Source organism: Cherax quadricarinatus, chromosome 29 (genome assembly GCF_038502225.1).
Source record: "Cherax quadricarinatus isolate ZL_2023a chromosome 29, ASM3850222v1, whole genome shotgun sequence".
NCBI classification, from domain to species: domain Eukaryota; kingdom Metazoa; phylum Arthropoda; class Malacostraca; order Decapoda; family Parastacidae; genus Cherax; species Cherax quadricarinatus.
Genome location: NC_091320.1, coordinates 34,907,294 through 34,979,382, shown reverse-complemented (window position 1 = coordinate 34,979,382; position 72,089 = coordinate 34,907,294). Strand labels below are relative to the sequence as shown.

The 72,089-nt window shown below is 41.2% G+C and overlaps 3 protein-coding genes across 5 annotated transcripts in view; 1 reads left to right on the top strand and 2 right to left on the bottom strand.

Moving 5' to 3' along the window:
* Window positions 1-21,666: 21,666 nt before the first annotated feature.
* Window positions 21,667-29,634, bottom strand: LOC128690585 (facilitated trehalose transporter Tret1). Of its 2 annotated transcripts, none has more exons than XM_053779299.2 (4): window positions 29,476-29,634; window positions 28,666-28,935; window positions 26,153-26,291; window positions 21,667-22,907 (listed from the first exon to the last, which is right to left on the bottom strand). In XM_053779299.2, exons 2-4 carry the CDS (start codon window positions 28,891-28,893, stop codon window positions 21,688-21,690), a joined length of 1,587 nt encoding a protein of 528 aa, XP_053635274.2. In that variant the 5' UTR covers window positions 28,894-28,935; window positions 29,476-29,634; the 3' UTR covers window positions 21,667-21,687. The 2 variants fall into 2 exon arrangements, with proteins under 2 accessions (XP_053635274.2, XP_053635275.2); XM_053779300.2 differs by having other exon boundaries at window positions 29,563-29,634.
* A 3,612-nt stretch (window positions 29,635-33,246) lies between these two features.
* LOC128690397 (facilitated trehalose transporter Tret1) lies at window positions 33,247-50,364 on the bottom strand. Of its 2 annotated transcripts, none has more exons than XM_070089727.1 (3): window positions 49,320-50,364; window positions 41,048-41,186; window positions 33,247-34,683 (listed from the first exon to the last, which is right to left on the bottom strand). In XM_070089727.1, exons 1-3 carry the CDS (start codon window positions 49,473-49,475, stop codon window positions 33,464-33,466), a joined length of 1,515 nt encoding a protein of 504 aa, XP_069945828.1. In that variant the 5' UTR covers window positions 49,476-50,364; the 3' UTR covers window positions 33,247-33,463. The 2 variants fall into 2 exon arrangements, with proteins under 2 accessions (XP_069945828.1, XP_053635050.1); XM_053779075.2 differs by lacking the exon at window positions 49,320-50,364 and adding an exon at window positions 41,907-41,995.
* Window positions 50,365-67,819: 17,455 nt separating this feature from the next.
* The window catches only part of LOC128690584 (uncharacterized), a 15,117-nt gene continuing 10,847 nt past the window's right edge, over window positions 67,820-72,089 (top strand). Inside the window, exon 1 of the mRNA XM_070089726.1 lies at window positions 67,820-69,338. Within this exon, the coding sequence (XP_069945827.1) occupies window positions 69,260-69,338 (79 nt within the window). The 5' untranslated portion in view covers window positions 67,820-69,259. The remainder of the gene's footprint in view (window positions 69,339-72,089) is intronic.

The window sequence follows — 72,089 nt, the reverse complement described above, 5'->3', positions numbered from 1 at the left end:
AATCCACATGATCCTCAAAGTCCTGTGAAAACTTATCGTTTCAAATCAGTATTATTTGGTGCAACATCCTCTCCATTCTTACTAGAAGCTACTCTAAATACACATTTGAAGAAATCTGAAAGTCCCTTCAAAGAAATCTTAAAGAAAAGTTTCTATGTGGACAATCTTCAAGGTACTGTGAATAAAGAGGAGGATTTGAAATCCTTATACAGAGAAGCTAACAAGGAGATGAAAGAAGCAAACATGCCTCTAAGGATGTGGAATACAAATTCAAAGCAATTAAGGGAACTTATCAAAGAAGATTTCCCTGAAGCTGAAATTCCTGATTGCAACAATATGCTGGGACTTAATTGGAACACACAGGAAGATACTTTGAGTCTCAAAAGGATAAACAATAAATCATGCAGTACACTCACTAAACGTAGTTTACTGTCAGAGGTATCACAATGTTTTGATCCTCTAGGACTCGTCTCACCAATTACCATAAAAGGTAAAATGCTTATGCAAGATGCATGGAAACTCAAAATTGGATGGGATGAGAACTTGCCTCTAGAAATGAGTCAAGCATGGGATGAAATATCCAAGGAGTTTAAACAACTTCATCAAATTAAATTTCCCAGACAAATAGGTCAAGAGGGAAACAATTACACATTACATGTGTTCTGTGATGCGTCAACCAGAGGTTATGGCGCTGTAGCTTACATGAGTAATGCTGAAGGAAGTACACTAATTACTTCAAAGGCCAGGGTAGCACCCTTGAAGGTCAGAACAGTACCACAATTGGAACTGACAGCACTCTATGTAGGTACAAAATTAGCTGTCTATCTCAACAAAGTACTTGATCATCTCACTATTGAAAAAACCGTGATCTGGAGTGATAATGAAGCAGTTCTCCAGTGGTTAAGAAATAATAAGAGTAAGTTGGTCTATGTACAGAACAGAGTAGCAGAAATAAAAGAGATGCAGAGAGATTATCTCTTTCTCCACGTCTCTACCCAAGAGAATCCAGCTGACATGTTGTCACGTGGTGTCCCACTCAAGAAATTTGTGGATAATAAATTATGGCTCCACGGACCGAACTGGCTCTCTAATGAAAATAACTGGCCTCAGCAAAAAGCTCACATTATACCAGAAGAAACAGTCTGCTTGAACACAGCAGAAATAAGTTGTGTAAATACTGCAGACACAACAGAAATAGTCATTGATGGATCTAAATACTAATCTTTGGGTAATCTCTTAAGAGTTACAGCTCTTGTCTTTAAACTCATTAATGGAATAAAACCTGATTATGAATGTCTTGAACCCATTAAAAACTGGGTGAAACTAATACAGAAAGATGTTTTCTCAACAGAATATAAATTTCTGGAAACACAAGATAAATCCCCAAAGAAACCTGTTATGATTAATTCTTTAGGACTTTATCTCAACTCAGGAAAGATTATAAGATGTCGAGGAAGAATTCATAATTATTCACTACCTAAAGAAGCCATACATCCAATATTGATCCCCAAGAATCATTGGCTAACAAAACTGATTGTGCAAAACGCCCACAGTAACGTGTTACATGGTGGGGTAGCTGACACACTTTGTCATATACGACAATCTTACTGGATACCTCAAGGTCGACAAAGTGTGAAAAAACAAATAAAGGACTGTATTACTTGTCGTCACTTTGATATGCGAGTATGTCAGTATCCAGGTCCACCTCCATATCCCTCTGAAAGAGTTTGTCATGTCACTCACTCCATTTGAGGTGACAGGTGTAGATTACACTGGACTGTTACAAAAAACGCGATTCTAAAAGCTTAGAGATCTCCAGTGAATACTAGAAAGGACTGCCCTTCTAGCATCCAGCCTGTTACTGGGTTTTCGTAACAAGTAGTCAGTATCCTTGTCCAATTATCCATTAGAATTCAGTATGATTCAATAGTGCTTCAGGATTACAACTGGTAGGCTACTAACTAGAGAAATTAAAATTTAATAAATTTATTAAGTCTAGAGGTATATTATCAAATTAAATTAAATTAAATTAATCACAGTAATCAAAATAATGTCACATCTCTCGAGTACAATATTATTGTGCTGAAAGCACATATCACATTTATAATTCTTAAGTACCGTCTGATACATTAACATTTAATAAGATATTACAAATATGTACAAGTAAGTTTGTGTATGTGTGTAAATGCTCTAAGTAGTTCTCTGTCTCACGACTCGACTAGACTTAAACAAGTGACTGACAAAGTCCTCAAATAAACTAACTGCTTGACCGACTGGCAACCAGAACAGTCTGCTTGAACAACAAAAAGAATGCTAAGCCCAATAGCAATACAACAAGCAACTGCGACACAGAATCAGGAACAAGGAGATAATATAACGACACTAAGTAGGGGCCATCAGCAGATCCTCCACAAAAGTCACAAAACTCCCATACTACTGAATCTAAGTTCAGCATAAGAAAATCCACGACTGTGATAATACACAGAAACCAGTACAAATTAGGTCATAAGCTATAGTTCAGGACCTGAGTTACTCAGAGTGTCTATGAGACACACAACCTCAGTACAACGTCGAAAATCACTAAGTCTATACAAGGTTCTGTGAACAGAGTTCTACAGAACTAACAAGAATAATGAGACAGACAATCTGTCCAACCTCCAAGAGAGTCTAGATCAGACTGAATACTTTAGGCGAGGTGAGGACACCCCTCCCCTCGATCACGTGATAGCTACATGGACAACTGCAGCTCAGAAGCCGGCAGTCTAACGAACTACAAGCGATAATTACAGTAGTTTGACAATCAAGACTTGAACTGAGCACTTAATATGTTACATCCTAACAACATAAGTCAAATAATAATATAAAGTCATACATTTACGATTTAGCTATTATCGCAAATATAAGCAATATAAAATTAAATGAAAAGGTAGAGATTAACAAGTTAAGAAAGCCTAGAGAACAAATGGATTTGTCAGTTAAAAATAGGAGAGGAGAGTTATTAAATGGAGAGTTAGAGGTATTGGGAAGATGGAGGGAATATTTTGAAGAATTGTTAAATGTTGATGAAGATAGGGAAGCTGTGATTTCGTGTATAGGGCAAGGAGGAATAACATCTTGTAGGAGTGAGGAAGAGCCAGTTGTGAGTGTGGGGGAAGTTCGTGAGGCAGTAGGCAAAATGAAAGGGGGTAAGGCAGCCGGGATTGATGGGATAAAGATAGAAATGTTAAAAGCAGGTGGGGATATAGTTTTGGAGTGGTTGGTGCAATTATTTAATAAATGTATGGAAGAGGGTAAGGTACCTAGGGATTGGCAGAGAGCATGCATAGTTCCTTTGTATAAAGGCAAAGGGGATAAAAGAGAGTGCAAAAATTATAGGGGGATAAGTCTGTTGAGTGTACCTGGTAAAGTGTATGGTAGAGTTATAATTGAAAGAATTAAGAGTAAGACGGAGAATAGGATAGCAGATGAACAAGGAGGCTTTAGGAAAGGTAGGGGGTGTGTGGACCAGGTGTTTACAGTGAAACATATAAGTGAACAGTATTTAGATAAGGCTAAAGAGGTCTTTGTGGCATTTATGGATTTGGAAAAGGCGTATGACAGGGTGGATAGGGGGGCAATGTGGCAGATGTTGCAAGTGTATGGTGTAGGAGGTAGGTTATTGAAAGCAGTGAAGAGTTTTTACGAGGATAGTGAGGCTCAAGTTAGAGTATGTAGGAAAGAGGGAAATTTTTTCCCAGTAAAAGTAGGCCTTAGACAAGGATGTGTGATGTCACCGTGGTTGTTTAATATATTTATAGATGGGGTTGTAAGAGAAGTAAATGCGAGGGTCTTGGCAAGAGGCGTGGAGTTAAAAGATAAAGAATCACACACAAAGTGGGAGTTGTCACAGCTGCTCTTTGCTGATGACACTGTGCTCTTGGGAGATTCTGAAGAGAAGTTGCAGAGATTGGTGGATGAATTTGGTAGGGTGTGCAAAAGAAGAAAATTAAAGGTGAATACAGGAAAGAGTAAGGTTATGAGGATAACAAAAAGATTAGGTGATGAAAGATTGAATATCAGATTGGAGGGAGAGAGTATGGAGGAGGTGAACGTATTCAGATATTTGGGAGTGGACGTGTCAGCGGATGGGTCTATGAAAGATGAGGTGAATCATAGAATTGATGAGGGAAAAAGAGTGAGTGGTGCACTTAGGAGTCTGTGGAGACAAAGAACTTTGTCCTTGGAGGCAAAGAGGGGAATGTATGAGAGTATAGTTTTACCAACGCTCTTATATGGGTGTGAAGCATGGGTGATGAATGTTGCAGCGAGGAGAAGGCTGGAGGCAGTGGAGATGTCATGTCTGAGGGCAATGTGTGGTGTGAATATAATGCAGAGAATTCGTAGTTTGGAAGTTAGGAGGAGGTGCGGGATTACCAAAACTGTTGTCCAGAGGGCTGAGGAAGGGTTGTTGAGGTGGTTCGGACATGTAGAGAGAATGGAGCGAAACAGAATGACTTCAAGAGTGTATCAGTCTGTAGTGGAAGGAAGGCGGGGTAGGGGTCGGCCTAGGAAAGGTTGGAGGGAGGGGGTAAAGGAGGTTTTGTGTGCGAGGGGCTTGGACTTCCAGGAGGCATGCATGAGCGTGTTTGATAGGAGTGAATGGAGACAAATGGTTTTTAATACTTGACGTGCTGTTGGAGTGTGAGCAAAGTAACATTTATGAAGGGATTCAGGGAAACCGGCAGGCCGGACTTGAGTCCTGGAGATGGGAAGTACAGTGCCTGCACTCTGAAGGAGGGGTGTTAATGTTGCAGTTTAAAAACTGTAGTGTAAAGCACCCTTCTGGCAAGACAGTGATGGAGTGAATGATGGTGAAAGTTTTTCTTTTTCGGGCCACCCTGCCTTGGTGGGAATCGGCCAGTGTGATAATAAAAAAAAAAAAAATAAAAAAAAATATATATACATAATCATTGCAACCCATTCAGGGGTTGCAACATGGACCAATAATTTTAACCAAAACAGTTGACAAAGTTCCCATCAAGGTGTACATCTGTTTGTTCACTTGTGCTACAACTAGACCAGTACATCTAGAAGTAGCCACTGACATGTCTGCTGAAACCTTTATCAAATTATTCAGAAGGTTTGCAGCCAGAAGGGCATGTCCCAGACTGATGATTTCAGATAACGCAACGAACTTTGTTGCTGGTGCTGCTTATATAAGCAAGATCTTTGATCAACCAGAAGTACAACAGATGCTGAATCAACGCAGTTGTCGTTGGAGATACATTCCTCCTAAATCTCCATGGCACGGCAGATTTTATGAAAGAATGATCGGCATTGTAAAACGTTGTTTAAGGAAGACTCTTCATCGTCAAAGAATCGACTTAGAAGAATTCCGTACAGTTGTGACTGAAATAGAAAATAGAGTCAACAACAGTTTAGAAGTGTTAAGTCCATCTCATTTACTCCATGGCAGAAGGCTCGAACTTGTTCCTCCCATGAATGATAAAGAAATCATAGAGGATCCTACTTATTTCGAACCTGAGCAACTCAGACGTAAATTCAAATACCTTAATAAAGTGATTGAACTTTTGGAGAAAATTTGGCGAGAAGACTATCTCACCTCATTGAGAGAACACTTCTATGGAGCTGATGTTCCTGAAAATCATAAGTCTTTAAGACCTTGTGACATAGTGATTACTGACAATGATGGTCCGAGGTCCCAATGGCCAATTGTAAAAATTGTGACCATATATCCTGATGCAAATGGAATCATCAGGACAGTTGATGTTTTGAGCAAAGGTGTAGTGAATAAGCGGACAATAAATAAACTAGTACCATTAGAATTACACAGTGTTGAAAACAAAATTAGTGATTCTCCAGAAACCACACAGACTAAAGCTGTTCAGAAAAGACAAGTAGCAGTGGTGGCTAGTGAGAAAATTAAATTAATGTTAAGTGATGAATAGTTCACCTGCAGCGAACCTCTGCAGCCCCCTAGTGTGGAGAAATTTTCTCCAGGAGGGGGGTATCAGCCCCCTTCAGCCCTGAGGGGCCCAGCCCTCTCAGAAGGGGCAAGTGTCTTGTTTACTGCTACAGCGAGTAATTGATCACAGATGCAGTATGAGTATGCGACGTGGTCAAGCGACTGCCGCTCCTTGCGGTCCAGTGTTGCAGAGTGTATTTTAATAAGAGACAGTACATCTCTTACCTTAGCAGGACAATTAAGGAAAACCCTGCTCCCACTTTATTACCATAGTAAAGATAGTGGACATTGTTGTCTATGCTTAAGACAGCAAGATTAAAACATTCTGCTTTGCCTCATGGAGGAAGTGGCAAGGAAGCAAAGGTACTATGTCAGCTTTTCCTTTGTGCTGGGGGCAGTGACAGCATGGGGTGCTGTGGCGTCTTCAGATTACTTTTGACTCTACTGAGAGTGACACTGACGCCAGGATAACCAACAAAGAACGATCTGTGCATTAGTGTGAACAAAGTGTCTCATAAAACACAATAAACACTTAAGAGAAGCGTGATCAGCTTCTTTAATGATATGATTGTGAACAATAAAGACAAATCTTGTGGAACTTAGTGTACTAGTGTGCGTATTCCTAGACTATGGAAGACGTGGACATCCAAGGACACTTCAGCTTCTATCAAGTCACCGATACCTGTCGAAGGTGTGAAGAACACCATAGCTCATGCTACAAGAGCAAGGTAGGTTACGAATTTCTTGTAGTACGGGGGACTGCGCAGTTCTTGAGTTGCAAGGAGTTTGTAATCAACCTATATTCGGCAGTTAGGTGCAGACTTTGAGTCCACACAAGTTTGTCAGCCATCAGTGAATTAAATATGCTGACATAACACCCACTAGGGGTAATTTATAATCTTATAAAATTATAACTCATTACAGCCCGTTGAGAGATGATCATGACAACAATTCAAGACGTCGTCTGCAGGGGCGGCTGTGTAGACGATTTGCTGTCTTTAATCAGCTAAGTGTTCCCTATATTTAAATTTAAAATTAAGCTTAACTGGTAATCCCATTTCTCAACACTTTAAATAGGTGCACTGTAAATATAAATCCAAATGTACTCCTGTAAGACATTTTGGGATCTAATTCATAAGTCATTTGTGTATCCATGTGCTCTTGTGCTACCCTTCACAGGATGGAAATGAGATGCTCGATAAAATAGACACTTCGAATACAAAACAAAAATATCCAATCTTTCATAAAAATTACATCTTTCACACTCCATATTTCTTACTATTACTACATTGTTGAGAGAAGTGTAAAAATTCTGGGCAATGGTAATGGGAGGTAACCAGAAAGTGGAGCTCAAGCTTAATTCTACATATCAGGGGACCCTCACGGGCATCAAGGAACATCGCCTAGGTGGTCACATTCAACAACAATCTTGTTTCTTCCAGCGTACCTGTCATCACTGACTGAGTAGCCTGTCAGCCTCGAGAGTACAGGAGTCAGCATCGAGCCTCTACTAGTCCAAATGGGTTTAGCGCATAATGTAATCATAAATATATTTAGTCGTGATCTTGATTACTCTTCAGCGTTGAGTATTGACTGTCTTCCTCTTGGCACGACTAACTGTTGCCTGTTGTCCCTCATACCAGTCCACTTGGTGCATTCCCAGCACATTAACGGAGCTAATGTACTCGCGCATATTAGCTTCGTTAGTGTTATGATAGGAAAATTTAACAGTCTCATTTTATTTTCTCTAATATTCGATGATAAAAAAAAATCAATGCCAACAGTTTTACCTATGTTTGAAAAACATGCATTTATTTAGACACTGATTAATAGTTAAACAGTAAATGTTTTAAACACATGAAGGACAATTTGTATTAATTTTCAAATTAGCCTTTAAGTTTTAAGTAATAATTTTCATTACATCAGATATAATATGCAAACAAATGATTTAATAGTATAATAAAGAACAAAACAAATTCCTTTATATATGATTAATAGCAAAAGAATCTATGCTAGTATACGTTATAGTAACCATCCCACATATTCATGTATATACACAGTGGAAGGCTACGGTAATGTTGGTGTTTGTGAAGGCTTACTCAGCCCTGTAACAACTTCAGACAGTATTACCCAGGCTGGCTCCTCCTTAGGAAAATTAGTGAATAGAAAAAGAAATAATAACAGACAAACATAAACACTTTATGTAAAAAATATAAAATGAAAAACACTTAAATATGAAATATTAATCCTACATTAAAGAAAATGAAAAATGAAAAATATAAATGATAACTGAATTCAACGCTAATAGGGGTGTCTGGTGTTGGCGACACTGTTGTTGAAATCGTAGCCGTTGCTGATGATGGGGGGGGGTCGCAGGTGTTGGTGACCACCACTGGCTAGTTCTTCACAGAGAATCGCCGTGATTATTATCCCGATGACAGGAAAGCAGGTTCTTTACCGCTGCAATGATGTGGGGTTACGTCCTGCAATTTCATACAGGTGCACAGGTAGTTCAATACAAAATGGGGACGTCTCCAGGACGTTAGTCCTTCTCCTGTTCTGCTCGTTGATTGACAGGTGACCCTCACTGTCATCCAAGCTGAAAAGATAGACAGGTTACCCACTGCTTAAATAATCACTCTCCATGGCAGTGTACATTACTCAAAAGACGTGGTGATTATTACAACAGTCAACCTTGAGCAAGACTGAAAGAACTAAGTTTATTATTGGTCAAAAGTGAAGCTTTTAACCAATAAATCCACTAGAATACAAGGCAGGCATGTACTTACAGTAGTGTTGGGAGCTGTGAGTCGAGTGATTTACTGTTTGACCAGAGCCCCACACGTCACCTTTCGGGGGAGGGGGAAGAGGGAGGGGAAGGGATAGCGGGAGCTAGACTGACCCTATGTTAACAAGCAGCCGGCAATCAAACTATCACTTTATGGGTGGGGGAGAAAAGGCGGGAAAAACGGGAGCGTGACTTACCCTACCTTAACTAGGAGCCGGCAATGAAACTATCACTTTCGGGGAGGGGGAAGAAAGGCGGGAGCGTGACTTACCCTACCTTAACTAGTAGCCGGTAATGCAACTATTGTTACTATATCTCTACTCCTATCTATTGAACTTTTCCCTCACACTCCCCCATACCAAGACTTATAGTCAAGGAGTATAAGAAGAATAGGAGAGGAAAAAGTTCTAACATGTGGAAGTCGCGTAAGGCAACAAATCTTCTACTGACTGTCACGACTTAACCAGTCAGAGAAATAATTGGATGAACCAGTGATATACACAATATGGAACTTAAAAGCCTGGAGTGCCAATGTCCACCTCAAGAGGCGACTGTTGGTTCCCTTAAAAGTTTCTAGGTATATCAAAGGTTTGTGGTCCGTTTCTAAAATGAATTCTTTTCCCAGTAAATAAAATTTAAGTTTGGAGATACCCCACACAAGGGCTAAACATTCCTTTTCTATTGTGGAGTATCTTGTTTCTGCAGGAAGGAGTTTCCGGCTTAGGAAGCATACAGGGAAGGGAGTACTATCATGGTATTGTAGTAACACCGCACCTAAGCCAGTATTGGAGGCATCAGTTCTCAAACAAAATGTTTTATTAATATCTGGAATCTTAAGTATAGGGTCTTTCGAAAAGATACTTTTAAGCTCATTAAACTTATCCCGAGCTACGTCGGAAAGTTCAAGAGGTTCCTTCACAGACTTTAAGAAAGTCGGATAAGATGCTTGTAAGATCAGTAAGGTTTGGGATAAACCGTGCATAAAAATTTACAGAACTAAGAAAGCTTCGCATGAGCTTCTTGATTTTGGGGAATTTAAATTCTAATAAAGCTTTGATCTTACTGGGGAGAGGCTGCAGAGAGTTATTAGAAAGTATCAGTCCAAGATATCTAATCTTGTTATACCCAAGGAAGCATTTCTTCGGCTTGGCAGTGAGGCCATGTGAGCGTAACCTAGGCAAAACTGATGTTAATGTTTGGATATGTTCGCCCCACGTAGATGTCATTACGTAAATGTTATCAAAATAAACTGAAACATTTGGTATATTACCCAAGACCTTTCTCATCAGTCTCACGTAGGTAGCACAAGCAGTTACCAAACCGAAGGGCATAGTTCTATACTGCATCAGTCCTTGGTGTGTAGGAAAAGCAGTGTACTGCTTAGAAGAAGGATCTAACATTACTTGATGATATGCCTGCGCAATATCAATCTCTGAAAAGAAGGAAGTGTCATAAAATTTGTGTAGATCGCTATCTATTTTAAGGGCATAGGCTCAGCATCCCACCGAGTTATAGCATTAAGGCCTCTGAAGTCAATAGCAAGTCTATATGAATTATCCTCCTTCTTAACCATGACTACTGGTGAACAATATGAAGATATTGAAGGTTCAATGATCTTTAGTTTTAATAATTTGTCTACCTCTCGGTCAAATGCATCCCTAAGGTGAACTGGAACTGGGTATAATTTTCTTTTGATAGGATTGTCCGTCACTAAGTCAATCTTATGGATTACCGTGGAGGTAACACCTGGAATATCAGTAAAGACGTCTGAAAAGTTACTCACACATTGAAGTAGTTCATGTCTCTTATGGTCATCCAAAGATTCATTAATATTAATGGTGGTTGCGTCCGAGTGGTCAAGAGTCACCAAGTCATGTAGTTCTTCATCATGGTCTAAGTTAGAGGTATCAATTACGCACACCTTACATTCTTCAGTTGTCTTATCAAGTTCGTGTGGAAAAACTAAGTCAAAGTTATTAAGGCACTTAACCGAATTTCTTCGGTAATATTTCTTAAGGATGTTGATATGATAAAGCTTAGGTTTCCCCTTGACTTCTATGAGGTAGTCAACTTTCCCACAAATTTTTAATACTTTATATGGACCTTTCCATGCTACTAATAATTTATTTGACTTAATAGGCAAAAGTACAAGAACTTCATCTCCTACTTTAAAACTTCTCTGACTTTTGGAATCAAAATAGCTTTTGTACTGGTCCATTGACAAGCTTAGGTTTTTCGAAACTATGTCAGAGGTCTCCTCAAGTTTGAATCTAAGGTCAAGGAGAAACTGGTAAGAAGACTGAACCTCAGCATTTACCTCCTCATTAGTCCATAAGTCATGAAGGATGGACAATGGGCCTCTGGCCTGTCTACCATAGAGAAGTTCAAAAGGTGAAAACCCCAAAGAGTCACTGGGAACTTCCCTCATGGCAAACAAAGCACAGGGTAGGTAACGATGCCACTCCTTAGGTTTAAGGGAGCAAAGTTTCCTTAAAATGGACCTGAGAATCGAATGCTGGCGCTCAATCCTCCCATTACAGCTGGGATGATAGGGTGTGGTGAAGAGAGGCTTCACTCCCAGAAGTTGGTATAGATGTTGCATTAAGTCAGATGTGAATTGTGTCCCCCGGTCAGACAAAATTTCTCTAGGGATGCCCACTCTGGAGAAGATGGACAAAAGGGCTTCAGCCACCTCTGTAGTAGTTATGGTCTTTAGGGGAACGGCTTCAGGGAAACTCGAAGCATAATCAACTAATGTTAATATATATCTATGTCCCCCAGATGAAAGTGGAGATAAAGGACCAACGATGTCAATAGCTACTCTTTCAAACGGTACCGTAAAGATAGGCATTTTGACCATAGGTACTCGCCTGGTACCTCGGGAGGATGACAGTTGGCAAACTTTACACGATCTACAATAGGTAGTGACATCTGAGGACATTTTTGGCCAAAAATAGGTTTCCCTAATTTTATTTAAGGTTTTACGATGCGAGAAATGTCCGGCCACTGGCAGGTCATGAGCCATTTTAAGAACAGTCTCTCTGCATTGACTTGGAACAACTAAGATGGAATAGTCTATCTCATCTGAATTTAATTTGAATACTGACTTGTACAAGATACCTTTTATATATTCAAATTTATATGAAAAGTTTTTCCTTTGGATAACTTGATTTTGTTTAGCGGCATTATGGCAATTCTGAAGAGAAGGGCAATTACGTTGTAAATTGACAAAGGAGTCCTTCGATATGTCTAAAGGCTTAAAGTCAGGGAAAATCAAAGGATGGACAGTAGGGGAAGCATGGGCTTTGGTCTGAGCCCTAGTCAAGACATTTATGGTATCGGAGGTGATATCTTCACTTTCATCTAACAAGTGAACCGGTGATCCTACTACCTCGCTTTCGAGAGTAGCATCACTGGTTTTTAATCCCACATGAATCTCACGAGACATTGTCTCATCTGAACTTTCGAGGGGCTTCTCCGACTCTACAGGAAGAGGATCTGAAACACTTATATCCATCTTTGGTGATGAAAGGTCAACCTCAGAAGGAAGAATGGCACCTTTTACATTACCTATTAGTACGGAGAAAGAAGTGATGGGAGCTAGTACGGCTTCAGACCAACCTGTGAACCATTTAGACCTAATGTAACAACGGGCATTCGCCGCTTGACCTGAGCAGAGTGCGGACGTGTGACTACTGCCCTCTGCTGGCCATTGGAGGAGACTTATATTTTCACAACATGGCGCAGTCTGTGAGAAGGCTTTTGCACACGGTGTGCATTGAATTGTTGCGTGGTGCGATAACGCCTCAGTCTGCACAAGTGCTTTTACCGCAAATTATCCGTGACACCTATGGTGTTGCGGATCAAGAACTGTATGGTGTGGCACTAAATGGTGCCTATCGTATTTTCGTCAAGCTGAGATCAGCTGGAGTGTATGAACGGCTGGTTGACAAGTACCAGGACAGGAGCGTGGACGTTAATTCAGCGATACGTGTTCGACTAATCGACGTGTCTAAGCATTACACATGGGTGAAAGTCCGAAATGTGCCATTTGAGGCGGACGAGACTGATCTGCGGTATGTATTTGAACAGTATGGACCTGTACACCTGGCTATGGCTGGTAAATGGACGGATGGGGCGTATGCCGGCTTGCCGGATGGTACATTCACGATCAAGATGGCGTTGAGACATGCCATCCCGTCTTACGTCATACTGGAAGCATTTAGGACACAGATAATGGTGTACTACGCTGGGCAGCAGAAGACGTGTAGGTTATGTGGTGCATATGACCATATGGCGGCCCAGTGTGGGAGATGGCAGCGGAGAAAGGACCTAGGTAGTGAGATGGTGAAAGAGCCAGAACCAGAGGTGGGTCATGCTGATGAGTCACCTGTACATAGAAGTGGCACTTCCTGGAGTGAGGAAGTGGAGCGTGAGCTGCCACTGGTGGGTACCAGCCCATCACTGTCACAGTTAGTGGGAAGTGAGGCATCTGCCTTGGAGAACGGGAAGACTGTGCAGATTGGTGACGTGTGGGTAGAGGAAGGCCTGCTGGTGAACGTGCAGGAAAAATCCTTTGAGAAGCAGGTTGCTGAGGATAACTTGAGTATGGTGAGGAGTGCTGTTCAGATTGAAGATGAGCAACTTGGAAGATTGGCGAACATGGCAGATGACTCGCCAGGAGTGGTGGAAGTGATTGAGGTGACTGCTGAGATTCACAGGGAGGCATCCAGTGAGTTAGAAATGGATGCAGAGTGTGTCAACCGTAAGAGGGCGGCGACATATTCCGACTCGGATGATGTTTTGACCCCGGCACAGAGACCGGGGAAAAAGCCGTGGGTTGATGTGGTGCGTGGGAGCACTAAAGGTATGCCTGGTCCGGTGTTGGATCAGGGGAAGCCACCAGTGGGCAGTGGAGAGAAAAGTGGACGAAGCAGACACACTTAAAGCGTGTCAGTGAAAGGTGAAAAGGGGCAGAGGGTGAAATCACATAAGTAGGTTTCCGGTGCATGACAGTGAATATTAATGGATTGTGTGCGAGTGAGAAGTGTCTGTGGGTAAAGGGATTTTTAAGACGTTATGCTATAGACATTGTTTTTGTGCAGGAACATAATTTCAAGCTGGGAAAGGAATTGGAGGTGGATGGGTACAGAGTGTTTGTGATGTATTCGGAGCGAATGAAGGGAGGGGTGGGAATCCTGATCCGAGAGACGAGCCCGTTTGTTGTTCTTAGGAGTGAAGGGGGGGGGTCGTGTGTTAAGAATAGATGGGTGGTGGAGAGGTGAGCGGATGGCAGTCGTTTGTGTGTATGTGCCGGCTGAGAATGATGTAAGGGTAAAGAATGAATTTGTGAATAACGTATTGGTATATTATTTGCGGTCATTACCGTCAGTGACAATAGTTGGTGGCGACTGGAACTGTGTGGTGCGCAGGAAGGATGTGGAACCGAGAGGGGCAGGGTGTTTTTTGGCAGGTTTAGGGGATCTATTGAGAGGTGTGGGATTGAGGGATATAGTTGATGGAGAGGATTGCGAGATAGAGCACACATTTCATAGAAAGGGATATGCTGCACGATTAGATAGGTTGTATGTGACAAGGGGAGTGAGGGTGACGCGGGTGCAGACGGTGAATGTCGTTTATTCAGATCACAGGGCGGTTTATGCTGATTTAAATTGGGATGGTTTGCCTAAGAGATATTTGGGGTACTGGAAGCTGAATGTACGACTACTGGGTGAGGGGGTGGAGGGAGGGGATTTTGAAAGTTTCTGGGAGGACTTATGGGGTGGGGGTAAGAGTGCAAGCGATTTATTGGGGTGGTGGGATGGGGTTGCAAAGACGAGGATCAGGCAATACTATGTGCAAAGGGGAAAGAATGAGGCATGGATGACATATGGGCTTCAACAGTATTTAGAGGGGCGGTTGCAGTGTTGTTATCAGAGGGGTGCTGTGACAGGTGTGTATCCAATGGAGGAAATTGAAGCATTAAAGTGGCAGATAAGGGATATGCACAATGAGAGATTTGATGAGGCGAGGGTGCAAGGTGGGTTAGAGGAGGCGATTTGGGGTGACAGGCCGTCAGCCTGTGTGTTACGGGGTCAGCGGAGACGCAGGTTGGCAATGGAAATTGATAAGCTGGTAATACACGAGGACTTAGGTGGGTATACGAAGGGTCAGGAGTTGAGAACTACTGAGGGTATGAGTGGGTTTATGGATAGTTGGTTTGGAAAATATTTGCGGAGTGTAGGAGTGAACGGTGAGGATTTAGAGAGATTGGGAGAGAATGTATCTTGTGTGCTGAGTGGAAGTGATCGTATGGCATTGGGAGGGGATATTGAAGAGGGGGAGGTATGGAGAGCTTTGGAGAATATGGCGAGAGGTAAAGCGCCAGGTATACATGGGTTACCTTGTGAATTCTATGTGAAGCATTGGAGTGTGTTGAAGGATTTTTTAGTGAACCTGATGAATGTGATGAAAAGTGAGGGGAGGATGGGTGAGTTGCAGCGTACTGCAGTAGTAGTATTGATTCCAAAAGGGGAAGGCCCTACTACAGTGCAGAACTACAGGGCGTTGTCGTTGTTATGTGCTGATTATAAGATATTCGCAAAAATCTTGGGGAACAGGCTGAAGTGCGTGATAGATAGAGTTGTTGCGAGAGGTCAGTATGGGGTGCCTGGAAGGACGATGTATGAGGGACATGGAATAATAAAAGATTTTGTGGAAAGTATGGAGGGGGAGAATGAAAGGGGGGGAGGTGTCTTAGCATTGGATTGGCAGGCTGCGTATGATTGCGTAGAACGAAAGGCACTGTGGCATATCTTACGGAGGCAGGGTTTTGGGGAAGAGATGGTACGTTGGATTGAGACTTTGTATAATAGGGTAGGTGTACGTGTGCAGGTGAATGGGAAATTGGGTGAGTGGGTTTCAATGGGTAGAGGCATAAGGCAGGGTTGTCCTCTGTCTCAACTGTTGTTTGCTTGTATACAGGACCCTTTTTATAGGGCAGTGGGGCGATGTTTAGGGGTGGTACGTGGTGTGGAGAATGGTGGGATGGGAATAATAGGGTATGTGGATGATACAACAATTCTAATGAGCAGGGAGGAAAGTTTACATGAGGTGGAGGATGTAATTGGTGGTTTTGAAGGTGTTACAGGTTTAAAAGTGAATGTGGAGAAATCGAAATTATTGGTCTTAGGGAATTGGGTAGGGAGGGCGCGATGGGAAACAGCTGTGCGTTGGTGTGTGGTGGATAGACTAAAGGTGTGTGGGATAATTTATATGGGGAATGCCGGGGAGGCACGGATGCTTAATTCTGGGAGGGCAGTGGATAGGTTGGTGGGTAGGTTAAATGTTTTGAGACCCTTGCATTTGACGATACATCAACGTGTAATAGTGGTGAATGTGATGTTATATAGTATGATCTGGCATGTGGCAGCAGTATATCCGTTGGCAGGACCGGACATTAATAGAATGCTAAAAAAGGTTTTTCGATATATATGGGGTTCTGGGTGTGATTGGTTGGGTAGAAGTGTTGTTATGCTACCGGTCGACAAAGGTGGATTGGGTTTAATAGATATAAGATTAAGGGTTAAGTGTATATATTTGAAGAGGGGGGTTCTCCGAGTGGAAGGTCGTGTGGGGAAGGATGTGCAAGCATTATATGAGGAGGCACGAAGGTGGTGGGTAAGATCAGAGATGAGAGAGTGTGAGGATGTGCTGCAAGCTTTATTGTATGTTAGAGATCCGTCTAGGATACGGGTAGGTGTTCTGGAGCGTGCTGTAGGGGTGAGGGTGATTGCAAATGTTGAGGGCATATACCCAATGTATGCATGGGGAGATATTTGGGTAAGGTTGCGGTTGGTGCGCATCAGACCAAGAGTGAGAGAGGTAATGTTTCGTTTCCTTCATGGAATATTGCCGTCTGGTGTGGTGCTTCGGGAGAGAGGGTTGATGGTGGAGGACGTATGTAGGGTGTGTGGGGATAGGGAGACAGCTTTTCATGTAGTATATTTTTGTAAAAATTTGGAGTGTATACGGGAGTGGATGGGTGGGATTTTGAGGAGGGTGGGTGGGGGAGGGATATCGGTATTAAGGGCATTGAGTTTAGATGTGGGAGGTGTGGAAGAGTCTGTGCAGCGTGCTTTGGTGTACATCATAACTGATATTGTTTTCGTCTCATGGGCCATGAGGGGTAATGGGGATTGGATGGTGCGAAAGAAGGTATTGGCTGCAACAATGTACAAAACACTTAGTCGTAATAGGGGGATATATGGAAGTAGATGGGAAAGGGTTTTTCTTGAAGGATATCGAAGTATGAATGTCAGAGGTTTGTTGGCGGAGTGAGGAAAAAAAAAAAAAAAAAAGGGGGTGGGGTATGTGTTTGGATTTTCAGGGGTTGCACCGGTCTCGTCTCAGAATTTGGGAATGTATGAGGAGTTCCATGATATGGTGTAAAGTGGCAGCGTAGTTATGGAGTGTGTTTTAAGTAAGTTTGTGGTGGTTTGTAAGGGAAAAGTTGTTAAGATTTTTATGGACATGGAAATGAGCAATATTTTGTGTGCATGTGAAAAGTATACGGTCATACTCAGAATGTTATACTGATGTATGTTATGGATAAGTTAAATTTGGAATATGTTGTAATGTATTATCAGGACTGGTGGTTGTATTAAAGCAAAGGACATGCGGGCGTGATAAATATGTCTGTGTACCAAATGTACTGCTCATAATGAGATAATGTAATGTGTGTGATTTTTATCATACATCAAGTGTATATAGCAGTATGTAAGAGAGAATTTCATGTACTCAGTATGGGTTGTATATTGGTATTCGGTGAAGTTCAGTGAATATTATTGACGAGTGATGGGTATATAAGGACGTGTTGATGTACAATGTGTTAAGTAAGGTTAGGATGGTGAGGCAAGTAATGCTGCGGTCTGTAGAATAAGAATATAGTCTCGTTTCAGTTAATGTTTAATAGTAATGACTATGTATATTTCATTATATGGTAGAAGAAGTTTGTTACTTAAAACTGGAAATTATATTTGAAAAATATTACTAAATATACGTGATTGTGTAAGTTCGCTTGTGGGATGAATGTAGTGTATGGAAGTGAGGTGGGACGAATGTAGTGTATGGAAGTGAGGTGGGACGAATGTAGTGTATGGAAGTGAGGTGGGACGAATGTAGTGTATGGAAGTGAGGTGGGATGAATGTAGTGTATGGAAGTGATGGGACGAATGTAGTGTATGGAAGTTATATTTGTTATATTATACTGTGTTTAGTTTTTCTGTGGTGAGGTGTGGAGATTGTTATTTTCTAACCTTTATTTGTTTCGTAATTATTGAGGTGTTACGTATTATGTATTTGATATGAAGTTTAATATACAACAATAATAAGTGTGTAAAGAATTTTTGGATAATTGAGAATGTCTTCGTACATACAGTTTTATGTAAAATGTCAATACCTGTGATATTCTTTGGGTTATATTGCATATTGTGTTTATGGCTGCAATTTTGGATGTACTAAACCCACCTGTATATGAAGCTGTGGGCTGTCTTTAGTTTAGTTCTTATGTATAAGTTTAGTGCTACGGTGGGGAATGTGGAGTTTTCTTTTGTTATATATAATGGATACGTTTCATTGCTTACATTGTCTACATCTATAACTATGTATTGCGTTTTTCAATAAAATATAAAAAAAAATGTAACAACGGATGGTAGGAAAAGTGTCTGTACGGCCCAAGTAGTCTGAAAGTATAGCAGAAGAATGAGTTTCTTTAAGATTTGATGAATGATGGAGTGATGGACTGAACACATCAAATCCAGGTTGAGGGACTGATTACCTCATACTTCTACTCTCCTTACCCATTTCTACTTTGTATTGGACTGATGAAGCCACTGTGTGGCGAAACGTTTCTTCAATAAAGATTCCCATGTGTTGCATAAGTGTCTCAATTCTTCATTCTTTAAGATTAGGGAACAGCTTATCAGAAATTACTATACATGTGCATCCAGTGTCTCGTAAAATGGTAGATACATTAAGTCCATTAACTGTTCCTGAACAGAAGGGTGCTTGGTCATTACAGTCTTTAAAACATCTTCCAACTTTTTGGACCTTCTTAGAAGGACAATCTGGACGTTTATATCCCTTAACACCACACAAATGACAAACAGGAATAAAAGAAGTCATTTTACTTTCCACTAGAGGCTTTGATTTCTTAAGGTCTGATGAACCCTTGCCCTTAGGGTTCGATCCCTTTAGGTCTTTATAGGAATTGTGAGCCTCAGCATATAGGTCAGCAGCCTCAGCAACTTCCTCAGTTTTAATCAGGTTACGTTCTCTAATGAATGTTCGTATCTGGTGAGGAAGAGCTGTCAGGAACTGGTCAGCAACCATGAAGTCTCGAAGAGATTCATAACTGTGATCAATTCCTGAACTCTCTATCCAAAAGTCGAACAAACGAGAGAGTGTTACCTGTAACTGTTGAAAGTTCTGGCCAGGCTGTAAGGTGGCATACCTGAAATCTTTCCTGTAAGAATTAATGGTTTTTGATATGCTTTAAGGATTGCCTTCTTCAGTAGGTTATAATTACATATGATATCCTGCGACAAAGTTGCATAGATATTTAAGGCTGTACCAGAAAATAACATTCCTAACCTGGTAGCCCAGGTGTCAGCAGGCCATTCACAGAGGGTAGCGGTATTTTCAAACCTGATAATGTAAGAAGTTATGTCTTCCCCCTCTGTGAAGGGAGGTAAATTAGGTGTTGGAATATGTGCACTGACTGCACGTTGTTCCATTACTCCTTCCTCTAATTGTTGTTGTGTAAGAGTTAACTTTTTATTCTCCAATTCAAGGCAAGATTTTTCGATCTCGCGATCCTTTTCTCTCTCTATTAACTCATGCTCTCTAGCTCTTTCCTCACATTCTCTAGCTTTTTCCTCAACTTCTCTATCCTTTGCTCTTTCCTCAAGTTCTCTTAATTTAACCTGTTCCTCACGTATCTTAGCTTGTTCCTCACGTTCCCTAGCTCTTTCCTCACGATCAAGTCTATCACGCTCTTTTTGGTCTTCTCGCTCTCTTTCTAACTGTTTTTCTTGGATTTCTCTCTCAATTCTCTCTCTCTCCTTTTTCTCCTGTCTTTCAAGGTTCTCTTTCTCCTTTTTCTCTTCTCTTTCGATTTTTTCTCTCTCCTTTTCTTCTCTTTCGATTCTCTCTCTCTCCCTATTCTCTTCTCTTTCCCTTTCTAGCTGTCTTTCTTCTCTCTCAATTCTCTCTCTTTCAAGTCTTTCCTGGATCTTAGCACTAATGAAAGATTCTAAATTTTTCCCTGTTATTCCTAACTTACTTCCAGCGTTCATCCAAAACTGGTATTCATCCATACTTGCAAGAATAACTTAAACTATCAGGGGAAATGAAACGGGTATTAAAGAAAATGCAGGGTTCAATTCCTGCTCCGCTCAAACTGTAAATAAACCAGAGGGCTCGATCCCTGCTTCAATTAAACAATATGTATTAACGAAAACGAAGGGTTCTATGCCGGCTCCGAGCAAACAGTAAGTAGAATGGGGTCCCTTGACCATCCAATCTTCTCACCAACAAATCAAGAGTGTCCTATGACAGTTCCCTTGATATAATAAAGAGCTCAATGAAACAAGTTGTCACTGGAAAATCTCGGGTCCCTAGAGTCTAATCCTCCAAAGTGTTTCAAGCTCACATGAAAAAGTGGCAGAATTAAATATTATATCCTGCCTGACTTGACTTACAATAAATTGAGACTATAACAATCACCAAATCTTTCAAATACCTGTACTGTAGTCCTACCATAGAGAATGATTACTCATGGCTGGTGGTAACCGTCTGTGGTATGCGGCGTTGAAGTTCCAATGGTAGATTCGAGATGGAGTTGAATCTTGATTCAGTAGAGTTGATCCTGGCAAGGTCGCCACATGTGAAGGCTTACTCAGCCCTGTAACAACTTCAGACAGTATTACCCAGGCTGGCTCCTTAGGAAAATTAGTGAATAGAAAAAGAAATAATAACAGACAAACATAAACACTTTATTATGTAGAAAATATAAAATGTAAAACACTTAAACATGAAATATTAATCCTACATTAAAGAAAATGAAAAATGAAAAATATAAATGATAACTGAATTCAACGCTAATAGGGGTGTCTGGTGTTGGTGACACTGTTGTTGAAATCGTAGCCGTTGCTGATGATGGGGGGGGGGTCGCAGGTGTTGGTGACCACCACTGGCTAGTTCTTCACAGAGAATCGCCGTGATTATTATCCCGATGACAGGAAAGCAGGTTCTTTACCGCTGCAATGATGTGGGGTTACGTCCTGCAATTTCATACAGGTGCACAGGTAGTTCAATACAAAATGGGGACGTCTCCAGGACGTTAGTCCTTCTCCTGTTCTGCTCGTTGATTGACAGGTGACCCTCACTGTCATCCAAGCTGAAAAGATAGACAGGTTACCCACTGCTTAAATAATCACTCTCCATGGCAGTGTACATTACTCAAAAGACGTGGTGATTATTACAACAGTCAACCTAGAGCAAGACTGAAAGGACTAAGTTTATTATTGGTCAAAAGTGAAGCTTTTAACCAATAAATCCACTAGAATACAAGGCAGGCATGTACTTACAGTAGTGTTGGGAGCTGTGAGTCGAGTGATTTACTGTTTGACCAGAGCCCCACACGTCACCTTTCGGGGGGGGGGGGGACGAGGGAGGGGAAGGGATAGCCGGAGCTAGATTGACCCTACGTTAACAAGCAGCCGGCAATCAAACTATCACTTTATGGGTGGGGGAGAAAAGGCGGGAAAAACGGGAGCGTGACTTACCCTACCTTAACTAGTAGCCGGTAATGCAACTATCGTTACTATATCTCTACTTCTATCTATTGAACTTTTCCCTCACAGTGTTACATTCAGAGTCTTGTTCTTTGGTACCAGTTGTTAATGTGATTTCCCGTGATCTCTTCCAGTGAGCGTCCACGAGTCTCTGGAAGAGCAGCAGCGCTGACAAAGGTTATCAATGCACTGGCACCACTAAAGAGCCAGAAAGTCCCGTGTTCACCAAGTGCTTCTACTGTCATGGGATAGATATAAGTTGATATAAATGCTCCACAATTTAGTGAAAGCGATAACACTGGCTTTCCAATAGATCGACATGTTATAGGCAGAAGTTCTCCATTCAATATAAATATAGCAGGTTGGCCAATGCCGAAAAAGAAGACAAATATCATTGCTGCTGTAAGTGGTATCCATCCCATACCACTACCATTTGCTGTCTTATGTATGTAAAAGTATACACCATAAGTAGCCATACACACCGAGCACAAAGAAAAAGAAACTATGATCAATAGTTTGCGTCCCAGACGATCAATTACACAGAGATGAACTAAATTTCCAAAAACTCTCACAACGTAAAAAATGATGGCACTGATGTATGGATCAAGGGTGGAGTCCACTGTCTGGAAAATGGGCACTGAATAGGACATTATTACATAACTCCCACTAGTACTTGTCAAGAGAGTTAAAACAGTCAATAACAAGAACACGCGAGCAGTTGATGGTTCAAACAGCAGCCGCACTTGTTGCCATGACTTGTCTAGTTTCTTATCTACAGTGCTAATTTGTTGAGTGATTTCCTGAAATTCTGGCCCAGAGTCGTAATGTTTACCTCTCAAAAAAAGAAGAGCTTTCTGAGCTTCGGTAAAACGATCCTGAGTGACGAGCCAACGAGGAGAGTTAGGCAGTAAGATGAGGCAAAAGAAAGGAAGTGCAGACACTCCGCAACAAACGAAGCCCATTTGTCGCCAGTCGAGCTTAGAAACTCCTAAAGAAGACACCATTAGAAGTCCCATTAACCTAGCTAAGGAAATGATTCCAGAAAGAATTCCACGAATGTTGTTATGAGCAATTTCGATGGTATATAGGTAGGTAGCGGTAAAGACGATGCCATCGATAATACCCAGAATGACGCGACTAGTTAAAAGAAGCCAGACAGTTGGAGAAAGAGCGAGGCTGAGCCATGAAGCCACAGTGATGGGCAGGGTCACCAGGAGAGACACTCGACGACCAAGCTTCACTAGTAGTGGTCCACTCACACAACTCCCAACAGCTGCTGCCAGGTATCCCAGGCTTCCTGTAATTAAGAGTTTTATAAACATTAACATTTAAATATATTGCAATCAACAAAACAAAAATGTTTATATATGGTATAGCAAATATGACAGTAGCTTCTGAAAATGTTAGAATTTCCAAACCAGACAGCGTGTATGTACGACATATGCCAACTTTTTTATCCTGTTTCTAAAGACTATTTTTCTACAGAATGTTTTTAGAAAGTTAAGTGGAAGAGGCAAGATCCATACATAGCTTTGTGAAAAAGTACGATTAGACTCTCGAAGCCAGAAGAGCATGAACCTAATAGCGCCTAGTAAAGAGACGGGCCCAGGAGCCGAGATGCAACTCCTGCAACCACATATGAGTACACATACTTCTACATGCCATGCTAAGACAAATCCGACATCCGTCCGTTTCGAGATGCGACCGGTCGGTCGGAACGTAACTCGGACGTAAGTCCGATCTTCACGATACAGTACAAGCCACATGGGGATGTAAATTTTTATAACTAGATCTTTCGCACTCTCGTGCGCCCTGAGAAGCTATGCAATTTTGCAAGACAGCAACAGATAGTGATGGGGAGGGGGAGAGTTTCCTTGAGGCAAGGTATCAATGGCGGCCAGTGACACAGAGTGTGGACAGCCACTGACCAAGACACCTACCTTCCTGTTCCCTCACACACTTCCGGGATAAGGAGAAGTGGATGACCTCAGGGGTTTACAGAAAGCAATTTACAGAACATTAAGGTAACCCAGTTGTCAGCCCAAAACCGTCTCTAACCGATATCAACTGATCTACTGCCATATGCAATCATTTTTACCTACCGTATTTCGCGGCTTAAAAGACTTGTTTTAGTTTCAATGGCTCGGCATCGGACGTAACTGGGAGAGCTACAGCCCACCCCACACCCCAGACTTATAGCTCCTGTCACTGACCTTCAGTTTATAGGACGCAGGGTGGTTTTTGGAGATATTTTATGGAAAAAAATGCGTCTAATAAGCCGCGAAATACACCCAGACATTCAAGATATATGTAACATTGCATTATTATATGAATGACGTCTCGGACTGAGTACTGCGTTTCCTTAATATTCTGTAACTTACCTTCTGTACGGTGGCCCGTGGCCTGGTGGCAAAAGCTCTCGCTTCACACGGTGAAGGTTTGGGTTCGATTCCCAGCAAAGGGGTGGAAACATTGGGCGTGTTCCTTACACCGGTTGTCCATGTTCACCCATCAGTAATAATGGACACCTGGGTGTTAGTAGATTGGTGTGGGTCGCATTCTGAGACAAAACTGGCCTAATTTGCCGGATATGCTCGGCAAAACAAACGACTTTCTTTATAACACTATGTCATTGATGTCAGCTAGGCCTGTATACCTTGTACATGTACTTGTAGAAATAAAGATATTATGATTATTATTAAACCTCTGTGGTGCACTAGGTCCCTTTGCCCAGGAAGGGTGCGAAGGGACGGTAAATAAGTGATGGGGTCTGTTGTGGCCCTCACAGATACCATCTGTCATGCCTCAGAGAATTTCCCCCATCCCCGTATCCCTCTGCTGTCTTGCAACATTGCATATCTCCTGAAGACGAGAGAGTGCAAAAAATCTTGAGATTGTGACAAAAAAGGAAAACTCATGGAATTCTACTATTTTTTTACAGTGGTTGCTCTGTAAAAGACAAATATCGTCTCCTGGAAGTGAAGACACCACACTCAGGAGATTTCCTGTTAGCTGTTCCCAATTCCTCCCTGGGCACCCGTCTCGACCCACAGGCCATTCGGATTGGTGTTGCTCTTCGCCTAGCATCCCCCCATCCTCACCGAACATAGATGTATTTGCGGCAGGGCGACAGCTGATCAATTCGGACTTCATGGTCTCGTGTGTCACACAGCAGAACGGAAGTATGCCAGACATGAGGAGGTCAATGACATCATAAAGAGAAGCCTCGCCACAGCCCGTTGCCCAGCTCAACGCGAACCCCAAGAACAGAGGTCTGATGGAAGTCAAAAGCGTCCTGATGGAGCCACTATGCTACTCTGGAAGGATGGAAAGCGGATTGCCTGGGACTACACCTGTGCCGCCACATTGGCAGACACCTACTTGCCATACTCCGTAGTGGAAGGGGGTGGAGCTGCCAGCCACATGGAGACCCAGAAGATCCAAAAATATGAAGACCTTACCCCCTTGCTATAACTTCATCCCAATAGGGTCGGAGACCCTTGGAGCATGGGGCAAGTGTGCTCTAAAGTTCCTCAGAGCTGGGTGAAAAGCTCATCATAGAAACCAAGGACCACAGGGCGACCAGCTTCCTCTTTCAGAGACTCAGTGCTGCGATCCAGAGAGGAAATGCCTGTAGCATTCTGGGCACGCGGCGCACCGCAGGGGCGCTGGACGAAGTATTCGAGATGTAGCTCTGAGTTACCTATGTTGTTTTACTTTCTATTGTATTTTTGTGAATGTTTGGCCAATGTATTTTGTCTTTAAATAAAACATACTTGAAATAGAGGGGTGGTAGGAGAAAATTCTCAAACAGATTCAGGAAGAACCTTGAGTTTTCCCTGAAGCAAGTTTATTCTTTTCTCTGAGGATGAGGGTCCCCAGAACAGTTCTAGAGATGGAACCTCCCTATATATATATATATATATATATATATATATATATATATATATATATATATATATATATATATATATATATATATATATATGTCGTGCCGAATATGTATTAAAGATATATTTTTTTATTAATGTTAATGTATAAATTTTTAATTTTGCTCCAAAAGAATCTTAGAAAACTTACCTAACCTTATTATAACAAGAGCAATTTATTTTAGCCTAACCCAAATAAATATATTTTAAATACTTTTACAATAATTTAGTACTAAACAAACACAATCAAATATATTTTTTTCGTTAGGTTCAGAATGATTTTGGCGAAATTATTGCATACACAAATTTTCACTTGTCCTATATGGCAAGATGAGCGTTGCTATTTAAGCCAAGATCGCAAGTTCTGCCTATTCGGCACGACATATATATATATATATATATATATATATATATATATATATATATATATATATATATATATATATATATATATATATATATATATATATATATATATATATATATATATATTTGAAAAGCAACAGTAAATTAGAGCTTCCTTTTCTTCCTTGTTTACCTACCATTCTCTAGACGCTGTATGACAATTCTGTGCCTATTCTTTCTCCGTGAAAATAATACTAATAATTCATACCAAAGAAGGCTGTTTGTGACTGGTTTAGGAAGAGGTCGTTTGTCTGCGGGTCAGTGAGCTGTGGCAGCGTGATGCCCGAGAATGCCAGTAGGGCGCCAGTATTTACTTGCATAAGTGCCATTACCAGTGTTGCAAACACCTGTGGGAAGAGAGGCGTGATAGTTATACTTATACAAGAACTTTTTCATTATAAGAACTCGGACTTTAAGTTCAGCAAAAAAAAAATAAGATTAAAAAGACGTCATTATACTGGAAAACTTTGAGAACTCTTCCTATATGCAAAAAAACAATAATGAGCCAGATACTGAGGAAACATGCAGAAATGTCATTAATTTACTGAATAGAACTCAGCTGACACACACGCCAGGATATTTCAGTAGAATTATATATTTTAACTTTTTAACAGCTATTTATATAGAAGCTGCAAACTAGACAGAATATATATATATATATATATATATATATATATATATATATATATATATATATATATATATATATATATATATATATATATATATATATGTCGTGCCGAATATGTAAAACTGGTCAATTAGCAAGAACTCATTTAAAATTAAGTCCTTTCTAAAAATTTCTCTTATACGTTTAAAGATATATTTTTTTCATTAATGTTAATGTAAAAATTTTAATTTTGCACCAAAAGAATCTTAGAAAACTTACCTAACCTTATTATAACAAGCGCAATTTATTTTAGCCTAACCCAACAAAATATATTTTATATTTGTTTACAGTAATTTAATACTAAAAAAGCATAGTGAAATATATTTTTCTCGTTACATTCAGGATGATTTTGGCGAAATTACTGCATACACAAATTTTCGCTTGTCCTATATGGCAAGATGAGCGTTGCTATTTAAGCCAAGATCGTAAGTTCTGCCTATTCGGCACGATATATATATATATATATATATATATATATATATATATATATATATATATATATATATATATATATATATATATATATATATATATATATATATATATATAGGTGTGGAGTTAATAAAAGTATTAGTCAGAGGGCAGAAGAGGGGTTGTTGAGGTGGTTTGGTCATTTAGAGAGAATGGATCAAAGTAGAATGACATGGAAAGCATATAAATCTATAGGGGAAGGAAAGAGGGGTAGGGGTCGTCCTCGAAAGGGTTGGAAAGAGGGGGTAAAGGAGGTTTTGTGGGTGAGGGGCTTGGACTTCCAGCAAGCGTGCATGAGCGTGTTAGATAGGAGTGAATGGAGACGAATGATACTTGGGACCTGACGATCTGTTGGAGTGTGAGCAGGGTAATATTTAGTGAAGGGATTCGTATATATATATATATATATAGTATATATATATATATATATACATATATATATATACATTGTCCCATAGTATATACAACAATATATGTAAATATACAGTATAGTAATGTTCTGTAGTTAATATTTCTCAAAACCAGTGAACGCTTGATGGGCAATATTTCAGTGTTTGATACATTTCTCCCTTCAAGGGAATAGCTTTCTGCCGGTGGATGGCTCCTCATCCAAGGAATTTTAGCTACTTTCCATTTCCTTAGATGAAAAATGATCTTTAATTTTCATACAAACAAGCAAAGAACTCCCACTACACTAACTCACGCAGAGGAATCTTTAAACCATGTTTTGGTCTCTTCTGCTCCATTATCAGGACAGAGAAACGTTGTCTAAATTTAGGTCAGTTTGGGTTAATTGCAACATAGTGCTGACAAGTAGAATACATAGAGATATCTGAGCAAGTGATTAAAACAATGAGGGTCGGCGCCTGTTGGGTGTGCACTGCAAGCCCAGTGCGTCATAGTACAACGTCCTATAGCAAATTTCATCAGGAACCACCAGGAGGGTGTCAAAAGTGCACTCATTGTTGGCAAAGCCGACCTCCTCCAACAGCCCTTCATCCGTCGAGGGTTGGGCACCCACTTCGGGATCGATGGCCCGAAGTGGGTGCCATTTTCAAAGGGACACCGTACAAAAATGTCTATTCCAAAGGGACAACGTACAAAAGTATCTATGCCAAAGGGACAACGTACACGCATTCCATTTCCAAACAAACACGTCACTGACCGCATCATGCGGATACTTTCCTTCTACTGGAGTCAGTTGCTTAGACTTGATTCAGTATTAATTATTAACATCACTATATTGCTAATGTCTATCCCTTCAAGAAATATGTATTGATACAGCGAAGGGTTCTTGATCCAAGAAGTAGAAACTACTCTCAATTTCAATGGACCAAATCTCACTCCCTCCATTTTTCCCTACTACAGAATAACCCATTATGGATTTTGGGCTTCCTCGTAAATATTTAAATTACTAACTTTGCACCTTGAAGCATCATCGTGGTAGAGTGAATATTACTGGAACTCAAACAGAAACTGTCAAGTAAAGACTGGTGAAAGTCTCCTTGAAGAACTAGAGTTTAAAGTAAGAAACGTGCAGGAAACACAAGCATATACCCTAGAAAGATTCTACTACCAACCTGGGTGCCTATGGCAGGCTTGGTGTCATTCTGCAGAATGTTTTGACGTGAGTCTCCCTCAGGTGGGTGTTGTGGGGTGGCCACACATTCAGCCTCAACATCTACATTCTTCTTATTGTTATCCATGTCATGTAAAGAGTAACTACAAGATTCCTCGTTCTTCCCGGACATATTATTACTTGCAGTTTGTGGTAAATTAAGAGTTCCTTCTTTTACGTCGTTCATCATCTTCTTGAAGTTTAATGTTTTCCTGGTGTGTTGATATAACTTCTGTGAAATTCATACAAGATGTGTATATTTTAAGAATTAATTCATAATTTTTTTTTTCAAATCTCGAAGTTTAGATGGTAAAAACTTGAAGAGGATTCAGTAATATATGTGAGTCTTTAATTTATATCCAGATATATTTCAAATATATGATTCGTGAGAGGTTCCTTTTTGTAATTTAGTATATTAGTAAGCTGAATCGTTAGTTGTCAGTCCACCCCTTAAATTTAACATGGTTTTGAAATTCCTTGAGTTAATATAATATTGATAGAATTAAATTTAAGAAAATTGAATGATAGCTGCATAAACAACCTTCCTTAGAGAAACTTGCTTTCAGACTGCTGACGATGGATTATATAAAAGCATGCTTAAGGTTCTCCTACTTTGAAATACCGGTGAAGACTGACTGATTGGAAACAATGTTACCTGACGCTCTCCTAGTTATATGATGACCAGCAACTGGAACTTTCGGTCATCTGACAGACCGTCTGTCACCTACTTTTTTTTTTTTACCAGCACTTGAAGAATTGCTACAGCACTTACAGCAATAGAAATTGAAGGAATCTTAAACTGATATTATATTATTCTTGCACTATAAAAATATTTTGTTGCACTATTGGTAATAAGCACTTTTGTTAATATTACTGGCTGGTGAAGCTCCTCCAGGAGGAACCATCACTACGACTGATGTTGACGGAGGCAGCGTCGACACTCACTGGCAGCTAGAGGAAAAAAAAACATTGTGACCACGCATATAATGACGTCCCCAAAAACAATATTCGTTATGGAGTTTTTCTTGATTATCGTTCAGTTTCTTTCATTAGACAATGATTAACGAACAATTTTACTCAGTTTATTATTTTAATTCATTGTTCCAGGAAGTTATGTTGACTATTATTATTATTAGTTAGTTAGTTAAAGATTAGCCGGTATTCTCCCGGCCCGGGCCTTGTCCAAGTGGTGGCCCGGCCTTGGCTCCCTCTTTAGGGAGTGTCTGAGACCTAAGTCTCCCATGGGAGGAGGCACAAGTACCTCCTTATCTTTGGGACCAACTGTCCCCAGGCCTAGCCACAAGCTAGGCCTCTCTGGTCTGCCATCCCTGCCCCAAGGGAGCAAATGGGAATGACAGTCTTATGAGCTAAAGGCTCGGGCTCAGGCACCTACCCTACCCTAGAAGGGCTGGGCATGGTGTCGATCTAATTATTATTATTATTATTATTATTATTATTATTATTATTATTATTATTATTATTACTGTTTTTATTATTATTATTATTATTGTTGTTATTATCGCTATAATTATGATTATTATCAGCATAATAATTCTTTCTATATTCACTATATGCACTAAAACCCGTTATTGGACATAATGACGCCGGAAAGATGCATAGAGACCACTTCTTCGTATAAATTTAATCAACAAATTCTCTTTAAAAATATATATTGTGGTCCTGTTGCTCCATGTTGCTTTATTGCTAAACTGGAAAGCAATGTTTTAACCCGTGCGAGTTTAGTACTTCCTTTTGAATAGGATAATGATTTTGATGTTAGTGTAAAGATGAGATGTGGCATCCCTCCATAAGATTCTCACTTCCTCCCTGATTCCATTCTCCCTTTTTTCCTCCATCCCTTCTGTTTTTAGTGGGAGAAAATATATATAAAAAGTCGTATCAACTTTGTTTTGAAAGCTTTTGTGTCGTTGACTATCATCGGATTTCTTAAATAATAGTGTTAAATATAAACAATGTGGAAACACTTATACAAACAATAGTAATTGAACCTTGGGCATCAATATGGCGTCTCAGCAGAATGACCGCAAGGATAAGATAAGATTTCGTTCGGATTTTTAACCCCGGAGGGTTAGCCACCCAGGATAACCCAAGAAAGTCAGTGCGTCATCGAGGACTGTCTAACTTATTTCCATTGGGGTCCTTAATCTTGTCCCCCAGGATGCGACCCACACCAGTCGACTAACACCCAGGTACCTATTTGCTGCTAGGTGAACATGACAACAGGTGTAAGGAAATGTGTCGAAATGTTTCCTACCCGCCGGGAATCGAACCCGGGCCCTCCGTGTGTGAAGCGGGAGCTTTAGCCACCAGGCCACCGGGCCACCAACGATGTTGATTTTCTATCTCAGTGTCGTACGGCCAAAGTTGTAAAGAAAAAGACACGTGTTGCAGAATAAGCTTTATATAGACAACGTTTCGATCTGTGTAACGCTTTATCAAGTCGCGACCTTGTTAAGATCTAAACAGATGGAAATGTAGACTGATAAAAGCATATTCTGCAACGAGTGTTTACATCAGCATCTGCTGCGGTTGTTCCTTGAGAATCATCACCAGCTGCACAACACTGGTGTTCTGTTTTCAACTGCCAGCAACTTCAACTGTGCCGGGCTAACATTTCACTCAAACTTTTTTTTTTTTTACCACAAGAGCCGTTTACCACAACGAAAGGGTGAGTCAGAGAAGCAAACTCATTCATCATAATTCGTTCTACAGCTGTGTTGCCAAAAGTTTGTAAACATCGGAGTTTAAATGACTTTCCAAACTGCAACATCTTCATCCCTCCTTCAGAGTGCAGGAACTTTAAGAGATTTCGTTCGGATTTTTAACCCCGGAGGGTTAGCCACCCAGGATAACCCAAGAAAGTCAGTGCGTCATCGAGGACTGTCTAACTTATTTCCATTGGGGTCCTTAATCTTGTCCCCCAGGATGCGACCCACACCAGTCGACTAACACCCAGGTACCTATTTGCTGCTAGGTGAACAGGACAACAGGTGTAAGGAAACGTGTCGAAATGTTTCCACCCGCCGGGAATCGAACCCGGGCCCTCCGTGTGTGAAGCTGGAGCTTTAGCCACCAGGCCACCGGGCCACCGCATATTTGTTACTATTACTATGTTCATGGGAGAAGTGCTGCACTGGTAGGGGTTATACAGTGACTAATGGAATGGGAGGCAACGAGGTTCGATCAAAGGAAGCGAAGGTTACGTTGAATTCTATGAATCAAGAGCCCCTCACGGGCATCAAAGACCCTCGCCTGGGAGATCACACTACAACAGTCTTGCTGCTTCCTGCATACCTGTTATCACTGACTGAGTAGCTTAACTGGCTACTCAGTACAGGACTGAGTATCCACCCTCTACCAATCCTGTCGTTGAAGAGTCCACTTAAGTTAGCCTAAACCAGAGGTTCCCAACCTGGGGTGCTGGCACCCCCAGGGGGGGAGCAGTCCTAATGAAAAGCACAATTCCGTTTATTTTACCATAAACTTTTCTAATTACTCAAATTACATTTACATTTTATGCATTGAATTAGTTCAATTTGTTCACCAGCAGTACTGTATTTGGTTCAGTTTGTGATTCAAAAATTAAAAATTTGACATCATCTTCAAATGTGATATTACCTTTGTAAGGGGTGCGACATTATTAAGGATTTCCTAGAGGTGCGGGACACCTGGAAACATCGGGAATGAACCTGGGCTAGACGATAGAGTCTGTTAATTTATGGACCGCGGTACGAATCTCCCACCAGCGTGGCCGTGACTAGCTCTAGCTTAAGTCCCCTCAAAACCGTCATCATGACTCACGAAATCGTCTGTAAAAACTTGCATTTGTGGTCACAGTGGTGCCTATGCTAACCTTCATATGGTGTATAAATATACCTAGTTGGACGAATCTTGTAGCCAGCTGGTCCAGTGGCTAACGCGTCAGTCTGGAGTTTTATGACTCTCTGACCGCGGATTCTAACCCGCCCGTGGTATGGTTTGTTTGTAATCGTGTCATTACGATTTCGTGTGTGCTATATATATATATATATATATATATATATATATATATATATATATATATATATATATATATATATATATATATATATATATATATATATATATATATATATATATATATATATATATATATATATGTCTTAACTGGTCCTCAGCGTTGACTATTCACAGGCTAACTGTTATCTGTTATCCACCTGGTGGGTTCACAGCACATTAACGGAGCTAATATGCTCGGATATTCTTGCTCTTTTAGTGTTTTGATTTTTGTTTTCTTGTCTCATTTTATTTCCTCTAATTTTCTAAGACAAACACAAATATCTATACACAACCCGCACATAGGAGAGAGAAGCTTATAATGACGTTTCGGTCCTGTGTGGACCATTTACAGGTTACACTAACACACGAAGATAAGGGAACCAGTGAATATAAGAAAGGGGAACACGTATGCATCTATTTAGACATTTAAAAATACTTAACAGTAAGTATTTTACAGATGTGAAGGAAAATGTTAAGTCTCAAATTCATATTTCACTATTCTTTTTATTCCTAAGGTTCTCTGTTACATTACATCAGAAATTAAATGTGAACAATGGATTTAATGATATGATAAAGATCTGAAAAGTTTTGTTCATAAATGAATAATAGCGAAAGAATAACAGCTGGTATATATTATAGTAAACATCCCATATATTCATGTATATATACAGTGGGAGGCTACGGCAGTGTTGTTGTTAATTTCAGAGTTTTGTTGTTTGGTGCCAATTGTTAATGAGATTTCCCGTAATCTCTTCCAGTGAGCGTCCACGAGTCTCTGGTAAAGCAACAGCGCTGACGAAGGTTATCACTGAACTGGCACCACTGAAGAGCCAGAAAGTCCCGTGTTCACCAAGTGCTTCTACTGTCATAGGATAAGTGTAAGTTGATACAAATGCTCCACACGCTAATGAAAAGGATAACATTGAACTTCCAATAGATCGGCAAGATATAGGCAAAAGTTCCCCACTCAGTATTAATAAAGCAGGCTGGCCAATGCCGAAAAAGAAGATAGACACCATTGTTGCTGTAAGTGGTATCCATCCCATATCACTAACATTTCCTGTCTTATGCATGTAAAAGTATGCACCATAAGTAACCATACATAACGAGCACAAAGAATAAGAAACTATGATCAGTGGTTTGCGTCCCAGACGGTCAATTACACAGACGTGAACTAAAGAACCAAAAATCCTAACAACGTAAAACATGATGGCACTGTTGTATGGATCAAGGGTGGAGTCCATTGCCTGGAAAATAGGCACTAAATATGCCATTATTATATGACACCCATTCACACTTACCATGAGATATAAAACAATCAATAACAAGAACATACGAGCAGTTGATGGCTCAAACAGCAGCTGCATTTGTTGCCATGAACTGTTCAATTTCTTATCTACATTGCTAATTTGTTGAGTGATATCCTGTAATTCTGGCTCAGAGTCATAATGTTTACCTCTAAAAAAAACAAGAGCTTTCTGAGCTTCGCTAAGACGACCTTGAGTGACGAGCCAACGAGGAGAGTTAGGCAGTAAGATGAGGCAAAAGAAAGAAAGTGCAGGCACTCCGCAACAAACGAAGCCAATTTGTCGCCAGTCGAGCTTAGAAACTCCTAGAGAAGACACCATTAGAAGTCCCATTAACCTAGTTAAGTTAAGGATTCCAGAAAGAATTCCACGAATGTTCTTATGAGCAATTTCGATGATGTACAGGAAAGTAGAGGTAAGGATGATACCTCCGGTGATACCCAGAATTGTGCGACTAGTTAAGAGCAGCCAGACAGTTGGAGAAAGAGCGAGGCTCAGCCATGAAGCCGCAGTGATGGGCAGGGTCACCAGGAGAGTCACTCGACGACCAAGTTTCACTACTAGTGGTCCACTCACACAAAACCCAACAGCTTCTCCCAGGTATCCAAGGCTTCCTGAAATGAAGAGTTTTAAGGATATTACCACTTAAATATACCGAACTTCACAAGACGTGCTTTAGAAAATACTGACAGTAGTTTCTGAAAACATCAGAGCGATTACGTAGAGTATATGTCAACACTTTTTCCTATTTCTGGAGAGTATTTTTTATTTTTAATTGTCAATGAGAATTGACAATGAGAATGAAGTGGTAGAGGCAATATCTGTACAAAGCTTTAAGAAAAGGTACAACAAGGCTATCGAAGCTCAGAGACAGTGAACTTAGCAGCGACCAGGAAAGAGATGGGACCAGGAGCTGAAGCACAACCCTTGCAACCACATACAGGTGAGCACACGCACACACACAACCTTCAACACATCCCTTGAAACTGGGCAACTACCTGAGGTATGGAAGACGGCAAATGTGATCCCCATCTCTAAGAAAGGGGACAGAAACGAAGCACTAAACTATAGTCCAGTGCCATTGACGTGTATAGTATGCAAAGTCATGGAGAAGATTATCAGGAGGAGAGTGATGGAGCACCTGGAGTGGAACAAGGTTATGAACGACAGCCAGCACGGATTCATGAAAGGCAAATCCTGTCACAAACCTAATGGAGTTTTATGACAAGGTAAATGAAGTAAGACATGAGAGGGAGGGGTGGGTCGATTGCATTTTCTTGGACTGCAAGAAGGCCTTCGACATAGTTCCTCACAAGAGATTAGTGCAAGAAGCTAGAGGATCAGGCATGTATAACAGGAAGGGCACTGCAATGGATCAGAGAATACCTGACAGGGAGGCAACAGCGAGTCATGGTACGTGATGAGGTATTACAGTGAGCGCCTGTGACGAGTGGGGTCCAACAGGGGTCAGTCGTGGGACCAGTGCTATTCTTGGTATATGTGAATGACATGACTGAAGGGACAGAGTCAGAAGTGTCCTTATTTCCAGATGATGTGAAGTTAATGAGGAGAATTAAATCAGATGCGGACCACACAGGTCTACAAAGAGACCTGGACAGGCTGGACGCGTGGTCCTGCAACTGGTTCCTAGAATTTAACCCTGCCAAATGCAAAGTCATGGAGATCGGGGAAGGGCAAAGAAGACCGCAGACAGAGTATAAGCTAGGTGGCCAAAGACCGCAAACCTCACTCAAGGAGAAAGATCTAGGGGTGAGTATAACACCGAGCACGTCGTTGGAAGCCCACATTAACCAAATAACTGTTGCGGCATATGGGCGCCTGGCAAACTTGAGAATAGCGTTCCGATACCTCAGTAAGGAATCGTTCAAGACACTGTACACTGTGTACGTCAGGCCCATACTGGAGTATGCAGCACCAGTTTGGAACCCACACCTGGTCAAGCACGTCAAGAAATCAGAGAAAGTGCAAAGGTTTGCAACAAGGCTAGTTCCAGAGCTAAGGGGAATGTCCTACGAAGAAAGGTTAAGGGAAATCAGTCTGACGACAAAGGAGAATAGGAGGGTCAGGGGTGACATGAAAACGACATACAAAATACTGCGTGGAATGGATGAGGTGGACAGAGACAGGATGTTCCAGAGATGGGACACAGAAACAAGAGGTCACAATTGGAAGCTGAAGATTCAAATGAGCCAAAGGGATGTTAGGAAGTATTTCTTCCACCACAGAGTTGTTAGGAAGTGGAATAGTCTGGCTAGTGATGTAGTGGAGGCAGGAACCATGAATAGTTTTAAGACCAGGCGTGATTAAGCTCATGGAGCAGGGAGAGAGAGGACCCAGTAGCGGTCACTGAAGAGGCAGGGCCAGGAGTTGAGTCTCGACCCCTGCAACCACGATTAGGTGAGTACAATTAGGTGAGTACATACACACATTCATACACAGAGTTACGGAAATTGTTCAAGATATGGATGAACAAATTGTATTTACCTAGGTTTAAGAAAGTTTTTTTTTTTTCACAAATCAATTTTACAAGCTATGATCTGACATCGTACCTCAGCTTAATTTAAATTGAAGCCCTGACTACAGTATGCTGCTTCCACCTGGGATGCCTCCCACAGCAGTCAACTAACACCCAGGTACCTACTTACTGCTAGGTGAAGAGGGGCAGCAGTTGTAAGGAAATATGCCCATCGTTTCTACCCGTCCCTGGGATTGAACCACAGACTCTCGGTATGTAAATTGACTGCGCTACCAACTTACCCACTGGCACTGTTCTGATGGACTTCTCCGTTACAGACTAATTTGTAAATTGATAAATATAGGAGAAACTAAAAGTTAAGTATTACAGTGCACGAGAGACTTTTTTGCTTGTGAGGAAAATGTCAACAGTTAAAAACAGGAAAAATATCTTCTTGGGGAGACGTCACAAGTGGGGTACCACAAGGATCTGTACTTGTCCAATAATATTTCTAATTTATATAAATAATTAATCAGAAGGGGTAATATTTTCTGAATATTTTTGCAAATGATGCAAAATCTTAAGTAAAAATAATTAATAATGAAAATGACTAAATCTTCATAAAATGATACACTGAGGGCGTGAAATTATGTAGATAAATGCCATATAGTGGGACCGGGAAAAAGTTAAACCAAGCCACATGAAGAATATACACCGTGACAAAAAAAATTTATTGAAAGTATCAAATGAAGAAATGAATCTAAGAGTTATCATATAAATGAAATTGTGGGAAATTTTATAATAAATTTTCAAATGTGTGGCTGGAGAAAAGTTAAGAAAGTTATTAATAACTTTTATTACTGAAAAAAATATTGTGTGGTGTCCACACCTGAAAAAAAGACGTAGATAAGTTAGAAAATGTTCAAAGAAAAGCTACTAAATGGCTGCCAGATTAGAGCAATATGAATTATGATGGAAAGTTGAAAACTTTATGGACGTAAATGTTAGCTGATCGGAGGAAAAGAGAAGAAATAACCTCTTATAATGTCTTGAAAGAGCAGATGAAAATGTCTTAGTTCCTGCAACAATGATAACAAGAGGCAACCGTTGAAGAAAAAGTGGAGTGCAATGATAAGTAGAAAAGAAATTTTCTTGGAGTAGCTGACAAGTGTAATGCAATGAAATAGGAATTGGTAAGTGCTGCAACCATAAGAAATTTTAAAAATTGTAACATAAGCAGAGCATTGAAGACGGGACACTACGAGCGTAACTCTGTTCCTGTAGCTACAGGCAAGTAATTACATACGTACACACAGCGAAGAGGCGGCCCCAGGAACAATCCCTCGACCCCTGTAACCTCGTATAGGTAAATACAAACACACATACACACAAAACCCGTTTTACCTTCTTGACCCATGGGCAAGGACCAAGAATTCAGGAACCTATAAACCAGGACACAGACACAGTAACAGAGGAAGCTGAAGGTGTGGTGCACCAATGCAGATGGAATAACATAAGAAATAAGAGTGAGGAGTGGCATGAACGAATCATGGAGGCATCCCCAGATGTGGGAATTCAGAGAAGTCAACTGACTTCCCGTAACCGTTAGGGAAAAGATGGAGGGAGGGGGATTGAGGCATGAACGTCGAGATAGGCAGCCACAGTATTCCTACTCGACATTTCCATTTCCACTCTCAGTTTATAAGACTCATTTACTAATGAAACCTCTACAGGCTAAGCTAGACTTACAGTGATTTAGTTTAGCACCTACAATTATCTTTCACAGCTTACCCAGGCTGACAACAAGGAACATTTAACCAGGCACCCACGAAGGTACACCTACCCACGCCGAGTACCCACGCTTTAGTCATTAAATGGATACACGTGTGTAAAGAGGCGAGTGAACAGACTTTGCCTAATTAAGCCGATCTATTAACTACCTAGTTAGGGAGCTACTTACACGCACTTGACTAGTGCCGTGAAGTTCTTTAACATTCGTTAAGACATTGCAATGAAAATTAGATCACATTTCAAGGCATCAGACGGTATCTTCGTTTCCACAAAACTGGTTGCAGATCCGAGACTCATTACATGTGTTTCAGGTGTTCCTACTGAAGCAAGATAGACCCCCACACTGAACGACGATAAGTACCTATTAACAATATCCTTAAATGCGCATTTTTTGTATATTGTGGGGGATGACTAGTGTGAAGGGTCTCTCATCATCCTCCAGCTCACCAGAGATGCATTTTCAACTGACTTATACTGCCCTGATGTAGAAATCGAGGTAAAATTCAGTTTCAAAAATGGGATGGCAGGTTTCTTGGGCTGATTTCCAAGAACGGCTTGAATGGATCACTAACCAATCAGTCATACATTCGCTGCCTGACCACGGTTGAGTGCGGTTGTGCTCTGCACCCCTCTGCAGTTTTCAGGCGAGCTACCTAGTACCAACATGGCGCAGAGTGTGAGGCGCCGCGTGAATAACATCGGCATAGAACTGCTTCGTGGGGCAATTTCACCCACTTCAGCGCAGGTGTTACTCCCGACCATCATCAGGGAGACGTATGGGATCCAGGACGATGGAGTTTATGGTGTTGCCCTGAATGGTGCATATAGGATCTTCGTTAAACTGAATTCCACATCTGTGTACGAGTCATTGGTGCATAGATTTCAAGACGTGAGTCTTGATGCTACTCCAGCTCTGAAGGTGCGTTTGATTGACGTATCCCTCCACTTCACGTGGGTCAAGCTCTGTAATGTACCATTCGAGGTGGATGAGGCTGACATACGACGTGTTTTTGAGGCGTATGGAACCGTACATCTGGCACAGCAAGGCAAGTGGGCGGCAGGTGCTTATATGGGCCGTCTAGAGGGAACATTTATCCTGAAGATGACCCTACGACATTCCATACCGTCTTATGTTATACTGGAGGACTTTAGAACACAGGTTTTTGTAACATATGCTGGACAGAGATGTACGTGCAGATTATGTGGAGCGTACGATCATTTGCCAGCTGTGTGTGTGAAGCAGCGGCGGGTGCCTGCACAAACTAGTGCAGCACCTGTTACCAATGTGGACACTGTTGCTATGAGCCCCACGCACAAGCACGAGTGTGGGCGATTGTGGAGTGAGATGGTAGAGTCCCACGAGCAGCCTGGCGTGTGTGAGGCAAGCTGTGTCCCACCAGAAACCGATGTTTTGAAGGGGCCGAGTACAGAAGTGTGTGCAGGAGGAGGTAAAGGCGATTGAGGAAGAGCTTGTGGAGGTTACAGGGTTGTTATACGAGGGGGGGGGGTGGCAGGCACTTATCCTATGGATGATATAATGGCAATTAAAGGGAGGCTGCGTAAGGTACAGGATGAGAGGTTCCAAGCAGTGCGGGCACAGGCGAGGGTGGAGGTGTTATGGGGAGATGGACCTTCATCGTGCGTATTGCGTAGACAAAAACAAAGACAGCAGGCAATGGCTATTCCATGGTTGGAGGTTCATGAGTCGATAGTGGGGTACAGGGAGGGGCAGGTCATACAAGCTACGGAAGGAATGGGGGCATTTGCGGATAAGTGGTATGAGAAGTACTGGCAACGAGAAAGGGTAGAGGAGGGGGTTTTAGAACAGGTGTGTGGGAGTGTGGTATGTCAGTTGTGCAACAGTGAGAGGGAAGCACTGGGTGGGGAAATAATTGAGGGGGAAATATGGAGGGCTTTAAGTGGAATGCGAAAGGGCAAAGCACCGGGAATTGATGGACTCCCAGCAGAGTTTTATCAGCAGCATTGGGAACTAATGAAGCATTTTTTGGTTAGGTTATTAAATTGCATGAAGGAGAGAGGTGAACTGGGTGAGAAGCAGGCAACGGCTGTCGTTGTATTGGTACCGAAGGGTAAGGGGCAGCATACGCTTCGGGATTACCGGACAATCTCGTTGTTATGCGCAGAAAAGGCTACAAATGAATCTGGACAGGCTGCAAACCTGGTCTGACAAATGGGTCCTGGAGTTTAACCCCACCAAGTACAAAGTTATAAAGCTTCGGGAAAGACAAAGAAGACCACAGATGAAGTACAGGCTTGGGAGAAAAAGGATGCAAATCTCACTCAAGGAGGACCTTGGAGTATCGTACCGAGCATATCCTCCTGAGGCGCACATCAACCAAATACCTGCTGCAGTAAATGCACTACTGGTAAATTTAATAACTTTATGACATCTAAGTAATGAATCATTCACGGCACTGTACACAGTGTATGTCAGGTCCATATTGAAGTATGCAGCGGACGCATGGAACCCACATCTAATCTAGCATATTAAGGAACTGGAAAAAGTGCAGAGGTTAGCGACAAGACAAGCCCCAGAGATAAGGAGTATGCCCTTTGAAAAGAGGTTAAGGGAACATGATCCAGTATGTTAGAGCTTCCCCGCCTTCCTTGTTTACCTACCAATCCCCAGGCACTGTATGACCATTATGTATTCAGTGTTTCCCAGTGAGAATAATACTGATAGTACATACCAAAGAAGGCTGTTTGTGACTGGTTTAGGAAGAGATCTTTTGTCTGCGGGTCAGTGAACTGTGGCAGCGTGATGCCCGAGAATGCCAGAAGAGTGCCATGTCCTACTTGCACAAGTGCCATTACCAGTGTTCCAAACACCTGTGGGAAGACACACGTACTATTGATACTTATATAGAAACTTGTTTATTCTAACTCCTTACATCATAAGTTCTGCAAAAAAAAAAAATGTCGTCGTACTTGACAATATTGAGAACTATTGTTTTATGTAAAATAATAATCAGCCAGACACTGAACAGACAGAAATTTTAATAATTTACTGAACAGATCTCAGCTGACGAACACACACGAAGACAGTTCAGTAGCATTCAAATATTTGAACCTTTTAACTTCTGTTTTAAAAGAGGTTCCAAACCTCTTAGTATATGCAGCAATGTTTGTACATGCGCAGTATCCTCAATGCAACAACGGCTGCATCACGTTCTGTTATTTTTACATTTATCAAGGCCACTGAAGACGTGATGGGCAATATATGGGTGTTTGATATATTTCTCATCTTCAAGGGGGTGGCTATCTGCTGGTTAAGGGCTCTTGATCCAAGGAATTTTAGCTACCTTCCCACTTAATTGGATCAAGATTCTCCTTGTTTTTCAAACAAACAACTTATAAACTCCCACTTCACTAACTCACACTTCCAGAGGCATAGTTTCCAGGGCAAGTCTATATGCAGAAAATATTGGTAATATCCCTTAAGATGGTTAAAATAACGAAGGTCGACCCCTGGTTTTTGGGCGGCATATCCCGGCCTCCAAGACCAGATTCCATCAGGAATCCCCAAGATTGTGTGTGATGCGCACTTACTGAGGCAAAGCCGACCTCCTCCGAGAGCCCTCACCGGTGGGTGAGTGGGCACTGCGCACCTACTGCGGGCCGTCAAGCCTCACAGGCATGCCATTTCTGAAGGTACACCGTACAGACATGCCATTTCCAAACGAACACTTCACTGACTGCATCATACAGACACTTTTCTTCTACTGGAGTCAGTTGCTCAGACTTGATTCAGTATACTTTTCATAACATTTTGTTGCCAAATTTTCAAGTTTGTATATTCAACTCCAATTTTTATATTATCCTTTGTACCTGTGTACCTGTGTACCTGTGTACCTGTGTACCTGTGTACCTGTGTACCTGTGTACCTGTGTACCTGTCTACCATCTTACTATCATATTATAACCAAGTCATTGCCATTGTTATTTTTTACTTATTATTCTTTTGGTATTTTAATTTGTGAATTTTATTTTGTCAATTTAAATTTAGTTATACTCTTGATCTTGTTAACAACCTATATCAGACCCTAGTGCAATTGCAAGTACCATTTTAATTTGTATTTTTATATTATAAGTTTATACTTAGTTGTACTTTAGCTCATTCTAGCTCAATACATAGACAACACTAAATTCATTTTATTAGACCTTAGTGCAATTACAAGAGTGAGTCTGGTGCCACTTGTAATTTTTTTTTATAGTATTAGTTTATACCTAGTTGTACTTTAGCTCATTCTAGCACAACACATAGACAATATCAATTTCATTATGTTTATTAGTGACTATACTCTATATGACCAAAGTGCTTTAGCGGTATACTTATCCAAACCTCCCACCACTACAGAATTCAGTATTAGAACTCACCACATAATACAGGATATAAATAACCATTATTTAAACCTAAAAGATGAATGATCACGTTGACCCTGATCTAAACCTCCATAATCTAACACACAATCAAAACTTATTGGAAAGTAACTACGACAAGGTCCTAAATGCACTAGAAGACAAAAAGAATGCAGATGTAATATATACAGACTTTGCAAAAGCCTTCGACAAGTGTGACCATGGCGTAATAGCGCACAAAATGCGCGCTAAAGGAATAACAGGAAAAGTCGGTCGATGGATCTATAATTTCCTCACTAACAGAACACAGAGTAGTCGTCAACAGAGTAAAGTCCGAGGCAGCTACGGTGAAAAGCTCTGTTCCACAAGGCACAGTACTAGCTCCCATCTTGTTCCTCATCCTCATATCCGACATAGACAAGGATGTCAGCCACAGCACCGTGTCTTCCTTTGCAGATGACACCCGAATCTGCATGACAGTGTCTTCCATTGCAGACACTGCAAGGCTCCAGGCGGACATCAACCAAATCTTTCAGTGGGCTGCAGAAAACAATATGAAGTTCAACGATGAGAAATTTCAATTACTCAGATATGGTAAACATGAGGAAATTAAATCTTCATCAGAGTACAAAACAAATTCTGGCCACAAAATAGAGCGAAACACCAACGTCAAAGACCTGGGAGTGATTATGTCGGAGGATCTCACCTTCAAGGACCATAACATTGTATCAATCGCATCTGCTAGAAAAATGACAGGATGGATAATGAGAACCTTCAAAACTAGGGAGGCCAAGCCCATGATGACACTCTTCAGGTCACTTGTTCTATCTAGGCTGGAATATTGCTGCACTCTAACAGCACCTTTCAAGGCAGGTGAAATTGCCGACCTAGAAAATGTACAGAGAACTTTCACGGCGCGCATAACGGAGATAAAACACCTCAATTACTGGGAGCGCTTGAGGTTTCTAAACCTGTATTCCCTGGAACGCAGGAGGGAGAGATACATGATTATATACACCTGGAAAATCCTAGAGGGACTAGTACCGAACTTGCACACGAAAATCACTCACTACGAAAGCAAAAGACTTGGCAGACGATGCACCATCCCCCCAATGAAAAGCAGGGGTGTCACTAGCACGTTAAGAGACCATACAATAAGTGTCAGGGGCCCGAGACTGTTCAACTGCCTCCCAGCACACATAAGGGGGATTACCAACAGACCCCTGGCAGTCTTCAAGCTGGCACTGGACAAGCACCTAAAGTCAGTTCCTGATCAGCCGGGCTGTGGCTCGTACGTTGGTTTGCGTGCAGCCAGCAGCAACAGCCTGGTTGATCAGGCGCTGATCCACCAGGAGGCCTGGTCACAGACCGGGCCGCGGGGGCATTGACCCCCGAAACTCTCTCCAGGTAATTACACAGCATCACAAGCCAGCACTATCCTGAACACTGCTCAAAGTCTATCAGGTCTTAACTACAACATCAGGTCCTTAAGCAACACTATGATGACCTCCTGGCACTCCTTGAATCACTAAAGACACCCTTCTCCTGCATTATTCTTACTGAGACCTGGCTTAAGTAGGACACAATTGATATCTACCCACTACCAGGATACACAGCAATCCACAACTGCAGACCATACCAAGTTGGGGGTGGTACTGCAATCTATTACTTTAACCAACTAATTGTATTAGCACTAATTGCTTTAGTGATGAATATGGGGAATACATTTTTGCTAATTTTACTGTAAAAAAACTCAAGACGCCTATAACAATCGGTGCCATATACCGGATACCCCACACAAACATCCCAAACTTCAGTGAGAATATAAAGTCACTAATAACAAACAGACAAATGAACAAGCACCACCTTCTCTTAGCTGGAGACTTCAATATCAACCTTGGCCTACCAGATGATCAGCCTGTAACTGATTTCATCAACAATATGAACAACACACTCCTCATACCAACAATAACTAAAACAACCAGGCTGACTGAGACAAGTGCAACCATAATAAACCACATATGGACCAATATACTAGCCCCCCTTAACTCAGGGATAATCACAGACAGCACTACTGACCACTACCCAACCTTCCTCTTAATAAACATTAGTAAGCCACCACTCGAATACAACAAAGTTTCATTTAGACTCCATGACGAGGCCTCAATAAGGAATTTCACAGCAGACCTAGAGACTGTTGACTGGCCTACAGAATTCTCCAATGCCACTGGTATTGACAATTGGACAGACATTTTTCTTAACAAAATACTTAGACTATACAACAAACATTGTCCTATAAAAACAAAACAGATCACGAATAAACGGCTTGGTTGCCCATGGCTAACCAGCAGCATTCTGAAATCCATTTATAAGAAACACCAATATGAAAAGCAATATAAACAGGGCTTAATACACAAAGATATTCTTAAACAATATTCAAGAGTTCTCACCAAATTAATAAAGAAAGCCAAACAACTGCACTACTCCAGCAGATTCACTGACACAAGAGGAGATATAAAAAGACCTGGAAAACACTTTCCCAGATTCTGAGGACCCACAAACTGAAAAAAAAAACAAGAATATTGTTCTAACTAAACCTCGTGAAACACCACTACATCCCACTGATACAGCTAACAAGATAAACAACTTCTTCTCAAACATAGGATCTAATCTCACCAGTAAAATCCCATGTACCAATGCCCGTGCCGAGAACTACCTAGATGGGAATTTCCCAAATTCCTTCTATCTTGTACCAACTGAGCCCACGGAAGTCACCGCGATCATAAAGTCACTTAAAAATAACTCGGGGAATCTGTCTCACGTCCCACCATTATTGTACAAGCGAGCGAGCGACCCATGTCCTTTCACATGCTATTACATTACTTTTTAACAAGTCACTAGATACTAGCACTTTCCCGACACTACTCAAGACAGCAAGAGTTACACCAATACATAAAGGTGGTGACCCTACAGACGTAAACAACTATAGGCCAATATCAAACTTACCATTGCTATCCAAAATCTTCGAGAAACTCGTGCACAGGAGACTATATTCATTTATAACGTCACAAAACATACTCAACCCCTGCCAATTTGGATTCAGGAAAAATAAAAGCACTAATGATGCAATTATAAAAATGCTAGACCTGCTTTACACAGCATTGGAAAATAAGGAATATCCACTAGGAATTTTTATTGACCTAAGAAAAGCGTTTGACACAGTAGACCACGGCATCCTACTCCACAAACTTGACCACTATGGTATAAGAGGCCATGCGCTTGCATGTTTTAAATCCTACCTTTCTAATAGGTATCAGTATGTCACCATTAAAGACATAGCCTCATCAATACTGCTACTTGATACTGGAGTTCTGCAGGGAAGTGTCCTTGGACCCCTGCTCTTCCCCATTTACATCAATGATTTTCCAAACATATCCCAATACCTGAAACCCATTCTCTTTGCTGACGACACGACTTATGTCATCTCCCACCCTAATCTTGCCATCCTCAACACCATTGTTAGCGAGGAGCTGCTCAAAATATCGACTTGGATGACAGCCAATAAACTTACTGGCAAAACCTACTATATTATGTTTGGTAGCAGAGCAGGTGTTGCGCAACTTAACATTAAGATCGACAACACTCTAATTGCCAGACATAATGAGGGCAAATTCCTTGGCCTATACCTCGACAACAATCTAAATTTCAGCACCCATATCCAACACATAACAAAAAAAGTATCCAAAACGGTGGGGATCCTCTCCAAGATACGATACTACGTGCCGCAAACTGCACTTCTCACACTATACCATTCACTTATATATCCATACCTCATCTATGCTATCTGTGCTTGGGGTTCAACTTCAGCAACACACCTAAAGCCAATAATAACCCAACAAAAAGCCGCAGTGAGAATAATCACTAAATCCCATCCCTGGCAACACCCCCCCCCCCCCACTTCATATATCTAAACTTACTCTCTGTTCAGTACATCCACACTTACTACTGTGCAATCTATATCTACAGGACCTTAAATTCCAATATTAACCTTGACCTAAAATGCTTTCTTGATAGTTGTGACAGGATCCACAGGCATAACACCAGACACAAACATCTCTATGACATTCCCCATGTTCGACTAAACCTTTACAAAAATTCAATGTATTTCAAAGGGCCTAAAATCTGGAACACCCTACCTGAAAACTCTAGAACTGCAGACACATTCATCACTTTCAAAACTACAGTTAGAAAACATCTTATCTCCCTGATCCACCCCGACAACTAGCTACATGATAACCACCTGGTGGTTCACAATTACACTCACTCACCCACCGATTATAAATCCAGAAATACTAATCTTAATCTTAAAATAATGAATCCTAACTAGTCATAAGTTTGCCTATGATACTCCAATATAGACACTATGTATTGTGCCAAAACAAAAGCATTCACATTGCTAAACTCACAAATTATGATGTAGTCACTTAGCCTAATACCATAATCTGTAAGAATTTAATGTTAAGAATTAATCTAAGTCTGCTCGAAATGCCTAGCCAGGCTAGGTGTCCTAGTGGCCCCCCTCTGTAATTAGTATTCTAGCCAGGCTAGGTGTCCTAGTGGCCCCCCTCTGTAATTAGTATTTTATAACATGTAAACCACACAATACTCAAAACCTGTAAACCCCACATTGTAACCCTTATAGAGAATAAACTTGAATTGAATTGAATTGAATTAATTATTAATTGCACTAAATTGTTAATTTTTATTCCTTCACTGATGTTGCGGTGATACAGTGAAGGGTTCTTGATCCAAGAAGTAGAAACTACCGTCACTTTCAATAGGCCATATCTTTCTTCCTACTGCAGAAATAGCCCATTATGGATTTTGCACATCATCGGAAATATTTAAATAATTAATTATGCACCTAATAACAATATCGTTATTTACTTCAAGTACATGTACAAGGTATACAGGCCTAGCTGACATCAGTGATATACTACTATACAGAAAGCCCTTTGTTATGCAGAGCATTTCTGGCAAATTAGGTCCTTGTCCCAGGATGTGAACCACACCAATCGACTAACCTCCAGGTACCCATTTTACTGAACATTAAAATGATATAAAATACCGACACATATGCAACAGTTAGGTATCTTTATTTCGAAACGTTTCGCCTACACAGTAGGCTTCTTCAGTCGAGTACAGAAAAGTTGATAGAAGCAGAAGAGACTTGAAGACGATGTAATCAGTCCATCACCCTTAAAGTTTTGAGGTGGTCAGTTCCTCAGTCTGGAGAAGAGCATTGTTCCATAGTCTGAAACGACTACATTCTTACCTCTACTAGTGGCCTACATCTCACCTCCTGGTGGTATATAAGGCTCCATCCTGTCACTTCAACTCCATATTGCTTCAGACTATGGAACAATACTCTTCTCCAGACTGATGGACTGACCACCTCAAAACTTCAAGGGTGATGGACTGATTATATCGTCTTCAAGTCTCTTCTGCTTCTATCAACTTTTCTGTACTCGACTGAAGAAGCCTACTGTATAGGCGAAACGTTTCGAAATAAAGATACCTAACTGTTGCATATGTGTCTTACCTAACACCCATTTTACTGACAGGTGAACATAGACAACTGGTGTAAAGAAAACGCCCAATGTTTCCACCCGCATTGGGAATCGAATGCAGACCCTCGCCGTGTGAAGCGAGAGCTTTAGCCACCAGGCCACAGGACACCGTGGTACTGTGAATACTGCTGTAACTCAAGAACAGAAACTGGCAAGACTGGTGAAAGTCACCTTGAAGAAATCAAGTTTAAAATGAGTAAGAACCTTCAGGGAACACATGTGTGGAAAATACTGTATATTTTCTGGAAATACGGTAATTTATAGGTAAATAGATGGCCTATATTGTGTTTAATAACAATTGTTATAAAAAATGGGAAGCCCTGCGCCTGCGCAGAGCAAGAGACTCGCCGTGTTTGAACCAGTCAACACAAACGTTAGTGAATAATCGGAAGAATTTTCGTGCTCTAGAAGTTAAATTGGGCTGACACCTCTCAAATAGGAGCCGAAATTGTTGGATGTGCATTCCTGCATAACTTTATATATCAGACGACTGGACAAGACAGCTCCAGGAACCTCAGATAAGCTATCTAGATTGTGTTGTAATTCTGGCCAGTATTATCATAATAAATTTAGTTAGAATGAGGTTTTTTTGAGTATGATACACATTAATCTCCAGTCAAATTGATGAGCGATATTAAGATATATTCTCCTTCTGTTATATAAATGTGTATAAGTATCATTTATTAATTTTAATATACAGTCCACCAATTTTTATATTTACCAGAATTCCTGGTGTGTATGTACATTTCATTTGTAATTAATAGGTCTAGAGCAACTTGTGAACATGACAGTTGTAGGTATCGAAGGGGGACATTTTTGTGACCTAGGTGTCCCAAATTCCTACTTGTCTAAGTAACTTTGGTAAATAATAATTATCTGTGTTACCATTTACTGGTATGTACCTTATGAATTACATCCAGATAAATGCAATTTTCCACAACATGCATCTACCCTAGAAAAATTCTAGTACCAACCTGGGTGCCTATGGCAGGCTTGGTGTCATTCTGAAGAATGTTTTGACGTGAGTCTCCCTCAGGTGGGTGTTGTGGGGTGCCCACACACTCGGCCTCAACATCTACATTCTTCTTATTGTTATCCATGTCATCTGAGGAGTAACTACAAGATTCCATGTTCTTCGAGGATAATTTTTCACTTGCAGTTTGCGGTTTGTTTGTTTTTATTTTATAACTAAAGCAAACTGTGTGTATTTTAAAAACTATTTCGTAAAGTTTTCCCAAACTGAAAGTCCAATTCCTGAAATTTTTAAGAGGATTCACAAATATGTTTGAGTCTTTATTTTAAATCTGGATATTGTCTGAAAAATATGGTCTGTGAGAAGCCCCGTTGTTTCATTTAATGTTATCAAACTTAATAATAAGTAAGTAAGTTTATTCAGGTATACACAAATACAGTTACATAGAATTATCATACATAGCAGCATATGTGTAGAGAACCTGGGATAACACAAAAAAGTCAGACAGAGTGACTTATTTCCATTGGGGTCCTTTTACCTTATTATTATAATATAAAGGTTATAATATTTTCTTATTATTCTATAATAAAGATATCATCTTATTATCATACTAGAAAGACTATCTACTACACGAGGGTCATTAAGACTATCTACAATACGAGGGTCATTACTAGGAATAAGGTAAAATTTACTCGTATGTTAGCTAAAAAAATAGAAAATCATTCCCCTCCCTTTCTGTAGCTACATTCATCAGACACCTTTTGGCATTCTTCTTGAACTGGTTCATGCTATGACTGGCTTTGACATGTGCGGGTAGTCTGTTCCATTCCTTTATTGCTGTACAATAAAAGGTGTTTGAAGCCTGGCCACTGACTGTGGGTACTACAAAGTTGTGCTCTCTCCCCCTAGTACTATGATTGCTTTGGTTCCCAACCTTGACAAAATTGACAGCAAGATATTCTGGACACTGTTTGTGAGCAATTTTATAAACATGATTTAGCTTCAGTTGTTTTACTCTGTCTTCAACATTCAGCATATCCAACTGCTGTAATTCATCCTGGCCTACATGTTCTCTTGGTCCCAGCCCCAGGATGAATCTTACGATTTTGTTCTGGGTGATTTGCAGTCAATCTTTCAGTTTTTTTGTCAAGGCAGAGTACCACGAAGAGCAAGCGTAATCCATATGGCATTGTATAAGGGCTAGACATAGGGTCCTGCGAGCCTCAGTAGGTAGACACTGTGCTTGTCTATACAGGAACTTCAGTCTGGCATTCGCTTTCTTTACTACACTGTTCCCTATCAATTCTCCTGACATGCATGGGTCAAAGGGGATTCCCAGATTGTTGAGATTATTTGGCCTTACCTGCTGTGTTCATTATAAATATATATAATGAACACTTAGCTGATAAATGACAGCAAATCGTCTACACAGCCGCCCCTGCAGACGAGGTCTAGAAGCTGTCGAAACCATCACAACAGTGGGCTGTCAAGAGATACAATTTTTAAGTATAAATTACCCCTAGGGGGTGTTATGCCAGCATATTTCATTCGATGATGGCCGACGAATACTTACTTGTTTGGACTCAAAAGTCCACACCTTACTGCCGATTATAGGTTGATTACAAACTCCTTGTGACTCAAGAATTGCGCAATCCCCCGATCTACAAGAAATTCGTAACATACCTTGCTCTTTGTAACGTGAGCTATGGTGTTCTCAACACCTTCGACAGATATCGGTGACTTGATAGAAGCTGAAGTGTCCTTGGATGTCCACGTCTTCCATTGTCTAGGAAACGCACACTGGTACACTATGTTCAACAAGATTCGTCTTTATTGTTCACAATGTATCACAAGAGAAGCTGATCACACTTCTCTAAGTGTTTATTGTGTTGTGTGAGACACTTTATTCACACTAACGCACAGATCAGTGTCCTTTGCTGGTTATCCTGGCGTCAGTGTGACTCTCTCTAGAGTCAAAAGTAATCTGGCGTCGTCACACCGCTCCATGCCGTCACTGCCCTAATACACAAAAAAAAACGCTGACCTAGTACCTTGCATCCTTGTCACCTCCTCGATGAAGCAAAGCAGAATGTTTGTTTCTTGCTGTCTTAATCATAGACAACAATGTACACTAGTTTTACTATGGTAATAAAGTGGGAGCAGGATTTTCCTTAATTGTCCTGCTAAGTAAGAGATGTACTGTCTCTTATAAAAATACACGTTGCAACACCCCTGCAAGGAGCGGAGGTCACTTGATTACGCATACGACATCTGTGATCAATTACTCACTCTAGCAGTAAACAAGACGCTCGCCCCTTCTAGTGGCCCCTCAGGGCTGAAAGGGCTGAAGGGGGCTGAAGGGGGCTGAATACCCCCCTCCTGGAGAAAATTTCTCCACACTGGGGGGCGGCGGAGGTTCGCTGCAGGTGAACTATTCATCACTTAACATTAATTTAATTTTCTCACTCGCCACCACTGCTGCTTGTCTTTTCTGAACAGCTTTAGTCTGTGTGGTTTCTGGAGAATCACTAATTTTGTTTTCAACACTGTGTAATTCTAACGGCACTAGTTTATTTATTGTCCGCTTATTCACTACACCTTTGCTCAAAACATCAACTGTCCTGATGATTCCATTTGCATCAGGATATATGGTCACAATTTTTCCAAGTGGCCATTGGGACCTCGGACCATCATTGTCAATAATCACTATGTCACCAGGTCTTAAGGACTTATGATTTTCAGGAACACCAGCTCCATAGAAGTGTTCTCTCAATGAGGTGAGATAGTCTTCTCGCCAAATTTTCTCCCAACGTTCAATCACTTTATTAAGGTGTTTGAATTTACGTCTGAGTTGCTCAGGTTCGAAATAAGTAGGATCCTCTTTGATTTCTTTATCATTCATGGGAGGAACAGGTTCGAGCCTTCTGCCATGGAGTAAATGAGATGGACTTAACACTTCTAAATTGTCCAGATCATCGGTAACATAAGTTAGAGGTCTGTTGTTGACTCTATTTTCTATTTCAGTCACAACTGTACGGAATTCTTCTAAGTCTATTCTCTGACGATGAAGAGTCTTCCTTAAACAACGTTTTACAATGCCGATCATTCTTTCATAAAATCCGCCGTGCCATGGAGATTTAGGAGGAATGTATCTCCAACGACATCTGCGTTGATTCAGCATCTGTTGTACTTCTGGTTGATCAAAGATCTTGCTTATATAAGCAGCACCAGCAACAAAGTTCGTTGCATTGTCTGAAATCATCAGTCTGGGACATGCCCTTCTGGCTGCAAACCTTCTGAATAATTTGATAAAGGTTTCAGCAGACATGTCAGTGGCTACTTCTAGATGTACTGCTCTAGTTGTAGCACAAGTGAACAAACAGATGTACACCTTGATGGGAACTTTGTCAACTGTTTTGGTTAAAATTATTGGTCCAGTATAATCTACACCTGTCACCTCAAATGGAGTGATATGACAAACTCTTTCAGAGGGATATGGAGGTGGACCTGGATACTGACATACTCGCATATCGTAGTGACGACAAGTAATACAGTCCTTTATTTGTTTTTTCACACTTTGTCGACCTTGAGGTATCCAGTAGGATTGTCGTATATGACAAAGTGTGTCAGCTACCCCACCATGTAACACGTTACTGTGGGCGTTTTGCACAATCAGTTTTGTTAGCCAATGATTCTTGGGGATCAATATTGGATGTATGGCTTCTTTAGGTAGTGAAGAATTATGAATTCTTCCTCGACATCTTATAATCTTTTCTGAGTCGAGATAAAGTCCTAAAGAATTAATCATGACAGGTTTCTTTGGGGATTTATCTTGTGTTTCTAGAAATTTATATTCTGTAGAGAAAACGTCTTTCTGTATTAGTTTCACCCAGTATTTAATGGGTTCAAGACATTCATAATCAGGTTTCATTCCTTTAATGAATTTAAAGACAAGAGCTGTAACTCTTAAGAGTTTACCCAAAGATGAGTATTTAGATCCATCAATGACTATTTCTGTTGTGTCTGCAGTATTTACACAACTTATTTCTGCTGTGTTCAAGCAGACTGTTTCTTCTGGCATAATGTGAGCTTTTTGCTGAGGCCAGTTATTTTCATTAGAGAGCCAGTTCGGTCCGTGGAGCCATAATTTATTATCCACAAATTTCTTGAGTGGGACACCACGTGACAACATGTCAGCTGGATTCTCTTGGGTAGAGACGTGAAGAAAGAGATAATCTCTCTGCATCTCTTTTATTTCTGCTACTCTGTTCTGTACATAGACCAACTTACTCTTATTATTTCTTAACCACTGGAGAACTGCCTCATTATCACTCCAGATCACGGTTTTCTCAATAGTGAGATGATCAAGTACTTTGTTGAGATAGACAGCTAATTTTGTACCTACATAGAGTGCTGTCAGTTCCAATTGTGGTACTGTTCTGACCTTCAAGGGTGCTACCCTGGCCTTTGAAGTAATTAGTGTACTTCCTTCAGCATTACTCATGTAAGCTACAGCGCCATAACCTCTGGTTGACGCATCACAGAACACATGTAATGTGTACTTGTTTCCCTCTTGACCTATTTGTCTGGGAAATTTAATTTGATGAAGTTGTTTAAACTCCTTGGATATTTCATCCCATGCTTGACTCATTTCTAGAGGCAAGTTCTCATCCCATCCAATTTTGAGTTTCCATGCATCTTGCATAAGCATTTTACCTTTTATGGTAATTGGTGAGACGAGTCCTAGAGGATCAAAACATTGTGATACCTCTGACAGTAAACTACGTTTAGTGAGTGTACTGCATGATTTATTGTTTATCCTTTTGAGACTCAAAGTATCTTCCTGTGTGTTCCAATTAAGTCCCAGCATATTGTTGCAATCAGGAATTTCAGTTTCAGGGAAATCTTCTTTGATAAGTTCCCTTAATTGCTTTGAATTTGTATTCCACATCCTTAGAGGCATATTTGCTTCTTTCATCTCCTTGTTAGCTTCTCTGTATAAGGATTTCAAATCCTCCTCTTTATTCACAGTACCTTGAAGATTGTCCACATAGAAACTTTTCTTTAAGACTTCTTTGAAGGGACTTTCAGATTTCTTCAAATGTGTATTTAGAGTAGCTTCTAGTAAGAATGGAGAGGATGTTGCACCAAATAATACTGATTTGAAACGATAAGTTTTCACAGGACTTTGAGGATCATGTGGATTTTCAGGCCACAAGAATCGAGTATAATCTCTATCTATTTCTTGTAGTCCTACTCTTAAGAAAGCTTTGGAAATATCAGCCGTGTAGGCATATGGGTTTGTGCGAAATTTCATAAGCACGTCTCCAAGCTTCTCAGTTAGTGAGGGTCCGGTCATCAGACAGTCATTAAGACTTGCTACATCTTTATTTGCACGTGCGCTGCAATTATATACAACACGTAGTGGAGTGGTTTCAGAATCTTTTCTGACTCCATGGTGCGGGAGATAATGAGCGTTTGTCTTCAACTTATCTTCGACTATTTCCTCAATGAATTTATTGTCCAACTGTTCTTGTATGATATTATCATAGACAGTCAGTAACTCTGGATTCTTCCTGAGCTCATGTATTTGTGCTTTCATCTGTCCGAAAGCCATGCGATAATTGCTAGGTAGATGTGGTGGATTTAATTTCCATGGTAACCTAACCCAATACTGTCCATCTTTATATTTGACAGTGTCCAAATATTGGTTATAAGTCTGAGACTCTTGTGGGCTTGGTTTATTTACATCAATACCTATCGCATCTAAATCCCACAACTTATCAACTGGTTCATTCATTTCTTCCAGTAATGATAATTTTTGCTGTGGTACATGATCAGCGGTTATTCTCGTAACTAGTACATTTTCCACTGAATCAATATCAGCTTCTTTCCCACTTTGAGAGGGAATGGGACCACATATCATGTGGCCTCCTGCTGTTTTCAGCAAGTGAACATCATGTTTACTTACTATATTTTGCACAAAACAGTGATAATAATCACTTCCAATGATTAAATCAATTGGACTAATTGTGTCCGTCTGTATGTCAGGACAGGCTAACTTGACCTTAGCTGCTTTCAGTGCTGCAACTGTTTCTTTTAATCCCTGGATCTGCACAGACTTAGGCAAATCATCTACTACCACAGCTTCTACTGTCTTTTTCCTGTTTCCTAGACCAACAGTGATTCTGGCTAGGTCATATGTCTGTTTACCAGAATTATGGAAAAAACCAGCTATATCTAACTGTATTTTGGCATAGGGTTGTTTATTCAGTTTCTGCAACACTGATCTTCTTATGAAGGACCTTTGTGAGCCTTGATCAAATAGTGTTAGCACATTGGTTTTGTGTAATTTATTAGATAACTCAACTCGAGCTATCGGGAGAGCAGTTGCTTTAAACTTATCTCTCACATTTAATGCTGTTGCTTGTTGACTTCCTGATTCTGTGGAAGTCTGCTGCTGTTCAGCAAAAGTATTTGGGCATAATGCTGTATGATGCATACCCTTGCATTTAAAACACTTCTTCAGTGAGCATTTTCCTCCCTTGTGTTCACCTAAACACTTGATGCATCTTTTCAGCTGATGAACACGTTGTTTACGTGCCTCCATTGATGTGTATTGACTACAATACTGTGCCCAATGTGTTCCATCACAAAGTACACATTTTGGAGTACGTTTATGTGTGACAGTTTGTTTACTGTCTGTTGTATTCACAGCTTGATAAATGCCTATATGGGATTTCCCATTATGTGGTTTAGTGGGAGTAGGTATACTCTTTTTATACTGAGTTGAAGGTTTATTATCCACGGGATTTGTGGATTTTTCATCTTGTCTCGTTGCTTGCATGCATGAAACTATTGTTTGTAAACCATTGCTAATTTCCTCACAAGTGAAATAGCGTTTATTGAACATAATATTTAATCGTTCAATAGTTTGTGGTGACAACTTATCTTGTACAATACCACTGATAAACCAATCACATTGTCTTAGGTCATATTTAGCACCTAGAGATATGAGACTATTGTCTAATGTGATTCTAAATGCCTGTAAGTCTGAATAACAATGTTTGGGTGGCTTCAAGCTTGATATTAAGACTGCATGTCTAACTCTAGCCTTGTCAGCATCAAAGTAATTGTCTGCTAAGACACGTAAGGCTATTTGATAATTGCCTTTGACCACCGGAAATGACTTAATCAGTTCATAGGGTTCTCCCTTCACAAGACATTTAAGGTAATTGAACTTAGCAATCTCATCTATGTCAGTTCGTGAATTTACTATGGATTGAAAACCACTAATGAATTCTTCATAATTATGACCTTGGAAAATAGGTAATGACAATGTAGGTAAGCTTGGTAATGGGACACTTGTTGTTGTTACAGGTGTAACAGGTGTTTGACCACTAGTTACAGTAGGTCTCTGTGACAGAGTTTTACGGCAGATAGCCTGTACTCCTGTCCACCTTAATTGTTGATCACTAAAAGTATCCAAAACATTTTTAATTTCATCTTCAGATGGATCTGATTCAAGAAATTTATTTTCATAATGTGTATAGTCTGAATTAATTATTTCCAGACGTTGTGTAAATAATTCAAACTTGACCTCAAGATCATCAAAATCTATGTTTGTATCTTGAGTTAATCCTAGACAGACTGAAATTAGATTTTCTAATTGTGTAATCTTAGTCTGTAAAGACTGAAACTGAGTTTTCAAACAAGCCATTTTAATGGTATACTGAAAATTCTAGCACCACACTTAGAGTGTTTAAAAAACACTGTACTGCTATAAACAGCTGAGTTTTTGTTATGCTTAAGTCAGCAATAATCGAGTCAGACACTACTGACCCACTAAGCTTAACCTCAGGGTTAATGACCATGAGGGTACAGGGTACATGTGGCTGGTGTTTATGGCTTGTGTGCTGTGTCAGCCTGCCCACGATGATTAATCGTAAATAACGATGTTATACACTTCATTCACTATACACTATAAATGTCACTGTATAACTGTAATCACACGTGAATATTACTTACACATATATAAATTTCACTGTTAATATATATTTGAAAGCTTACACTTTATATATAAGTTCCTTTAATATAACAGGTAGATCTATAAGAAACAAACTTTAACACAATCTTGTCTCTTAATTTCTGTCTATAAACATTATAAACACTGTGTATATATACACTCAGACAAACATCTTGGGTGTTGTCTTAAGTCAGCAATTTCTCGAGATTGGAGCAGTTGATGCAGGGTGTGGGTGAGTCACCCAGCTCCCGTTTTCTTTGGGTGTCCGCTGGGTGAGCGCCCGTTTTCTTTTGGGTGAACGCTGGGTGAGCGCCCGTTTTCTTTTGGCTGCCCATTCTCTGTGATTGAGTCTGGAGGGACTCATTTATACTGATTTATATTGTAAAACACTAGTTTTACAGCTTTTTTCGAAGGACCTTGGCTCATAGGTTATTTGTACACTGTAGTACAACATATTTGGACCACAGTGTGGTCTTTATCCGGTTCGAGCACGACCAAAGCTCTGTTGAGATTATTTGGCCTTACCTGCTGTGTTCATTATAAATATATATAATGAACACTTAGCTGATAAATGACAGCAAATCGTCTACACAGCCGCCCCTGCAGACGAGGTCTAGAAGCTGTCGAAACCATCACAACAGTGGGCTGTCAAGAGATACAATTTGTAAGTATAAATTACCCCTAGGGGGTGTTATGTCAGCATATTTCATTCGATGATGGCTGACGAATACTTACTTGTTTGGACTCAAAAGTCCACACCTTACTGCCGATTATAGGTTGATTACAAACTCCTTGTGACTCAAGAATTGCGCAATCCCCCGATCTACAAGAAATTCGTAACATACCTTGCTCTTTGTAACGTGAGCTATGGTGTTCTCAACACCTTCGACAGATATCGGTGACTTGATAGAAGCTGAAGTGTCCTTGGATGTCCACGTCTTCCATTGTCTAGGAAACGCACACTGGTACACTATGTTCAACAAGATTCGTCTTTATTGTTCACAATGTATCACAAGAGAAGCTGATCACACTTCTCTAAGTGTTTATTGTGTTGTGTGAGACACTTTATTCACACTAACGCACAGATCAGTGTCCTTTGCTGGTTATCCTGGCGTCAGTGTGACTCTCTCTAGAGTCAAAAGTAATCTGGCGTCGTCACACCGCTCCATGCCGTCACTGCCCTAATACACAAAAAAAAAAAACGCTGACCTAGTACCTTGCATCCTTGTCAACTCCTCGATGAAGCAAAGCAGAATGTTTGTTTCTTGCTGTCTTAATCATAGACAACAATGTACACTAGTTTTACTATGGTAATAAAGTGGGAGCAGGATTTTCCTTAATTGTCCTGCTAAGTAAGAGATGTACTGTCTCTTATAAAAATACACGTTGCAACACCGCTGCAAGGAGCAGAGGTCACTTGATTACGCATACGACATCTGTGATCAATTACTCACTCTAGCAGTAAACAAGACGCTCGCCCCTTCTAGTGGCCCCTCAGGGCTGAGAGGGCTGAAGGGGGCTGAAGGGGGCTGAATACCCCCCTCCTGGAGAAAATTTCTCCACACCTGATTCCGTTTTGTTGATTTTGACTATTTGTTTCCTGTTGCTAAGGTAGGACTTAAACCAGTCTACAGAACCTATACCGATAGCTTGAAGTTTCTTACATAATATATTGTGGTTGACAGTATCGAAGGCCTTTTGCAGGTCTAAGGTTACCATACCTATGAGGTTCCCCTTTGACATTTCAGTTCTCAGGTAATCCATCAGATTAATTAGGGAGGTGTCGGTTGAGTAGGATCTTCTAAAGCCCGATTGATAGCTATGGAGAATGTTGTTGTCATTAAGGTACTTAACTACTTGAGAGTACACCGCCCTCTCTAGAATTTTAGATATTATACTGAGTATACTGGTTTAGAAAGACACGTAAGCAAACACTATAACATATTTATTAGAAAACGTTTCGGTCCTGGGACCTTGATCACTTCTAACATACAGAGGTAGGAAGACATTATATATAGGCGGAGAGTGAGGTGTGACGCACGTGACCTGAGGAATGTCATAAGAACATAAGAATGGAGGAACACTGTAGAAGGCCTCGCATGGGCCAGTAGGCCTTCTACAGTGTTCCTCCATTCTTATGTTCTTATGACATTCCTCAGGTCACGTGCGTCACACCTCACTCTCCGCCTATATATAATGTCTTCCTACCTCTGTATGTTAGAAGTGATCAAGGTCCCAGGACCGAAACGTTTTCTAATAAATATGTTATAGTGTTTGCTTACGTGTCTTTCTATACCAACTTGTCGGTATTTATTACCAAGGTTTATACCACTGAGTATACTAACAGGCCCATAGTTGCTGACATCAGACCTACTATTTTTCTTGAAGATAGGAGTAACTCTGGCCTCCTTGAACCCCTCCGGTACGGTATTAGTGGTGATTGATAGATTTATTGTGTGAGCAATAGGGATTGACAGTTCAGAAGCACCATCTTTTAGGAACTTAGACGGGATGTTATCAGGGCCTGTGCTCTTGGGTTTAACCTGCTTAGTTCTTTTTGAATAAAGTCATGAGATACACTTACTAGTTGACAACTGTTTGGGGTTACCCCTTTATTGGTATAGTATGTTTGAAACTTATCAGAGTCTGTGTTAAAGGTATTTGATGCAGCTGGTAGTTTTTTTAATAGTGTTGATGCAACAGATGTGTAGTAGGAATTAAAGCAATTTGCCACCTTACATGTTTCGTGGCATACCTCATTATCGATAGTGAGTACTACGTTAGACCTATCTACTGGCTTATGGCTATACCCCAACTGTTTTAGTTGTTGCCAGAGCTTTCTGGGGTTATGCTTATACTCTTCAATTTTTGAGCAATAGTGCTTAGCCTTTGCTCCTTTTATAAGCATCTGTACTCTGTTCCTCACCCTTTGGAATTCATTTAGTGCTGCAATATCCTGTCTGTTTGCTTTAAATCTTTTTAGCAGCTGGTCTCTGAATTTCATATTATCTAATATCTCAGTAGTCATCCAGGGTTCAGTTCTTCGTTTAATCCTAACCTCTTTAACTGGTGCAATATTATCAAGGATGGTAGTGAACATTGTTTTGAATTTTTCCCAGGCATCGTTTACGTCCGTGCAACTTGTTATCTCTGTCCAGTCACAATTGTGTAGCCTATTTACCAGTGTTTCTTTACTGTAGTTTCTAGTTGACCTCATTTTTATTGTCCTGTGTAGGCCTATCCTATCCCTAGTGATTTTCCTGGTGCAGTAAATGATGAAATGATCACTAAGACCTGTGGTAATGACGCCTGACTGACTAATGTTCTCAGCGCGGTTACAAAGTATGTGGTCAATTAGGGTGGCTGAGAACTGTGTGATCCGTGTTGATGTATTAATTAGTTGAGTGTAACTATTTAAACCTAGAATTTGCTTATACCTTTTGCATAGCCCGTTATTTTGCTGCTGAAAACAGATATTGAAGTCGCCAAGTACTATTGTCTCGCAATTGTTTTCAAGTCCGAACAATACTCTGAAAAAGTCTTCTAAGAACTGGTCCTGGGTAGGAGGGCGGTAACTAGTTCCTACTAAGATGGGTTTGGTCTTGGGAAGCAGCACTTCAAACCATAGAATCTCCAGTTTATTGTTATTTAAATCAGGTCTTGGGTTGTAAGCTAAGTCATTTCTAATGTAGGCACATACTCCACCACCCTTTCTGTTTTCTGTTCCTATCTAAGCGTTTTATATTGTAACCTTCTATTTTGACCTCGTCGTCAGTCACCGTATCATCCAATCAGGATTCAGAGATGGTTATAACTGCCGCCCTAATTTTGTTAGCTAGGATCCTAATCTCTGCCAATTTAGGAAGAAGTGATCTTGCGTTGACATGAATAAAGTGAAGGCCTGTTTTCATAAAACAATCATAATCATCAATATATGGCAATGGGTCATTTGTATTAAAATTAGGTAAATCAATGTCATCACTGCTAAAGGGTAACTGTGCCAAAGTGCATTTGTTACACACAAAATGAACTCTGGCACCGTTGCTATAATTGTACATACATCCATCATGTACCCACCCGTTACACATTTTTACATAAGGTGCCTTTTCTGTTTTTCATGCGTACTTTAGTACAGTGTATGCACCTGTTTGGTAGTGTTTGAGATAATAATGGCTGTATTGTCTCACATTGACCTATGTATGCATTACATATGGAGTTAAGGTTATCATTCCTAGCTACTAGACCGTCATTATCACCGTCATTTATCTGTCTGTTTTGCCTCTGCACAATAGTTTGAGGTCCTGGATTAATTTGGATATCACCATTTAAGAGCGCTACAATAAGAGCTGTGTGCCACTGTTTTTGTTAGGGTATGCGGTGTTGCCATGCCTTGCGGCGATAGTGACATTTACTTTTCTGGTAGGATGGCAACTGTTGGTCTTTTACTGTCCAGGGCGCTGTTACTCCATTCACCTTTTCCAGCCCCCATGACTGATTTCTTTCTTCATGGAATTGAAGAAGAAAGATAAATATAATTATGGCAGCCTGTACCCCCTAATGCCTGCCATTTTCACTCTTCGCTCCTTTACTCATATACAATAATATTTATTTATCTTTTCCAGTCCCTAGTACACTTAGTATCTGCTTTAGCAATCACCACTGAATTACTAGTAAAATTTCCTCTTCAAAACCCTCTTCACTGCTCACTTTTCCCTTAACTTCACAAACCCCTTTCAGTTAACCCCTTATTACACACTCCCCTTCCCACCTCACTTCACAGTCCGGCTTCACCAATTAACTTCTAACTCCTTTCCATTCTGGTAGACCAGAAAGGTTTAATCGATGGTTTTATCCTTCCAAATCCCCCTCAATTCCATTTATCGGGGGTTGTGTCGTGTTGTTGATTCCTGACCTGGTCTGCTGACTCAGCCATTTTTAAAACACTGAGGGAAGTAAACTCCACCTACAACCTGACTTTCCTTGAGTTTATAGATATATTTGGCTTTTTCTGCTATGATTCTCTCACTGTACACTGGTCAGCTGAATATAAGTCAGCTACTAAAACATTAACCTTGACTATTTAACTATTCACTTCTTTCCCACGACTGGCACTGAGGGATAACCATCCTATAACCTTGGAGTTTTGTACTGTTGGTTTGACGATGTCTCCTGTGTTTCCCTCTCGTTAGCACTGGTGCAGGTGATATGATGGTGGTACAGATATGATGCTACTGTCAACAGATGAACGTCAGTAAAGATGAGATGTAGCAAATATTAAGTTGATTACCAGATGGTACTTGAAATTCCTCAAGTTTAATAGGATACTTAAAGGACTTGAAGAAAATCACAACTGGATGAAAAATAATTGACAACTGGACGAGAAAATAGTTGCTACTGAGAACTTGCCTTCGGGCTGCTGATGAGTTATATTAAAGTATTATGGATCCTCTTAGGCTGAGAAATAAATTTAGGACTGCTGGTAAACACTGTTTGGTTGACTTGATGATGCTGGAGCTACCCAAAAATTTACTTTAATACCCCAGCCCATCTCACCTCCAACAGAGAAATTTGTAGGATATTATATTATGGCTGTACTAGAAAACATTACGTTGCACTATTGGTAACAGGCACTTCTGTTAATATTCCTGACTAACAAGGCTTCTACAAGAGAGACCAACACTGTATACTATAACTGACGTTGAGGGAAGCAGCGTCAGGACACACTGACGAAGTACATGTTGCTGCATATAGTGACCGCCTCTGCCAAAAAATGTTCATCGTGACAATACAGTTGAAGCTGTATAATAGTGGTTTTCACTACCGACAAGATAATAAATTAGACACACTTGCAACATCTGTAACAGCTTTAATCGTAGACGTTTCGCCCTCCAGTGGCTTTATCAATACGTAATATGAAGGCTGTAAAAATATATACAGCAGATTGGGCAAGATGAGATAATCAGTCCCTCAGGTGTTGAGCACAGTAGTCTAGAAAAATCTGAAGCATAGACAGGATGATTGGTCCGTATACTGGGTCAGAGGAGATGCAGCAGACGAAGACATTGTCACTGGTAGGAGGAATTTTCCAGTGGAAGTTGGCCATCACCTGGTCCTAGGCTGAGGGACTGATTACCTCATCTTCTCTGTCTGCTGTATATTTTTTTACAGTCTTCATATTATGTCAATGTAATGTATTGATAAAGCCATTGGATGGCGAAACGTCTACAAGTAAAGATACCCAGATGTTGCACATGTGTCTAATTCTTCACAGTTGAGGTTAATCTGTCTGTCTTGTTAGCTAGTAATTAAATAATATCTGATTAGAGAATCCAGGAAGTTGTATTTAATGATTCTGTTCTGTTCATTTTTGCAGTTATCGAAGGATTAGTTTATTATTATTATTGTTATTATTATTATTAGTAGTAGTAGTAGTAGTAGTAGTAGTAGTAGTAGTGTTATCACTGTACAGGTGGAATGTTGCTACACTCCCTTTCACCCTTCTTCTTTGGACTCATCGCTGAGAACTCGGTGAGTGTCAGAGGTTCCCGACTCTTCAGTGCCCTTCATCCATGCATAAGGGAAATTACCAACAAACCTCAAGCTGTCTTCAAGAGGGAACTGGACAAATTCCTCAGATCATTTCCTGACTAACCGGGGTGTAGTTCGTACATTTAACTGTGTGTAGCCAGCAATAACAGACTGGTTAATCAGATCTCCTTAATCCACCAGGAGGCCTGGTCTAGAACCTGGCCGCGAGGTCAAAAACCCTTCGAAAGTCCTTCAGATATCATCCTCCTTCCGTCTCTCTCTTCTACCCTCCTCAGTACGCCCAAGAGTGACTGGTAATGTTATCTTAGCTCTGCCGTAGCCATCGTTATATAAACACGATATTTTTCTGACTTGTTTGTAATGACGAGTAACCCTGATCCGTGTTATCAATATAACTCATCCAATAAAGCAAAATCAGTTTTATTTCCCATGGAACAGAGTATATTACATTATCATCATCATTCGAGCAGAAGTCTCGGATGCCAACGTCTTACTGTTGACAGTAGTTAAGACACGCTGCGGAGAAGCAATTATTGCGACAACGTTGGGCTCTGTTTATTGATGTGTCTTTATGATAAAGCTCTACACGGAGCGAAACGTTGTTCCAGTTAATGCTTGTTGTACGTGTGTGTTTCCCTCAATACTGAAGACTTACCATCATCATCAGACTCACTGGTTCATGCGGAGACATTTATTTGAAAATAAACACTAAAAACGTTTCGCTCACCTTTCTTGCTCTTCTGTAGGCTTCTAGCTCTACCATATAGACCGAGTTTTTTTTTTTTTAAATTGGCTAAACGCCGTGGATCGATCAATTAGAAGAGAGGATCTCAAAAACAGTGAGAGACAATGAGTTTTTGTGGCATTTACCGACAGTAAAATAGATAAACTTTAGTTATTTCTACTGTGCTTACAAGGAAGATTAAAGTTAACTTCTGACGCTGAGATTAACCACTGCAGACACTTGACTGCCACCACTGCAGACACTTGACTGCCACCACTGCAGACACTTGACTGTCACTACTGCAGACACTTGACTGTCACCACTGCAGACACTTGACTGTCACCACTGCAGACACTTGACTGTCACCACTGCAGACACTTGACTGTCACCACTGCAGACACTTGACTGTCACCACTGCAGACACTTGACTGTCACCACTGCAGACACTTGACTGTCACCACTGCAGACACTTGACTGTCACCACTGCAGACACTTGACTGTCACCACTGCAGACACTTGACTGTCACCACTGCAGACACTTGACTGCCACCACTGCAGACACTTGACTGTCACCACTGCAGACACTTGACTGTCACCACTGCAGACACTTGACTGTCACCACTGCAGACACTTGACTGTCACCACTGCAGACACTTGACTGTCACCACTGCAGACACTTGACTGTCACCACTGCAGACACTTGACTGTCACCACTGCAGACACTTGACTGTCACCACTGCAGACACTTGACTGTCACCACTGCAGACACTTGACTGTCACCACTGCAGACACTTGACTGTCACCACTGCAGACACTTGACTGTCACCACTGCAGACACTTGACTGTCACCACTGCAGACACTTGACTGTCACAGACACTGCACTACTGCAGACACTTGACTGCCACCACTGCAGACACTTGACTGTCACCACTGCAGACACTTGACTGTCACCACTGCAGACACTTGACTGTCACCACTGCAGACACTTGACTGTCACCACTGCAGACACTTGACTGTCACCACTGCAGACACTTGACTGTCACCACTGCAGACACTTGACTGTCACCACTGCAGACACTTGACTGTCACTACTGCAGACACTTGACTGTCACTACTGCAGACACTTGACTGCCACCACTGCAGACACTTGACTGCCACCACTGCAGACACTTGACTGTCACCACTGCAGACACTTGACTGTCACCACTGCAGACACTTGACTGTCACTACTGCAGACACTTGACTGTCACCACTGCAGACACTTGACTGTCACCACTGCAGACACTTGACTGCCACCACTGCAGACACTTGACTGTCACCACTGCAGACACTTGAATGTCACCACTGCAGACACTTGACTGTCACCACTGCAGACACTTGACTGTCACCACTGCAGACACTTGACTCACCACTGCAGACACTTGACTGTCACCACTGCAGACACTTGACTGTCACCACTGCAGACACTTGACTGTCACCACTGCAGACACTTGACTCACCACTGCAGACACTTGACTTAAAAGTGACTCTAATGGCGCGCTCAGTAGAGAAGCCAGATATAGACAGTCAAAATTCAGGAAAAAAGGAAATAGTTTACAATTTTTATGGATTTCATCACACGTTGAGTTATGCCTGGTGGCAAAAGCTCTCGCTTCACACGTTGGACCCATTACGTACCTCTGTAATCTGTAAATACCTTTGTAACTTGTCATGATTGTGACCAGACTTACCTGGAGTTCATTACCTTTGTAAATTGTGAGTTCATTACCTTTGTAAATTGTGAGTTCATTACCTCTGTAACTTGCTCAGCTATCAAAACTTTGGAGTCCAGTCCCTGGACCAATTATGTACCTCTGTAATCTTTTGACTACCACCCACAGGATGGGTATGGGGTGCATAATAAACATATTAAACTAACTTCACACGTTGAAGCGAGAACTCTTGCCATCAGGCGAAGGGCTGGAAATATTGGATGTGTTTCCTTACACGGTTAGTCCTTGTTCACCCATCAGTAAAATGGGTACCTGAAATTAGTCAAAACTGACCTAATTTGCCCGAAATGCTCTGCATAACAAGCGGCTTTCTGTCTAGTACTATGTCATTGATGTCAGCTATGGTCTGTATACCTTGTACATGGACTGGTAGAAATAAAGATATTATTATTATTATTATTATTATTATTAGTAGTAGTAGTAGTAGTAGTAGTAGTAGTAAGTTAGCCCAAAAAAGTATCCCAAAGGGAAACGTTGAATATAATTTTGATATGTTTGTGTCTAGCATTTAAGAAATTATTCTTAATGCTTAGGAGAGAAGTAAATAATTAAGATGAATATCAGAGGAAAGCAGATAGAAGCCTGAGTAGATCCATCACTCATTATTATAACATAAACGTAGATAAGTACATTCATAGAGCAACTTACAATGTGAATATACTGACTGATGATGTAGTAGCCAGGCTTAGGCTTGGCTACAGGAACTTCCGGTAGACACACATGATGATCAAACTAAATTGTTCACTTGTTGAGTAATATAGAGACAGTGTAATAACCTACGTAATATGTGTACTCACCGACTTGTGATTGCAGAGGTTAAGTCACAGTTTCTGATCCCGGTTCTCCACTGGTCGCTACTGGTGTGCATATGTTCACTAATTTGTGGTTGCAGGGATCGATTCACAGCTCCTGATCGCTATTAGGCCCACTCTCTCCCTGCTCCATAAGCCTTATCGTACCTCTTCTTAAAGCTATGTATCCTGCCTCTACAACATCTAGATTGTACCACTTCTTGACAATTCTATAATTGTACTCACCTAATTGTGGTTGCAGGGTCGAGACTCAGCTCCTGGTCCCGCCTCTTCACTGACCGCTACTGGGTCCTCCCTCTCCCTGCTCCATGAGCTTTATCATACCTCGTCTTAAAACTATGTATAGTTCCTGCCTCCACTATATCACTTGCCAGACTATTCTACTTCCTAACAACTCTGTGGCTGAAAAAATACTTCCTAACATCTCTTTGACTCATCTGAGTCTTCAGCGTGTGTGTGTGTGTGTGTGTGTGTGTGTGTGTGTGTGTGTGTGTGTGTGTGTGTGTGTGTGTGTGTGTGTGTGTGTGTGTGTGTGTGTGTGTGTGTGTGTGTGTGTGTGTGTAAAAGTACCTCATCCAAATCATTTAAATACGAGACAATTGTCATGAGTTATCACTGGTTGATAAGGCATCATCCGGAGACACATTCATCAGTGATGTACTGAACGCAGGAGAGAGCTCACTCAGGTGTGTGTGCGCGCGTGCTGCTCACAGATGCTATGTACCAGTCAAGCAAAGTAGCGTCGGCAGCACCACAACAGCAGCAGAAGCAGTGGCAGCAGCAGTAGTGGCAGCAGCACCAGTGGCAGCAGCAGCAGCGGCAGCAGTTGTTGAGAGAAAGTTAACCTTAAGTAACTTACACTCCAAGAAATCAACAAAAGAAACACGAAAATTTACCGTATCTGAGAAGAGAGGGAAGGAAAAAAAATAGAAGTTAAAAAAAAAAGATAACAGCGTAAACAGTGATGAAGGAAAAGGCGTTTTGTTCACCTTCGGTGAATTATTGTTGTTTTTAGAACAATATCAAGTGTTGAAAAATATCCTGGCGTTCAAAATCAAACAATCACTCTGTCCATTTCGTCCTTCTGACATTTTCGACACATTCCAGCAGTTCAAGTGTCCCTCCTTCAGTAAATGTTCCAGGATTCCCTCCGAACTCTAGCTCAGGCACCAAGAATTGTTCAAGAGTGAGTCTTAGGACCAAATGTTCGAATTACGAAACACACCAGGAGTTTATTAACATTAAGTTCCGTAACAAAGAATTGGTCAAGACCAAGTCCAGAGATCACTAGACGGTCATCACCAAGCCCAGGGACCACTAGACGGTCATCACCAAGCCCAGGGACCACTAGACGGTCATCACCAAGCCCAGGGACCACTAGACGGTCATCACCAAGCCCAGGGACCACTAGACGGTCATCACCAAGCCCAGGGACCACTAGACGGTCATCACCAAGCCCAGGGACCACTAGACGGTCATCACCAAGCCCAGGGACCACTAGACGGTCATCACCAAGCCCAGGGACCACTAGACGGTCATCACCAAGCCCAGTAACCACTAGACGGTCATCATCAAGCCCAGGGACCACTAGACGGTCATCACCAAGCTCAGGGACCACTAGAAGGTCATCACCAAGCCCAGTAACCACTAGACGGTCATCACCAAGCCCAGTAACCACTAGACGGTCATCAGCAAGCCCATGGACCACTAGACGGTCATCACCAAGCCCAATAACCACTAGATGGTCATCAGCAAGCCCAGGGATCACTAGACGGTCATCACCAAGCCCAGGGACCACTAGATGGTCATCAGCAAGCCCAGGGACCACTAGATGGTCATCAGCACGCCCAGTGATCACTAGACGGTCATCAGCAAGCCCAGGGACCACTAGACGGTCATCAGCAAACCCAGAGACCACGAGCTGGTCACAAATAAACCCAAAGATCACGAGCTGGTCACAAACAAGCCCAGAAACTAGGAATCACTCAACCTCGCGGATCTTAGTTCCCCCGTTGATCGAGCCTTGTGCAGAAAGGAGTTTCAATCGAGTCAAAAAGATGAGAATGTTGAGTACTAGGACTCTAACTCTCGTGGTGCTGGTACTCTCCTCTGTTATCCCATCTACCATAGCTTCAGGTACGTATGTATGTGTGATTATTATTATTTTTAAATTCAGTAAGAAGCGCTAGCCACGTATGGGTCATGAGCCTACTAGAGAGTATGGAAGGGACGGGGCGAGTATGGAGGGGACGGGGTGAGAATGGAGGGGACGGGGCGAGTATGGAGGGGACGGGGTGAGTGTGGAGGGGACGGGGTGAGAATGGAGGGGACGGGGCGAGTATGGAGGGGACGGGGTGAGTGTGGAGGGGACGGGGTGAGTATGGAAGGGATGGGGCGAGTGTGGTGGGGACGGGGTGAGTATGGAGGGGACGGGGTGAGTATGGAGGGGCGGGGTGAGTATGGAGGGGACGGGGTGAGTATGGAGGGGAAGGGGCGAGTGTGGAGGGGACGGGGTGAGTATGGAGGGGGCGGGGTGAGTATGGAGGGGACGGGGTGAGTATGGAGGGGACGGGGTGAGAATGGAAAGGACGGGGCGAGTATGGAGGGGACGGGGTGAGTGTGGAGGGGACGGGGTGAGTATGGAAGGGACGGGGCGAGTATGGAGGGGACGGGAAGAGTATGGAGGGGACGGGGTGAGTATGGAGGGGGCGGGGTGAGTATGGAGGGGACGGGGTGAGTATGGAGGGGACGGGGCGAGTGTGGAGGGGACGGGGGACAATATAGGGGACGGGGCTAGCATGGAGGGGACGGATCGAGTATGGAGGGGACGGAGAGAGTATGGAGGGGACGGGACGAGTATGGAGGGGACGGGACGAGTATGGAGGGGACGGGACGAGTATGGAGGGGACGGGACGAGTATGGAGGGGACGGGACGAGTATGGAGGGGACGGGACGAGTATGGAGGGGACGGGACGAGTATGGAGGGGACGGGACGAGTATGGAGGGGACGGGACGAGTATGGAGGGGACGGGACGAGTATGGAGGGGACGGGACGAGTATGGAGGGGACGGGACGAGTTCACTTTTGTTAGAACGCTGAAGACTGATTTTTTCACATGAATTCCTACACTCTCATGAAACATTAAAGAACAAATATATCCTAAATTTTGGTTACATTTTGTTCGCTGTATTCCAGTTCACTGGAGTAAAGCGCTTGATTCCACCTCAGGTAGGCCTACCTGGAGTTCATTACCTTTGTAAATTGTGAGTTCATTACCTTTGTAATTTGTGAATTCATTACCTCTGTAACTTGCTCAGCTATCAAAACTTTGAGGTCCAGTCCCTGGACCCATTATGTACCTCTGTAATCTTTTGACTACCACCCACAGGATGGGTATGGGGTGACTACCGCCCACAGGATGGGTATGGGGTGACTACCACCCACAGGATGGGTATGTGGTGCATAATAAACATATTAAACTAAACTAAAGCTTCCACCTCATGTTATTGTATAATAACGCTACGATAAATACGATAAATAACTTACATGAGCAGCACCTGTGTATTGTTTTTCTGTACTGGGCTGACGACTGTGATGTTTGGCGGAACGTCTCCACGGTGATGATACCCAAGTGTTGCTCGTGTGTCTTATTCATCGTCTCCACGGTGATGATACCCAAGTGTTGCTCGTGTGTCTTATTCATCTATGTGGCTGTTTTCTATGCCACTAGAGATAGTAGGTAGGTCCCTAGTGCACTCAGCTCACACAGTTAGATCCGGGGGTTGATCCCCGGTACGGCTGGATAACATTAGGAAGTGTTTAAGACACCTGCTGCCCATGTTCACCCATCAGTGAAATAGGTACCTGGGTGTTTGTGGACTGGTGTGGGTCGCATCCTGCAACAAAATTGACCTAATTTGCCCAAAATGCTCTGCATAACAAGTGGCTTTTATATACTTGTACTAAATAAAGATATTATTATTATTATTATTATTATTATTATTATTATTATTATTATTATTATTATTATTATTATTATTATAAGTGTCTGAAACACCATTTTGTAATCTAGAATAGGGTAATTTTATGTTTCTACGTCGTTTTGCGTGCGGTCAACAGTAACAGCCTGGTTAATCATGCCCTGATCCACCATCAGGCCTGGTCACAGACCGGGCCGCGGGGGCGTTGACCCGCGAAACCCCCGCCAGGTATACTCCAGGTAAAGCTGAGGGACTGATCCCCTCACACTCCCTTTGTGTTTTCATCAAGCCTTAAGGGCTGACCTCCACAATGCGCTTCTTTATATTCTTTAGTGGACTGATGAAACCACTGGTTGGCGAAACGTTCCCACAAACGTGTTTCACTCATTTACAACCTTCTCTTCTTGCCTAACAAGGCAAGCGAAAATTTGTGCATACAATACTTTCGTAAAAATCATTCTGAACCTAACGAAAAAAAAATATATTTCATTTTGTTTATTTATTATTAAATTACTGTAAACTTATCTAAAATATATATAGTTTAATTAAGCTAAGTTAAAGTGCGCTTGTTATAATGAGGTTAGGTAAGTTTTCTAAGGTTCTTTTGGTACACAATTATTAATTTTTACATTAACATAAATGAAAAAAATATATCTTTAAACATATAAGAAAAAAATTTAGAAAGGACTAAATTTTAAATGAGTTCTTGCAAATTGACCAGTTTTACCTATTCGGCACGACACACACACACACACACACACTATATATATATATATATATATATATATATATATATATATATATATATATATATATATATATATATATATATATATATATATTTATATATATATATATATATATATATATATATGTGTGTGTGTGTGTGTGTGTGTGTGTGTATATA

Excerpts from the sequence above, each read along its gene's own strand:
- LOC128690585 (XM_053779299.2), bottom strand. The coding sequence starts at position 28,893 with ATGATGAACGACGTAAAAGAAGGAACTCTTAATTTACCACAAACTGCA. Across the intron at positions 26,292-28,665 it reads AGCCTGCCATAGGCACCCAG|GTGTTTGCAACACTGGTAAT; the intron begins GTTGGTAGTAGA and ends CTCTTCCCACAG. Across the intron at positions 22,908-26,152 it reads GTCACAAACAGCCTTCTTTG|GAAGCCTGGGATACCTGGCA; the intron begins GTATGAATTATT and ends TCTTAATTACAG.
- LOC128690397 (XM_070089727.1), bottom strand. The coding sequence starts at position 49,475 with ATGGAATCTTGTAGTTACTCCTCAGATGACATGGATAACAATAAGAAG. Across the intron at positions 41,187-49,319 it reads AGCCTGCCATAGGCACCCAG|GTGTTTGGAACACTGGTAAT; the intron begins GTTGGTACTAGA and ends GTCTTCCCACAG. Across the intron at positions 34,684-41,047 it reads GTCACAAACAGCCTTCTTTG|GAAGCCTTGGATACCTGGGA; the intron begins GTATGTACTATC and ends TCTTCATTTCAG.